This window comes from Sus scrofa, chromosome 6 (genome assembly GCF_000003025.6).
Source record: "Sus scrofa isolate TJ Tabasco breed Duroc chromosome 6, Sscrofa11.1, whole genome shotgun sequence".
In the NCBI taxonomy this organism is placed as follows: domain Eukaryota; kingdom Metazoa; phylum Chordata; class Mammalia; order Artiodactyla; family Suidae; genus Sus; species Sus scrofa.
The window spans coordinates 75,250,459-75,302,797 of NC_010448.4; the positions used below are offsets into that span (position 1 = coordinate 75,250,459).

Consider the following 52,339-nt stretch of genomic DNA (forward strand, 5'->3'; position numbering starts at 1 on the left):
AATCACGTCTTCCCTGCTTAAAATCTTCAGTGGCTCCCCATTGCCCTCAAGTTAAAATCCCCACTCCCAGACCTGCCTTACAAGGCCCTGGAGACCTCTTCACACCCTCACAACACCACCTTGCTTGTGGTTCTTCCTTGCACAACCGCTCGGCCTCCACCTCCACAATTTACTCTGCCTGCATCACCCTCTCCTACTTGTCTCTGAGCCTGAGCTCTGGATCACCTCCTCCAGGAAGTCCTGTGTCCCAGATCCCTTCGGCTCAGCTAGTCCCATCTCCAGCCACCTGAATGACACCTTCCGAAGGCCCACTGTGAACAACCTCTGGCGCACAACCTGGTATGGTGAATGCTCAGGGTTTGAAATCAGAGCTTTGGTTTCCCTCAAGGCCTCTGCCCCTTTCAGCTGTGTGGCTTAGGGCACGTCACTGCACAGCTCTGAGCCTTAGTCTCCTCCTCTGTGGAAACAGCATCTCACTGGGATCCAAGGCCCTGCTTTCAAGTCTGGCTTCTGCCTCTAACTCGCTGTGTGGCCTCGGGCAAACCTGGTCCCTGGGTCCAGGCTCAGTTTTCTTCTTCTGTAAAATGGGGCTGCCCGCAAAACTCAAGAGTGCTAAGGCTCCAACAAGCTCACACTTGCGAAGTGTTTTATAAACCTCAGAGCCCTATGTGGATGAAGCGCCTACTTCAACAGCTCTGTGGTGTGTAGGAGGGAGGCCGATAGCTGCTCTCATCATTCTGCCCCAGCCCCCAGGCCTCCACAAGCCTTGAGATCAAAGGTGACATGGAGGCTGGGCTGGGCTGGGCCTGCTCCCTGGCCTGCTGCCCACCTCCCACCCACCCCAGCTCCCAGGGTTACATGACATGTGTGCCTTACGTAAGATGCTCTGTTTAAACACTCTGGGGTTGGGGGGGGAGTTGAGGGAGCCCTCCCTGCACCCACTTCTGCTGACACAAAGCCTCTCCAACCCCCTCTGCTCCTCCAAAGACTCAAAGCCAAACTCAGCTGAAACAATCTGCAACTTTATTCCAGAGCAGAAATAAGTCATTTCCTAATAATAAATATAAAAAAATAATAATAAATTAAGGTTCAAAAAAAAAAAAAACCAAAAACAAAAACAAAACCCAATACAACAAAATCATTAACACTGACAGAGTAATGAATGTTGTTTAAAGAGGTGAGAGACCGGATGGGCCGGCCCCCAGCCTGGAATGTCCCACACAGGCTGCTGTCTGCCCCCCCAGCCCTGGCTGGGCCCCCTACCATACACACATTCTCGCCACAAAGTACAAAATATATATTTTAAAAAAAGCTCAACAGAACCAAGCATCCTGCAAGGGCCCCAAGGAAGCAAGAGTTTGGCCCATGGGGGTTGAGGATGGAGCCTGGGGGGCAGAGGAAGGCACTAGAAGGTGTGGAGAAACTCTTGAGTCTTGTCAACTGAGTTTGCCATTTGTCTTCTTCTCATGAGGGGCACTGCTCCTTCTTCTCATGATACTCTGCTCCCGTGACCACAGCTGGCCATCCCACCTCCCATGATGGCAAAGGGGAGGTCCGTGTGGCAATGTCCTAAGGCCCTGGCGAGGCTCCTTTCCGGGGGGTGCTGGGAACATGGCGATGCCTGCTAAGTGCTTGGCTATCCATCCTTTGTAGATGAAGAGGACCACCCGTCCGGGGTCCCCAGAGTCTCTTCACTTCAGGCCAAGGTATCATCCAAGATTCCTCCAGCAGAGGCCTCAGGGTGTCATCAATAGAGAACAACTAGGAGTTCCCGCTGTGGCTCAGCAGGTTAAGGACCAGACATTGTCTATGAGGATTCAGATTCGATCACTGGCCTCTCTCAGTGGGCTAAGGATCCTGCGTTGCCGCAAGCTGCAGTGTAGGTTGTGGATGCAGCTCGGATCCCTTGTGGCTGTGGCGTAGGCCAGCAGCTGCAGCTCCACTTTGACCCCTGGCCTGGGAACTTCCATATGCCGCAAGTGCAGCCCTAAAAAGGAAAAAAAAAAAAAAAAAGGAACAACTAGAAATAAATAAGGTCCCTAGTGGCCCAGTCTGGAGCTGGCAGGGAGGCCAGTCTGTTTCTTCAAGTATTCTTTGCTGAGAAGGCCGTGAGGCCTGGTGGGGCTCAGATGGGGATCCCCACTGTATTCACCTGGTCCTTGAGGCCCAGCAGGCTGTAGGCGATACGCTTCTGGTGGCCAGGCAGCCGCACCCCGATCCTCTTGATGTCACTGTGGGGGAGAGGGTGAGAGGGAGACTCAGGAGGCTGCTCTCTGGAGAGGTGGGCAGCCATGGGAGGGAGGGGGAGGGGGCCTTGGGCACCCAGGGGCCAGGTGGCTCAGGGTGGGAGTGTAGGGAGCTCTTCAGGCAGAGGTCCAAGAGAGTTCAAGGGATTTATTTATTTGTTTGTTTGTGTTTTGTCTTTTCTAGGGCTGCACCCGTGGCATAAGGAGGTTCCCAGGCGAGGGGTCTAACCGGAGCTCTAGCCACCGACCTACGCCAGAGCCACAGCAAGTGGGATCTGAGCCGCATCTGCGATCTACACCACAGCTCATGGCAATGCCGGATCCTCAACCCACTGATCAAGGTCAGGGATTGAACCTGCATCCTCATGGATGCTAGTCGGATTCGTTAACCACTGAGCCATGACGGGAACTCCCCCAGAGATTTCAAACCCTGAGAGCCTGCCAACACAGACGAAGTTTGAAAAATGATAGAAACACTGGATGCGAGTGGGTTTTGTAATCATATCTGTGTGGTGGGTACTCTTCCTGCCCCCGTTTTGCAGACCATAAAACTGAGGCTCAGGGAGGTGAAGCGACCTGCCCAAAGTGACCCAGCTAAGGGGGGGAGAGCTGAATCATATCAGCTGGGAACAAACTGCCTCCCCGCCCCCACGGGTCTGTCCCTAAAGTCCCCAGCTAAGGATTCTCCCCAGGCAGTACTGATGGCATCACCCACTGGAAGCCAGGGACCCTCAAAGCTCTCTGCCCAAGGTCTCTTCACAGCCATCGCCTTATTTCACTCCCACTCCCTTCAAGTTCTCACAACAGAGAAAGAAATCCTTGCTGAGGGGCCTTCAGAGGTTAAAGTTCTGCTGGTCTCTAATGGGAGGCGCTTTCGGGTCACCAGATTCGGTGACTAGGTCATCCTAAGGCAGGGGTTTTCCCTTAAGGAACCTCAATTTCCTCACCTGTAAAATGGGATAACAGTGCCTAACTGGAGAGTGGGAGATCCTGGAAACCGGTGGCAGAGGGGGGGCAGGTGGCCCCAGTACCAGCTAGAAAGACGTGCCCAGGAGCCCACAGCCCTCCCCTGCCCCTCCCTTCCCTGGCCCTCCATCCGCTCATTAAAGCACGCACACGCCCAGGAGCCCTGGAGCGGACCTTTGCTGCTCACACTGGGAATTTCCTCCTTCACCATCCTCACCCACCAGCCCAAACCCATGAAAACACCCAGGTTTTTATGGGCCCTCTCCTGGCTGTAAAGGGAGCTAATTATATGGTGCAAGCTCCTATTTGCAATTCCGGAGACATGACTTTCCCACAGGCTCCGGGAGCCCCTGGAGAAGTGCTGAGCTCAGAAGGGCGGATGCGTGGGGACGGTGGCTCAGGGACTGCAGCAGGAAGGCTGGAAGTCAGACATCTGGGAGGACTTCCCAGCCTACCACTGCTGTGCCATTTCTAACCTATACAGTTGAGGGCATTGAAAAAGAAGCACTGTTTACCCCCCATCTGTAGGTCTCAAAGTGTGGCTGCCAGATAAGATTCAGATCCCTGAGGAAGGAGGCACTTGCTGAAAAGGCAAGACCCTGGTCCCTACTCTAGACTCATGGACTTTGAAGTTCTGAAGGTGGGGCAGGGAGTCTGCATTTGAGCAGATCCCAAAGACTCTGGTGTATGGCTTAAGGACTAGTGGGTTATGTGAGCTATAGGAGGGCAACGGCTGAGACCTAGTCTCCTGGGCTCATCCCCTTACCCTGCCCCCTCCTGGGTCCAGGACAGGCCTGGTAAACAGTAGGCCCTTAAGGATGAAGGCAGAATCTGCTGAATGAATGAATGGCTGGCTGGCTGGATGCAAATGTGCTTTAGTGGAGACTGAGACATTGCTCAGGCTACCTTGGGCCCCTCTCCCAGGTTGGTGTCCTTAATCTGATAGGGTGCGAACTGAGGGTGCTTCTGAGGCCCATCTAAGAGGCAAAAGTCCTGGGCTGGGAGGCAGGAGGCTGAATTCTAGTCCAGGACTTCACCAGAGCCTTGGGTGAGTCCTGTCCTGTCTTTGGGCCTCAGTGTCTTTATATGTAAAATCAGAGGCTCTGATTAGATGCCTCTGACTCACCTGCCCCAGCCCCATTCTCTTTCCACAAACAGCCTCCCAAATCTCCCCTGCCTCATTCCCTAACCACGAATAGAGATGCACAGGATGGGGGAGGGGTCACAGACTAGCCGATGCCCGAAGCCTCTTACAGACCATGGAGTCTGTTCCTGCCCCAGCCTCAGTTCCCACCTCGGAGATCCAGGGCAGTCACCTCCATGAACCATTAACTCCCATCACAGGGATGGGGAGGCACATGACTGAGGCCATGGCCCCAGGGGATTCCAAGGCTGCAGCCTCCCCACTGAGCACCAACTGTGCCCTGGCCCTTGGCACAAGGCATGGTGGGAGACATGGCCTGATCATTCATCCTCTCGGCAAATGACCCATCGGAGCCAAATCTGTGTTGAGAGCACGTGGAGACAAGAACACCCATCAGCCAGTGCCCCTGTGCCCCGGACACAGGGTAGGCCTTTTGTTAGACTGGCTATTTTTCTGGGGTGCAACATCCGCTGCTTTCATTAGTTTCCGGAAAAACATTTAGAGCCACTAGTCTAACTAGGAACTCAAATGACACCAAAGGAACACAGTGAAAGCTCAAGGTGAGAAGAGGTGGCCACGGTAGGACCACAGGGGGCCGAGCAGCCAGTGTCTTGCGAGGGGGTGAAGAGGCAGGGAGGCCACAGTGGGGGTAGGACACCGAGTCCTAAATCCAGACCATCCCGAAAGGGTTGAATACTGAGAGTGGCTCAGAGCTCCCACTGGGATCTCTAGTCTTCAGGGGGCAAAAGCGCTCTCAGATTTTCCTTTCTTCCATTTATTCGAAATAAAGAAGGAGGCAGTGGTGTGAGTCACACAGGCCCCCGATCTTAGCACCGGTGGAGCTGGTGGGAGGAGGAGAGAGCGTGGAATGACTTCCTGCCTTTATCTAGGCCTTTTCAAAACACCACACACACACACCCCCTCCATCGATCCAAGACAGCCCTGTCCCTGCTCCTGCTCGTGGGAAAGGAATTGGCGAGGAGCACCCCGGGCTATTTCGGGAAGCTTCTAAGAACATGTGTTTCCTGTAAGCACATCTCCATGCCCTCAGCTCTGCTCACCCAGAAGAGAAGCTTCCTCGGTGGGAGCTCCTGGAGGGACAAAGCCGGGGGTGGGGGGATGGGGGCCGAAGAACCCTGATGTTTGCCCAGTCTGTGGGTAGAAAGCAAGGGAGCAGAGGAAAAGGGGGGGTAACGTGGGTTAAGCCCCTACTGTGTACCAGGAGTACCAACTATACGGTACCCATGCAATCCCCAACTTTGGGAAACGGAAACCAAGGCCGGAAGACGGAACCTAGTTTGACCAAAACCACCTGCTCGGAAGGGGCAAATGGGGGACTTGAACACAGGTGTGACTGCAGAGCCCATGCTCTGGACCCCACAGCTGGCCGGCAACAAAAGATATCCTGGGGAGTTCCTGGCGTGGCTCAGTGGTTAAGGAATGCAACTAGGAACCATGGGGTTGCGGGTTTGATCCCTGGCCTTGCTCGGTGGTTAAAGGATCTGGCGTTGCCATGAGCTGTGGTGTAGGACAGCAGCTGCAGCTCTGATTGGACTCCTAGCCTGGGAACCTCCATATGCCATGAGAGCAGCCCTAGAAAAGGCAAAAAGAAAAAAAAAAAAAAAAAAAAAAATCCTGGGACCCGTCTCTTCTCTCCACATTCCCCCGCCTCCCTCTGTCAGCTCTGTCTCTGCCTCTAACTTTCATCCCCGCCATCCCCTGGGAAAGGCCAGGGCTGGTCGGAGAGGCCTTGGCCAGCAGGTCAGAAGCCCAGTTGAGCAGTTTTTAGAGGCCTTGGAGAATGTTCCGACACAGGCCCAGATCCCAGAACTATGATGCCTGGGTCATCCCTTCCATGTGATTCCCAAAACCTCTCAGCCCCAAGGCTCATTGTCACCATGACCTTGGACCTTAAACAAGCTGGGCTATTGGGAACTAACACTATTTTTGGAGGCACAAAAGGCTAACAGGATAATGTCTTCTCCCTCCTGGGGTGGGAGGAGGTGTCTGTGCCAAGGCCATGCTGGGAAATGTCCCTGATGCTAGAGCTGAGAAAAGACTCCCATAGGGCAGCCTGACAAAAGCAGAACCCAGGGCCAGGGCAAAGGGTAATGGGCACATCTCACCAAGCTGGACGGCAAAGCTGCAAGTCAACCACACGGGGAAAGGTGTCGGGGATGGGTTGGCCTGGGGTCCTCTCTCCTGGGCATTAGCCAGGAAAGTCCAAGGGCTCAGCCCGTTTCTTCTCAGCATCCTGCCCCTAACTGACTGTGTGACCCGGTGCAACTGATGTAACGTCTCAGCCTCAGTTTCCCTACTTTTTTTTTTCTTGTCTTTTTGCCTTTTATGGGGCCGCTCCCACAGCATGTGGAGATTCCCAGGCTAGGGGTCTAATCAGAGCTGCAGCTGCCGGCCTACGCCAGAGGCACAGCCATGTGGGATCCAAGCGATGTCTGCAACCTACGCCACAGCTCACGGCAACGCCGGATCCTTAACCCACTGAGCAAGGCCAGGGATCAAACCCGCAACCTCGTGGATCATAGTCAGATTCGTTAACCACTGCACCACAATGGGAACTCCTCCCTACTTGTTAAATGGGGAATAATAATAGCATTCATTCACAAGGCAAATAGGGAATTCCATCAGGTGATGGCTGTGAAATGAAGCCTTTCTTTTCTCAGCTACTCTGAACTGGAGGAAGCCACGGAGGCTCTGAGCCTCAGTTGCTCCACTCATCATCACTGTCCCTGAGCTCTGGACCCTGACTGACCAGGGCTGGAATCCTACTCTGCCCCTGATGGCCATGGGACCTGGGCTGCACTGTTTCTCACCTGTCCGGTGGGGCTATGGACAGGACCCACCGGTCAGTTACCCTGAAGACGGATTCAAAGTGCTCAAACTAGCACAGAGCTGGCACACAGTCAGCCCTTGAGAAATGCTACTGTTATGATTACAACGACCATTATTTTCTATGGAAAAAAGATGTAGGAAGAAGATAGAGCCACGAATAAGTGCCCAGAATCGCTGGCTGCCAGCCTGATTCTGCCCTTCCTGTGAAGCCTCTCATCCCCAAAGGGAAGGCAAGAGAAAGCGAAAAGAAGGGAGTGTTGGGAGGGTAGAGAGAAGGGCAGGGGGTGGGGGAGCCCCCAGACTCACTCGTTGGTCATCTGCACCACCTTCTCGATGGCGGTGTAGCCGGCCGCCAGGAAGTGTTCTGTGTACTGCTGCATCTTGATGGACTCCAGCCACTCGGACACTGTGCGGAAAGGCACCCCCTCCGAGCCGCTGGTACTGGGCAGTCGGATGGATACCCTGCAACAAGAGACCTGTGGGTGAGGCACTGCAGCACCCAGCCTATTGTGAGCCCCCGGTTTGCTGCTCCCTAGCCCGAGGAGTTCACCCAGCTGCCCTGTGCCTCCGCTTCCTCATCTGGGCAAGGGGGCACCCAAGTTCACCCCCGGGGGGGAGGTTCGGGGGGGCAGCCTGGCATGTCAGGAGCAATCGGTGTTTATACTACTGCTGTCCCTGTTTCTAAGGACAATACCGCCACCAGATACTGCAAAATTAGGAAATGTTAAATGAGTCAGGTTTCTGAAGTCACAGCCCAGCCACTTGTCAGCACATAAGGTACTTAATCACCCTATGTCTCAGTTTCCTCATCTACAAAAGGTGGATAATTATAGGACCCATCTCCTACGTTGCTGAAATGAGCTAAAACGTGTTAAATGCAGAGCTCCCTTGTAGAACAGCGGGTTAAGTATCTGGTGTTGTCACTGCAACAGCTTGGATTGCTGCTGTGGTGCAGGTTTGATCCCTGGCCAGGGAACTTCTTCATGCCACGTGCATAGCCAAAAAAACCCCAAACATGTTACATGCTGAGCACGGGGCTGGCACACTTACCATCTATGTGGAAGGCTTCTGTTAGGTCACCTGAGCCATCCCAGTCTAGTCTAAGGAAAGCCCACGCATAACTTCTGAGTCCTCTGCCCACTGCCCCCTGCTCCCTGGCTGGTCATTACGCTGAAGTGGCTCAGGCATAAAACTGGGGCCACCCTGGAGAGAAGATAAGGAACTCACCGGGGGTCAAAGTCAGCCAGGGTCTTGAGGGAGTCGGGGGCTCGGATGAGCTTGTCCAGGATGCTAACGATGTCGGCGAATTTGGGGCGGCGGGTACGCTCCTGCTGCCAGCACTGCATCATGAGCTGGTAGATGGCGGAGGGGCAGTCCATGGGTGTGGGGAGCCGGAAGCCGTCGTTGATGGCTTTCATCACCTGGGGCAGGGGTTGGGGGGCAGGATGGTCAGAGGCGCCCCATACGTGGTGATGGGCAGAGAAGGGGAACCCCCAAAACAGAAGGGCTAGGGCTCCCTTTGTGAGCTCAACACACAGAGCTATACACAGGACAGGTGCTAACGGGCTGTCTGCACAGTTCCACAGAGACAGGGTCTCTCGACCCTGCTCCCTCACCGAGCACCCCAGGCAGCAGCCATGCTGGGCCCCCCACAGTCAGCCTCCCTGCAGTCTCTGAGGCTCTATATACACTGCTCCCTTCTGCCAGGGTACCCCTCCCCACCCCTGGGTCTTCACGTGGCTGCTGCCTCACTGGGTCTCATTGTCAGCTGAGACGGGACCTCCTCTGGGAAGTCTTCCAGGCCTCCAGTCTGCATGAGACACCAGGCACTTGTGTACACACACACACACACATCTGCACGTATGCACGCACACATGCATAGACGCACAGATACACACAGACGCCCACGCCAAACACTTCCGGTAACCCTACTACTGGTTTCTTTGTCCTTCCACTGAGTGTAAGCGGGGGCTGGGACTGGAGCCCAGCACAAGGCCTGACACATAGTAGGCCCTCAATAAATATTCACTGAACAAACCAATGAAAGGTTCTACCAGACGAAGATGAGCCCCCAAAACTCTTCTCTGCCCAGACTGGGGTTTAAGCTCAGGTCCAGACAGGGCTGTGCAGGACAGGGGGGACCTACCTCGTGGTTCGAGAGCTCCCAGTAGGGCCGCTCGCCGTACGTCATCACCTCCCACATGACGATGCCATAGCTCCACACGTCGCTGGCAGATGTAAACTTGCGGTAGGAAATGGCCTCTGGAGCCGTCCAGCGGATGGGGATTTTGCCGCCCTGCAGGGACCAGGCCAGTCACTCCTGTCCCCTCAGCCACCCCCAGGCCCATCAGAACCAGGGCTCTTCCTCCACGCTCCCTGGAGACGTGCTTGCCTCCCACGTCCCGGGGGGGCTGCCCCAGGGGGGCCGGGGAGAGGACCCTGCCAGAGCAGGACAAAGGCTGCTTCACCTCGAGGCCCGCGTCCCAGGGTGACAGTGCCCGGCACTTACACTGGTGGTGTAGGTGGCCTCGGGGTCATCCTCCAGGACGCGGGACAGGCCGAAGTCAGACACCTTGCAGACCAGGTTGCTGTTGACGAGGATGTTGCGGGCGGCCAGGTCGCGGTGTACGTAGTTCATGTTGGCCAGGTACTTCATGCCAGCCGCAATGCCCCGCAGCATACCCACCAGCTGCAGCCCGCTGAACTCACCATCCTTCTCCTGCCAGGGTACAGGCCCTCAGCCACCAGCCAGTTCCGCGCCCCCGGGGCCCCCACGTGCCGGCCACAGATCCCAGCCCACCCAGCCCACATCCTCACCCGAAGGAACTTGTCCAGGGCCCCGTTCTCCATGTATTCAGTGATGATCATCATGGGCTTGTCTGCGGGGTGAGCACAGGTGTGAGGGGACGGCCGTGGCGGGGGGAGGTGGCGCGGGGAGGGGAGGTGGCACAGCAGTCCCATCCCCACTCCCAGTGGGGGCCAGGCCCTTGAGGGTCTCCCACCCCCTACTCTGGAGCCGGGCCTCACATTTGGAGACGACGCCCTCCAGGCGGATGATGTTGTGGTGGCTGAACTGGCCCATGATGCTGGCCTCGCTGAGGAAGTCCACCCGCTGCTTCTCTGTGTAACCGGCTTTCAGCGTCTTGATGGCCACGGGTACCTCCTTCTTTCCCGAGGCCTTCAGTGTCCCTTTGTACACCTCCCCAAACTCTCCTGCAGGCAGGCGAGGTGGGAGAAGCCCCCGAGTCAGTCCTGGCATGGGGGGCTCCCAACCCACATACCAGCCAGCACCACCACCACCCCCGCCCGTGGGTGCGCCCACCTCACCTGCTCCGATCACCTTCTGCCGTGTGACGCAGGATGGATGGATCTCAGTGGTGAATTTGAGCACCGCCTGGTTGGGGTCCTCGTATGTGTGGGGGTCTACATATGTCTTCAGGGGCTTCAGTTGTTCTGGGAGGGGAAGGAGGGGTAGGGTCACAGAGAGCTTGGAGGGCTGGTGGGGGGCTACCCTAGAGGAGGAGGAGGCGACAGACCAGGGACCTCAGTAGACTTGGACCAGGCTGGGGGCAAGGACTTCTTGCTCAGCCGTCAGCTGCCCAGAAAAGCTGGGGGAGGGTCTGGCTGCCCCCAACCCCACCACAGAGGTGGGGAGGCCCGTGGGGACAGCAGGCCGGGCATGGAGGGGGCTGCATCTCACCTGACTTGGAGAAATAGACATCCTCCGAGGACTGGCGGGTCCGCAGGCTCTTCCTCCTGAGAGACCCCATGGGAAACACACACACACAGGGAGGTCAGTGGCTGGCCAGGGAGCCTCCTGACCTTACTCGGGTCCTGGGTGGGGGCCTGGTGTGCTCAGCCCTGGGCTCAGCCAGGCAGAGGGCGTGGGGGAGGTCGGGGGAGAGGAAATGAGCAAGCCGGGCTCACTCCTTGGGCCCTACACCCCGTAATGGCCCCTTAAGTGGCTGTAATGAGGGCTTTCCTCCTTAGAGCTTCCCGGAGCTTCCTGCCCATGTGACCAGAGGAAGCGTGGACACACTGTCATAACGACCACCGTGCCCCAAGCCCCCGCAGGGCCAGGGGCTGTGCTGAGCACGGTCTGGCTCGCAGCATTTCACACCCCCTGGGGAGGCGGGGTTAGGGTTGGGCCAGCCCTACTTTCCATGTCCCTGCTCCCCTCTGTGTCCCACCTAAGCCCCCGGGGAGCCTGGGCAGGGCTCCAACAAACCTGCGGTGGATGAAGATGCCGATTCCTGCCAGCACCAGAAGCAAGACCACGCCGACAGCCACGCCGCCGATCACTGCCATGTTGCTAGATCCTTCCGTGGCTGTCAAGGGGAGACCAGCGAATGACAAGAGAGCCCCCCCGACACTTCAAATCATGGTAATACCCTCAGTCGTGCTTAAGGTCTGCTTCTGGCGCCCAAGATACGTGCTGGGTGCCCTGACCCGTGATGGTCCATGAGGATACTCGGTCCCATTTCACAGATGGCAAATGAGAGGCCTTCCCCAGAGAACAGAGCAAGTAGTCTCAGGTGTGTGGGACTCGCTCCACAATGCAGGATTTGAACTGGGCCTGCCAGTGCCTCAGCCCACATCCTTCCTCCAACACACGGCCCGGTTCTGGTCCCTTCCACCAGCCCTCAATTCTGTCCCCTCCCTGGGCTTGGGGCTGACCCACTCAGGGCTGTCCTAGCCCCTGGCTGACCAAGAAGGGGGCACTTCTAAGTTCTTTGATCCATTCCCTCTGCCCAGGATGTCTCAGCTGCGTCAGGACCCTGGCCCAGCCCACAGCCTGGTCCCCGACTCACACAGCGTCTGGAACTCATGCACTTTGCTGCCGGCACCCTGGCCCTCTTGCGTCAGTGCCTGCACCTGGACCAGGTAGATGGTGTCTGGAGCCAGGTCATCCAGGGTCACAGAGAAGCCTTCGGTGCGGCGTACGTTGTAGCTGTTGGAGTCCCCCTGTGGGTGTTTGGTGGGCAGAAGGGCAGACAGTGAGGACAGGCCAGGGGCATCAGCTCAGCCCAGCCCACCAGACACCACCCCCAGCTTAGCAAGGTGGCTCACTGTGTCAGCAGACTCAGTGCCCTCCTTAAAGAGAAAGAAACTGAAGCCCAGAGAAGGGAAGTGACTCACTTAAGGTCATAGGCAGCACAATGACCCAGGACTCAAACTCAGGTCTGTCCAACCCCCAGGTCTGGCTCTTTCCCTCACCCATGACTATCTCTTCCAGGGATTCCAGAACTCTCTGCCTCCTCTCCCACAAATCTCAGCTGGGCTGGGCTGGCCTGGGAAAGGCGACTCCCAGGAGAACCTAGACCTCAGTGTCCCCATCTGCAGAACAGAGCTTCCTTGGATGGCTGTGTTGTGCAGGGAGCATCTGTGCGGCCCGTGGGTCCTCTACTTGAAGCCCAGCGGGCACACCCCTGGCACTTTGTGAGTTACCTTTTTGCGGTAGGTGACTTCGTACTTCCACACGCGGCTCTGCTGCGGCGGAGGGATGCTCCAGGAGACGCTCAGCGAGGTGGTGCTGCGGCCCTCCAGCTTCACCTTGGGGGGCTCTGGGCAGGATGGGGTGGGGGGTAAGAAGCCACTCGGGGGTAGGGAGGTGGGGTGCTAGGGGTGCACCCAGACCCGGTCCTATCTACAGCCCAGGCTCTTTAGATCCCAACCTGGGATTCTCAACTCCCAGGGCACAGAGCCCCACATGGGGCCCCAGCACAGCTGGCACATCAGGGGTGCCCTACGAAGATTTACGAATGCGTAAATAATAAAAGTAAAACAACAGCCGACTCTTGCTGCAACATCTCTATGGATTGGGCTCTGTTCAAAGAGCCTTTACATCAGAATTTATTAAATCCCCTCACTAGCCCTATAAGCCCCATCTTATAGGTGAGGAAACTGAGGCTCAGAGAGGGTAAGTAACTTGCCCACAGTCACAGAGCATGGACGTGATTCCAAGGACTGTGCCTTTAAACCACTCGCAGCTGCCTCTCTCTAAACACAGCTTTGGGTGGCCGTCCTCTTAAAGCCCTACCTGGGCGGACCCCAAGGGCACAGCCGTCACCCCCAGGCCCTCACCTGTCTGGTTGATGCTGACACTGGCGGTACGGAAACTGCGGCTGGTCACCAGGCCCGAGACACCATTGCGAGCCTCGACGGCAAAGGTGTAGTTCATGTGGGGCTCCAGGTCGCTGACTGTCACACTGGTGCGGGTGAGCCCATGGGGTGGCTCCGAGTAGCGCACGCTGGCCTCACAGGGCCCGCACTCGCCTGACTCCGGCCAGCACTGTTCACAGGTGACACTGTAGGTGATGTCCTCGCGGCCCCCATTGTCCTGGGGAGGCGTCCAGCGCAGCTCCACTTTGGCGCCCATGCCCACGGCCGTGAGGTAGTGTGGGGCGGAGGGGGGACCTGCACAGGGGGCAGAGGTCAGAGCTCGGATGCAGGTAGAGCCCCGACAGGTCAGTATCACCCTGCCCCCCTCGATCACCCCTCCCTGACCCTCTGCAAGACTCACGCGTGCAGGGCATTGACAGCGGGTCTTGCGGGGCCCGGAAGTAGCCTTCCTCACATTCGCAGGCGGTGGCCCCCTCAGAGGATGGCAGGGTGTGTGCGGGGCACTCCAGACAAGGGCTCTCAGATGCTTCGGACTTGAAGAATCCCGGCGAGCAGGCTGGCGGGCACAGGGAGGGACATCAGCTTAGCCTGTTCCCACCCCAAGCAACTTTTCCACTCCCTCGCTGTGGGACCCCAGGCAAGCCGCTAAACCTCTCTGGACCTGTTTCATCATTGGTGAAATGTGATGAGAAAATGCAGGGTAAGCACCTAGCTGAGGCTGGGCACCCAATAAGCGCCTCGCCCGCATGCTCCAAACCTTTGCATCCCTCCGCACTGGCTCTTGCAAGAAGCGCCGCACCCACGAGCCTGGCATTCAAGGCCCATATCTCACCTTTCAGTTTCCTCAGAATCCTTATCTCACGGCTGGCTCAGCACGCAACAGAGCAGACTGCCTGCCTGCCTTATCTCCTTTCGTCTGTGCAGACGAGCCCAGTGGGTCCCCACCTGAACTGGGAGCTGCCCCGGGCAGTGACGGCATCTTCCTTGCCATTCGTGTGTGTTGATTGACCATCACCACTACCCCAAGAGATCAGCTGGCGGCATCGGGATGCCACCTCTGCAGGTGTTCCCCCACCCCCACCCCAGGACCTGACCGCCTTCCTGTTCCGGGTCTGGCTGACCAGGAAGCCGGAAAGGCCAGGCCCCCAGCATTCTCTGGATCTGCTTTCAAGGACCGAGTCATTTCCGCCACTCACAAGGTCAGCCAGGAAGCAGCTCTTCCTTCCCCAGTGGCAGGTCCTGTCCTGGTTCGGTCTCAGACACCTGATTCCAGAGGTTTCTTCCTCCCATGGCCCTATCCTGCCCCTGTCCCTGCCCCAAGCTTCTTCCTGGCCCCAGAGGCAGGAAGCTACCCAGACACTGTCCAGGGCTCAGGCAGCTACTAAAGCGGCCAGGATGGGCTGGGGTCACCCCAGGGACCTCTTCCCTAACCCTACAATTATCATCCCACCCTCAGCTTGCTCTGTGGTGGGGGTGCTGAGAAACCTCCGACCTGAGTGTCACATTCTTCTAATACTGATCTTCTACTCTGTGCTTAGCCTTGTGCTAGGCATGACCTTGAGATGAGACAAAGCCCCTGACCTCAGGGAGCAGAAGCACATACAGGACAATGTCCACCATAAAGGGGTGGGTGAAGGGCTAAGGAGGTAGACACAATTTTGGCCGAGGTCTGTGGGGTCACAGAGGGGATATTTCTGCTGGGGCTTTGAGGCTGAGTAGGAGTTCAGCAGGGCAGATATATTGGAAGGAGGAGTAAAAGGTGACAAAGAGGAAGACTAACTAACGCAGGAAGTATGAGCAGCTTTGCAGGCACAAAACGGGCGGAGCAGCAGGCAATAAGGCCGAGCCGTCTCCAGGAACCAGATGGAGAAAGGCCTTTACTGCCAGGTCGAGGAACTGGGACTTTATCCTGGGGGCAATGGGAGCCACTGAAAGTCTGACGTACAATCTGACCTAGGCGGTCAAGAACAATTTTTGGACAGCCTCCCTCCTTGTCTAGTCCCCTCTGTGAGCAGAGGTGGGGAGGAAGACAGGGGGTCAGGGAACAGGAGTCAAAGAACACCCCATTCCTAAGGTCTTGGATTGTGACTTCCTGTTAATGACTTGGCTTGCTGGGGGCCCCGGGGGCCACCCCAGCAGCCTCTCTCACCTCCTCTGCCTGTACCGCCACATCAAAGCACATGCCGCAGAGCCCAGAGCCCCAGTTACAAACAGTGACCACTGATTAAGCAGCTGCTGGGTGCAGTTCCTGGACCAAGCACTTGACATTCAAGTCGCCCTCACAATGAGCCTGTTATACTAGGCAGGGTTATCATTCATTCCACTCTGGAGGGGAGGAAGCGGACGCTCAGAGAGGCAAAAACAACCAGGCCGAGGTCAACGAGCTCCTGAGACACAAAACCAAAGCCTAAACCTAAACCCAGGATGCCCAATCTCCAACCCCTCTCCTTTCCCATAAATATCTCAATTTGGGGCAAAGAGAAACCAACGTTCTGAAACAAGCCCCGAGAGAGGAGAGGAGACTCCACGAGCTTCAACAGCCAGAAAATCCCAAGACTAATTTCAGAACAGCTCAGCGTCAGGGGTTGGGGGAGGTATGGCACCTCTTCTCAAACTGGGGAGAAAAGACTGGAATTAAACCTGGGGGTGGGAGGGGCAGCCACTGTGGCCTCCTTCAAGGCCCAAAGCTCTCTCAGGCCTCCTCTTGGATTTAAGAAATCCAGGTGTATTTTGCATTCCTCCTCCTCGTAACTTATCTGTTACAATATAAAAATAACTCTCTTCTCCCGCAACTCTTCAAGTAAAAATGAGACCTCAACAAGCCAGGCCACATTTATCCTGGGGTCTCTGTTCCCCCCAGTGCTTTGACTTGTCCACCCAAAGGGCTCACACTCTGGGTAAGTAAGTGCTGGCTCCAGGTGGTCGGAGTTTGGGGGCCCAGGAACTACAATCGCTCCTTCTTGGCTCAGGCTCTCAGACTGGGTAGGGACCACAAGCCCCCACGACCAAGGTTTGGTTCTGCACAAGGCTTCAACCACCTGTAGACACAATGGCCCCCACTTCCCGCCACGTGGTTGCTCCCCAGCCCCCCAGCTCTGTGCCAAGAGGAGGAAGTCGGGTTCCATTCTTTGGTCGCAGAGCCCGGGGGTGGCCCGCCTGCTGCCTGCCGGCAGGAAAGAGGGAATTTGGAGAGATTTCCGCTGCGGATGTGCCAGATAATACAGTGGAGAGGCAGCATCAACAGGGCATGTGCTTGCCTGACGAGAATGTGCTGCCCCCTCCTCCAGCCACAGAACTATTAGGTGCCTTCTGGGGCCCCGCCAGCATGTGCCCATGCTCAGGGGCCCCAGGGTTCCTGGGTCTGACACCAGCAAGCCCCCGTGTCTTCCTAAATTGCCCTGGTTGGATTTCCTTGGCATTCCGGGCAAGCAAGTGGGGAGACACATTGGGTGTTCCCACATACTGTAACATACCCCAAATACCCACTGTCCCTTCACCAGCTAACAAACTCCTATGCATCCTCCAATACCCAACTTGAGCTCCTCCACACAGCCCTCCCAGACTGCCCAACTCCAGGCCCCCTTCTGACCATAAGGGCATCTATTATTCAATCTTATGTTTACCAAAGAGAAATGGAGCACTTCCTACGTGTCTGGCACAATGCTGGTGCTGTGATATGATGGCAAGGTAAATAAACAGTTTCTGCTCCAGGGGAATTTGCGCTCCATTTGAAACAATTTCTGCACACATTGGGCTCCTCTATGAGACTGGCAGCTCCTGGGGAGCAGGAATGGAGCCCGATTGATCTGTGTCCCATGGCACAGGGTCTGGAGTGCAGTAGGTGCTCAGCCAATGTTTATTGACTGGATGAATGTGAGTGAAAACAAAACCAACAAGATGTACCTTAAACATGCGCTCTAGGGCCACAGGAATGAGCAGAGTTTCAGCGCCTAGGGAGACCCTGTGGGACAGTACACTGGGCCACCTGCCGGGGCACCAGAGCCTGGCTCTAGCACACCTGTGAGAACCTCTCTGTCCCCAATCTCCTGGCAGGCCCTGGGCCACTCGGAGCAGGGGAACTGGGGCATGGTGGCTGCACCCTGGGCTGCACCCCAGTTTTTCCAGTTCCCGATGCCTGCCCCTCAGGTGGCAGCGTGAGGTGACTCAGGGACATACGCCCTCTGCCGTGACGCAAATCCAGCCCCTGGCAGAGCCCCTCCCCCAAGGCCCAGCCACCTCCCAGGCTGGGGGTGACGAGGTCATGGGGTCAAGAGGTCGTGGTGGCAATTCACCTGCGGCCAGTCACCTCCCCAAGCCATGCCCAGCTGGCGACCATGTGCACCACCTCAGCCCAAGGATACAGAGCCTGGACTTTGTCTGGTGCCCAGACAGGCAGCAAACAGCGACCCTGGACGCCACTGACCCTGCAAATGAGGGGAACGGATAACTCCAGACCCTGGTGGCTTCTTAGTCCCCAGCAGGTCCTGTCGTCCCCACAGAAGCAGTTATGAGCACCTTGCCCTTTTCCCACACACCCTGGGGAATTCTCTTCAGGCGCATTCCTCCACCAAATCGGTGATAAGCGCGGCCACCCCACCCCCAGCGCCACCGCCTCCTCCCGCGGTCTCCCTGCCACCGGCCTTTTATCTTCTGTTTGCTTTCCCTGCCTCCTTCCTTCCTTCCTTCCTTCCGCTCTGGGACCCACTTACCTCCACCAGGCAGGGAGGGGCCTCCCCATGGAGCTACCTGCGCCCCCAGTGTGAGCTGAGGGTAGGGCGGGCAGGACACAGAGGTGGGGGCTGTCTCTCACCCCACCTCCCCATTCAGGCCAGAGGAAACATCAAAAATAAGGCCCGGTGGTGGCACTTCCCAGAGAGGGGACACAGCGTGTCCCCTCCCCTGCCCCAGGGATCAGCCCTGTCCTGACAAAGTAGGGCTCCTGCCAGTGGCCACTGTCGTAGCTCGGGGACACCTCAACCAGAGCCATCCCTGCCCAGGGGACGCCTCCCCTCCAGCTATGGACCCTGGGCGAGGCTGGGCCACTCAGGTTGCCAGCACTAGGACCCCGCTCCTAGTGATGTCACCCAATCTGCAGCTTAGAAGAGCAACCCAGGTTCTCAGTAGGAGCCACAGCAGAAACTCACAGGAGGCAGGCTTGGATGGCTAAGTCAGCAAGAGTCCAACCCACCCATTTTACAGGTGGGGAGAACTCACCAAGGTCACTCAGCTTGGTAGAAAGATACAGGTCAGGGGCCCTGGGACAGTGTACTGCCCTCCCCATGCCAGGCCCCAGCTTTGGGCCATCATTTCTTCTCTCCGGGCCTCAATTTGCCCATCTCTAAAATGGGAATAAAGTCCTCAGGTTCCTGGGTTGTTTGTGCAGAAAGAAACCTCACTTGGGAAACACCCAGCATGAAAGGTGGTGTCACGAACTGGGGGACAGAGAAAGAGGAGGAGAGGGGGGCTGAGCCCCTTGAGGGAGCAGAAGCCTCTAAAGAAGGAACTCCTGACCCCCACAGCCCCACCTCCAGCTTTGGCCTCCCAGCTGCTGGGCTGAGCCTCTGGCCAAAGCCGCTGGCCACCTGCTCACCTGGTCGGCAGTCCCCATGGCCAAGGCGCCAGCCGGGGCCCCACCAGCTCAGCTGCCAATGCCAGCACAGGAAGCAGAGACAAACAGGGAGACAAAGCCGCCCCAGGGGAGATGACGGTCAGCCTGAGTGACTCCACTGCCCCCCAGGCAGGGCTGGGGGGAGGGCAGAAGCTGGAAAGAAGCTGGCTCATTCCTGACATAGCTTAGGAGAGTTCTCTGGGCAGTGTGCCCACCTGTCCACACTGCACCTGGGAGGTGCCTCCTTTCCGCTGTCCATTTAACTCTTTCCTGAGCACCAAGCTTCCAGGGAAAGACCCATCAAGAGAAATGAACACTGGGAATAACCTGGACCAGGTGCTAGGCGACCTTGACCTGCCTGCACGCCCCCTCTGGGTTGGTTTGTCATCAGTAAAAGCCCGGATGGCAGAATCTGGGTCCGCGGCACCGTGAAGGGTCAGGCAAGGGGGCAGACGCTGCAGCTCCCTCCATTTCTCCCATAACATGCTCGGTAACAGCCCCCCAACCACCTCACCTCCTGCGCCCGGACCTGCCATCACGGGGTTGCCCTGAGAGTCTGTCCCAGGGCCAGGAGCTGAGTCAGGGATTCCAAAGGAACTGGTCATTTCCCGCCCCATTTCCTGACCCATCCTCCAGCCTGGACCTTTGCTGCATCACCTAGACTCAGTCCTGATGCAACCCCATCTCAGCTGTGTGACTTGAGGCAAGTCTCTTCACCTCTCTGAGCCTCCGTTTCCGGTCTGATAACAGTCCCTGTCTCTCAGAAAGGTGCCTCAGATTCAGCAGGAACATCCGGATAAAGCGCTTGCCTAGGATAAAGCGCTTGCCTAGCCTGTGGCTGCCCTGGGAGCGCAGTCGTCTACAAGACTCACTATTGCGATCTCCACCAGCACCATGGTCGGAGGCCATTGAGAAAGGTCTGGAAGGACAAAGAGTCACCAGGCTGGGGGTTCCCAACCCACCCCGAGGGCCCCTAAGCCACACTGAAGGGAATTTCGGTGGACGGATCCCAAGGAAGAAAAACCAGGGCGACAGGTGGCCGGCCGTTTAGAGGGCCCCAGAAGGAAAATCATAGGTTTTCCTCCTGGGAACCGGTCCTCCCTACCCGAGGCCACGCAACTCTTTACAAACAAAGCCTGCCAGGCCCTGACCCCCCACCTCCTGGGGAGGGAAGCCTGCCCCCCTTCCTAGAGAGTTCCCCCCAATCTCGCCCCAACCTCAACTGTCCACTTATCTCTGCAGCGCCTAAATCATCAGCCTGTGGAAAGTTTTCAGCTGCCCCTCACCCCCCACCCCTGCATTCTTGTGCGCGGATGTCATGTGGGAGGAGTCTGCTCGACCCACTGGGCTGCCTCACACCCCCCCCAACCCCGCAGTCATTGTCTGAAACTGGGAGTGTGCACTTGAGGTCACCTAAAGCAGGGGCCGCCTGAGGAAGGGGCAGAGCAGAGACAACACCGCAGGCCCAGAAAGCCTCTTAGGGAACTTCTGGTTCAGGAGTTTGCAGGCTGTGTTAAGCAAGGTTCTGAGGATTTGTTTTAAGTGGCCAGGGGAGCCCATGGGTTGCAAGATCCATGGCTAAAAACCAAGCATACAGTCTGCTAGTATAGTTGAACTTCATATTTTACTGACAAAAAGCCTGAGGCCAGAGATGAAAAGAGATGCACCGAAGGTCACTCAGTGGGTAAGGATAACCGCAGGGCATAAACCCCCCATTTCTCAATACCCCCGCTTATCTCAGCAAAGAAGCTCCCAGAGAGAGGGAATGAGCTCGCCTTCCAAAGGTCGGCCTGCATTCCACATTGGCCCTGCCCCACAGCCGTTTCCAGAAAAAGTCACCTATTGAACACATCCACGTCGCTCTAGAGATTTCCGCTGCACAGGCCCTGGCCGTGCCAAGCCACAGCCTCCCAGTGTGAGCCACTAATGCCCAGGCCCTGTTCTCAGAGAGAGTCTGATTTAATTGGGCCCCTGTCTGGGCTCAACTGGTCATCAGTAGACGCTCCAGCGGGAGGACCTGAGTCCAGGGCCCTGGAGAGGGTCAGGCAGGGAGCCCAGGCCCTGGGCTTGCCCTCCCTCCACCTTTTTGCTCAATGCAGCCATTTTTCCAAAGCTCCCCAGATGATTGTCATCTGCAGCCGGGAGATGCGAATCCTGAGTCCAACTTGCCAACCTCCATGTACAAAAGAGGAGCCTGAGACCCAGAGAGGTTAGGTGACTTCCCTAAAGTCACACAGTGAGTTAACAGAGATAGGACTAACTCCTGGGACTAAACTGTGTCCACAGTGCTGGTGTGTGATAGATACCAAGACACACCTGTGGGATGAATCAAAAACAACAATCACACTTAAAAGCATTTATGTGGCAGACACTCATGGAAGCACTTTATGAGAATTAAGTCATTTGATTATCATAACAGCTCTACAAAACAGGCACTATGTTTGTCTCCATTCCAGAGATGAGGAAACCTGGGCACAGAGAGGTTAAGGAACTAATTGAAAGTCACACAGCTAAATGTAGCACTGGGATTTGAACCCAGGTATTCTTGCCCGAGAGCAATAACCTCATAACCTCCATAATGTATTCATTCATTCTCAGTGAATGAGTGAATCCAGCCGTAAGGCCAGGAAGCCCCTGAGATTTCCACCCCCTGCGATTTCCACTCACCTGAGAGCAGGGACAAGCTTCTAAGACCCCCACATCTCAGAGCCGAGACTAGAGCCCAGGAACACTGCCTCCACCCCAGCAGCCCCTTTCCCTGCCACCCCCGCACCATCACTCACCCTGGCAGGCGTCCTCCACCTTCTCGTAGCCCGCCTGGCACAGGCACTGACCGATGGGCACCAGCCACTCGCCGTCCACCGCACAGTGCATGCGGGGCTCTTCACCCCCAGGCGGCACCACAGCGTGGTCCACGCAGGTGCCAGCCACAGTGGCCAGGGAGGGTGCGTCGGAGCCTGCGATGGTCTCGGGGAAGTGGGCCAGGCCCTGCAGCAGCTCGGGACACTTCTTGTAGTAGACACGAACCGAAAGCAGCGCCACGCAGGCACCAATGTCCTGGAAGGCCAGGTAGAAGCCCTTGCGGCTGAGTGGCCCCACGGAGCGTTCCTCCACGTTCAGCTTCACGTGGCGCGCTTCGAAGTCACTGCTAACCGTGATCTCGTCGGGTGCGATGGTGTCGATCTTGGTGAACTGGCGCTTCTGGAAGTTGGTGCCATAGTCCACATCTGACTCAGCGTAATAGAGGTTGAAGGTTTCCTTGCAGGAGCTGGCGCCCCCGGGGAAGCTATTACAGTCGCGCACGGTGAACTTGAGCTCGATGAAGATGCGCTCGGCCTCCCCGCGGTACACCCAGTTGGTACGGAGCCAGTTGTCCTGGTCGCCGGCCACCACGTTGCACACGGAGTATATGTAGATGGGCATGTCGTCCATCATGCTCTGCATGAGGTCCCACTGCGTGGAGCCAACAGGTCAGTGTGGGCGGCCCCCCGGGGGAGACAGACCCAGAGGCATCACCCAGGTGGCAGAGCTGGGTATCTCTACTTCTTGCTACCCGCCTTCTACAGGGAAGGAAACTGAGGCCCAGAGGGGGTCTCATGTCACCCTCCCACCCTACAAGTGGCGGAGCGGGGATCTGACCCCCTGGTGCCTGTGATCCCAATATCGGGGTGCTGAACCTCTATAATAGACGGTAAGCTGAGCGTGGAGGCCGGGGGCTCCATGTGACCCCAGGCAGATCGCTTAAGCCTCAACGTCTCTGAGCCTCAAAGGCCCCATCGTACAGCAGGGGCAAGAACGACCTCCCATGCTGTGGGGATAAGTGACAGAATGTCTACCAAACGCCAAGCACATTGCCTGGCGTGGGTGACAGTCACATAAGGCAGCTGGTATCATTGTTACTATTATTCACTGTACGCACACGTGTGTAGCTGTGTGTGAGTGGTAAAGAAGGGGTTAAGTCAGAAACAAAAGATGATCCCCCCCATCATTTAGATTTTGACTTTTGGAAAAGATCAATATGTGTTCTCTCCTTAGAACAGAGCTCAGTCTCTTTCAAGAAGACTTCCCAGGTTGGGCCAAGGTCGGGGCAAGTGCGTCCCTCTGGCTCCCACCGTCTCCATTGTCTCCTATGTGGGGATAACTGCATCTGGCTCCCACACTAGATTCGGAGCTCCTTAGGGCAGAGACCGCATCTAATTCATTTCTGTATCCCAGGGCCTGACGCGGAGTGGGTACTCAGGAAAGTATTTGTTGATGAGTGAGCCAAGGAATGAGAAAAGCAGAAGGGGCTTGGGCTGCCCTGTGTGACGCTGGCCAAGGCCTCCGACACCCTTGGGCCTCAGTTTCCCACTTTATATAATGACTGGGTTGGATCAGGTGAGTTCTCTCCCAGCTGAACGAACATTTCAGGATCCTGGAAATCTGCTAGAGTTACACTCTGGGCTTCGCCGGAGCTAAGGTGACCAGGAACAGGTGCCTGGCTCATGTAGATCTGGCCAGCAATGGAAACTATCCCCAGGAGCCCCCTGGAGACACCACTCTCCCAGCTCAGGCCCCAGAACAAGCTCAACAAGGGGAAAAGGGAGGCCCAGAGAACAGCGGAATCTTCCCCACGACCACACAGCAGTCACACACAAAGACCCTGGGGTCTTGCCCGCCAGGACAGGTCACAGCAGCACTGGGCAGAGTGGGGCGGGGGTGGGGGGAGGGCGCGGGAGATGAACTTGGGTGAGAAGGAGGGAAAACAACTCAACCCCGAGCAGGAAAAGCTGGAGGAGCAGGGGAGGGATGCAGAAGGAAGGTGTCCCCTGTTCCCAGTCTCTCTCTCGCCCCTCACCTCCCTGGCTGAGGGCTGGGAGCCTTTAACCCCCTTCCTCCCCAACGGGGGAGTGGAGGGAGCCAGAGGGGGTTCCTCTGACCATTGTCCTCTGGGGCATCCAGGCTCCTGCTCTGCTAGGGCTGTCAGCTCTCTCCCCAGTTCCTTCCACCTCCCAAGGCCCTTCCCCACCTTCCGACCCCAGGCTGCCCCAACTGGTGTGAGAAGCAGGACCCTGAATTTGAACCCTGGCTGCGTTGTTAAACCTGGGCTAGGCCCCACCCTCCCTGGGCCTCAGTTTCCCCGTTCCCACACCCACACCTGACCCTGAAGGCTTACCCCTTTGCCGTACGGGTGTGTGAGCCAGCCGAGTTCCCCTTTAGCCGCAGCAAAGTCCAACAGTACAACTGGAAGAGATGAGCGAGGGGGCCAATGAGCAGGGGGTACCCTCAAGGGTCAGGCCACGGTGGAAAAGGTGAGAATACTCCAGAATCCCAAGAGGCCCTCAGAGAGAGACCCCGCCTCGCAGGCCCAGGGAAGGGATGGGATCTGGTCAAATCACACCTCAGGCTGGGTGAGGACTAGGCCTCGGCCGGCTAGTTCCAGGCGGCGGCTGCAGCCTCACCACCCCCCTCGCTGCTGCTGCTGGGGACAGAGCTCAGCCCAGCAGGGGAACAGCAGCTGGACCGAGAGCTGGGCGAGCAGGAGTATTAAGTGACACCACGCTGCCCCATCTGCTTCCTAAAACGAGGCCCCCTCCCTCCTCCTCAGCACTTCACACGCACATACGTGGGCCTCGGGGTGACTCTTATATGCTCCTGCCACATTCCACCCCCAGCACAAAACACCCTCACCCCACCCAGACCACTGAGCACACACGGATGCAGCACACGCATGTACACGCATGTCTCACAGCACTCCAAGAGAGCTATTAACAGGTGGGAACAGCTCCAGGGAGGGAGGGGGACAGGTTGGGGGGGGGTGTCTGGAAAGCGATCTTCCCACCACAAAAGCCACAGCGCAGGCGGGATAAAGCCCTGAACCCCCAGGGGCCTCTAGGAGGGGCCCAAAGATATACACAGCTGGCGAGGTCCCCTCCCTGGGCAAGTCTCTCCCGCTGCCCCTGTCCCTCACACCTGTGCCACTGCCCAGCCAGGGGTGCCTGGAGAACCAGGGATGGAAACTCTTAAAGGGGACTTCCAGGCCCAGAGGAAGCTGGTGCCAGGAACATGCTTGCTGCCCCCGAGAGGAGGCATCTGGAGCCTGACGGAAGGAGCCATTGCCAGGGGCTTCCCTAAACCCAGCCCTGCCCCTGGGCACCTCCCATGGGTCCACCCCTGGCTCTGTCAGGCTCGGTGGCTGCAGCCAAGACCCAAGACCCCAGGGACGGTCCCTCCTCCCTTTCCCAGTCAGGTCCAGTGGCTGCCAATAGAAAGCTACCCTCCTGGAGGCTAAAGAGATTGGGGAAACTGAGGTGTGGACCCTATGCCAGGTCCCTATGCCAGGGATGCAGAGGGTAAAGCCTGAAGGTGGAGGGGGGATGGGACCAAGTGAGATTATTTCCTCTGGACCCTGGAGCATGAGGAATATGGCCTCCAGAAGAAGCATTCCTCAAGGCCAAGACCTGGAAGAATGATTCTAAGGGTGGAATCCTAGAATCTGGAATCCGGGGCAGGCAGAGCTGGGGAGGGAGGAGGAGAGGGAGACTGGCTGAGACTGCAGCAAAGTCCAGGCCTGGGTGAGAAGCACTGCCACCTGACCACTGCGGATCTGGGCCAAATCTCTCTAGGAAGGGTCCCACAGCCCAGACGGGGAGAGGAAATCCGATGTGGCACCGGCCCCAAGGCTGAGGGGACAGGGGAGGGTGGCTGGGGGGTGGGGAGGGGCAGGGATTTGTTTGAACATGCCCAAGGCTCAGGCTTGGAAAACTCACTAACCCCACTAGCAAATGGAATGTTCTGGTTACACAGGAAGGAATCTGGGGGTTCCTGGCTCCAGCTGCCTAAGTAGGAGGACAAAGGGGAGCACTCCTCAAGGTCCTGCACACCCCCCCTTCCCTTGAGGGGTGCGAAGCTGCAGTCTGCACCCCTAGGGAGAGGGGCTCATGGCTCCCAAGCTCTGAAGGGTTAACCTGGCACGGAGGGAACCCCACCACTACCCCTGCCAGAGTCTGCCCCCCTTCCAGCCCCAGGCCTGGCTCTAGAAATATCACAGGGCTCATCGGAGAAGAAAAGAAGTCTTCACGCAGGAAGGAGCCCCCTCCTCGGGAAATTCCCCAGAACCGATCACCAGGAACAGGTGCCCAGCCCGGTCTGGTCCCTCCGCCCTGACGCACGGGCGCGGCCACTCCCGAAGTGTTTCTAGGGTCCTGGCTCCTGCTTCCCTGGAAGGGGCGGGGGCCTGAGAACCCCTCAGCTGGCCCTGAAGGCTTCACTGAGAGGCCTGGGCTAACAGGGCTCATCCGGGAGCCCCCTGTCCCTCACCCCACACCCAGGAAAACTTCCTTCTCAGTCTGAAGTTCCATCAGAAATGTCATCCTCCTGGGTCCATGTTGCTTTAGGGCTTTCTCCGCAAATGCAATACTACCAATCCCCTAGTGACCCTTCCCTGCTCCCCTCATCCCTCCTTAACCAAGACCAGCTAATTCCTAAAGAAAGTGGGAGGCGGGCGGCTGGTGGGGTTGGGAGGGGTGTCAAAAAAAAAAAAAAGGACGGGGACAGAAGGCACAATAGGCTCTTACACAATCTAGAAGCCAAGGACTTTCCAGGGCTCCTGAGCACTCTCCAGCCCTCTTCCCAGCTGCACCTCAAGTCAGTAACTCTACCCCCCTGCCCAGTTCTTCTCAGGAAAATCCACCACAAAACCAGGGCACAGGGGCCGGGGGGCTTCTGCAGCCCCAAAAGCCAGATGCTCAGACCTAATCCTCTCTGTGCAGAGGGCCCCGATTGGGCAAAGGCTTGGGCCTCCCTCAGTTTCCCCATTTGTAAAAGGAGGGCAGATTCAGTGGCTGTTGAGAATTTAACAGGCTCCATGGGGTCTCCAAAGGCAGCCTGGCTCCTCTGCTTGTGGGGAAGGGGAGAGAAAGGAGAAGGAAAGGGAGCAGCAGCCTGGGTGAAGGGTTCGAAGAGGCCTGGCTCCTTCTCTCTGCACCTCCAACCCACGCCAGGCAGATCCACCACATCCAGCCAGAATCCTTAAGAACACAACAAACCAGCAGCTGGGCCATCACTCCCCCGGCCCCATAAAGGCACACCTCCCAAGGGAGCCCTTCACAGGGACTCTGGGAGCCTAAGTAAAAATGCTTCCCCTTCCTTTCAGCCCCCTCCATCCCGTGGGGGGGGGCACTAGTCCTCCAGGCGGGGGAGGGGGGGAGGCTCGACTGAGGGGCACAAGGACAAGAGGGCACAACAATCGCCCACTAGCATCAGTCCTGCCTAATCCCCCACCCCCCATGGGCAGCCTTCAAGAAAGGCCTGCAGTGAATCCAGCTGTCTCTCCCCTTCTCTCCAACTGCAATTCCCCAGGAAAGGAAGGACCAAAAGCTGGGGGGAGCGGGGGGGGGGGGGGGTGTGAGGTGGGGGGGGGTGTATTGAGGGTCACAGAAATCCCTGCCACCCACTCCTCCTCCAAGTTCGGACCAGGAGCCCTGACTGATCCAAGGACAGGCTCAGGATGCCACCCCCACCCCCAACCCCAAGAGTCCCAGCTCTGGTCTCTTTTCCTCCCAACTTGGAACTGCAAATTCTCCAAGCCCAGTCTGGGAGGCGGAAAAAGAAGGCAAGGCTCAAGGAAACTCCTCTCCGGGCCAGGGTTTCCTCCGCGCTTCCCCCTGGTGGAGCCTGCGGAAACCTCCCTCTGCCCCAGCGGGCGGGCAAAAGTTGTTCTCGGTCGGAAACTGAAGCCGGGTCTCTGCTGGGTGGACAGGAAGGTCCTCGGCCAAGGACAGGAGCCCCCATCCTCTCTAAGACCCTAGCGGAGGGGCAACGCCCCCATCCACCACCCGCCCCGCACAGGGCAAAGTCCGCGGCCCCTCTCCCCGCGCTGCACCGGGAGCGCTGGGGCGGGGGTGGGTGATTCAGTCCCCCACTCCCGGGTGCCTGGACTCCGTGGTGGCCCTGGGGTGACGGCTCCACACCTTGGGAGACCGCGCCCCCACCTGCCGCATTTCCTCGTTCTGAGTCACCCCTTGCTCAGAATGCTTGACTTTGGGACTTCCGGTCCGCACCCCCGGCCCCGAACTTGCCCCCCAAGCCTGGGAGTGCGGGGTGGGAAGGAGGGATGGCAGTGCGTGGGCAGATTGGGCCGAAACTCCCCGCGTGCCCCGCTCTGGGACTGGAGGCAGAAGGGGGCGTGGAGAAAATTTCAGGGAACCGGGGCTTCCGCAGGGGGCTCCTCGCAGGCCGAAGAGACCCCCCTCCTCAAAATGAGGGGCTTCCACCGAAACGCCTTTTCCACAAAATCGGGGCCAACAGGTTAGTGACTTCAGGTCACCAAGAGGCTAAGCCCGCGGAAAGGCCCCGCGGAAAAACAGCCCATTCTCCAAGGGACCCCCGCGACCCCGCCGGGACGCGTTCCTGAAGCCGCCCCCGGGCGGCAGCCGCGTGGCAGGGGCCCGGTCCTTTCTCCGCGGCCTCCCAGCACCGAGCCCGCGCTCCCGGGCCGCAACCCCTTAGTCCCTGGAGCCCCTAAAACCCCGGGGAGGGAGTCCCAGATTGGCCCTGATGGCAGCCCGCGCGCTCTCCCAACCCCAGTCCGCCGGGACTCCGTGGCGCCACCACAGTTTCCAAAGTTGCGCGCGTCCAGGAACATCGGGCTCCAGGAGGCGCGGGGGTTCGGGGGTCTAGCCGCCGGGTTGGATCGAGCCGGCCTGCCGGCCCGCTCACACTCACCTTCCTTGCCCTGCGCCGCGGCGGCGGGGGCCAGCCGGCAGCCCCAGAGCAGGACAAGGCAGACGCAGGGCGCCAGACGCTCCATGCTGCGCTCCTCGCTCTCTGCGCGATCCTCGGTGCCCGGCTCCCGCACGCCCGCGCGCTGGCCTAGGTGTCCAGCTCCCGCCTGCTGCCTGCGCGCAACTTTCGCTCCCCCTGCCCCGAGTACTTAATGGAAGTTGAGTGAGAACCGGCTCCTGTTCATTCATGCCCCGCGCTGACGTCAAAGAAGCCACGCCCCAGGAATGTCTTTAAAGGGGCCGGCTGGCACCCGTCTAGAAAGGAGGGGAAGTCCCAAGGGGTTTGGGGGGGGGGAGATCCTGGGGCCCTATGGGCGCGCTGGCGCCCCCCAGGTCCTCCCAAGTTTGAGCGCCTCAATGCGGCAGTGCCACCAGGGAGAGTCCGGGATCTCTGAGGCAGCGTTCCTCTGGCCAGACATAGGGATGGTTTTGTACTGAGCCGTCTCCCATTCTCTACCTCTTGCCCTCTGGGTCTAAGCTCAACATTGGCCTGAAGGCTTGAGCTGAGATGGCCTGGGGGGCCAAGAAGCAGCTACCTGCTCCGCAGCTGGCCTGGGAAGAGAACTTCAAAATAGACCCAGATGCCCCCCTTCCTGGGATCTCTGAACCTGGCACCAAACCGTTGTTGGTCAGGGAGAGCGTCTCTGCTCAGAAGCCTCTAAGTATGCGGTAATCTGAGCACAACCACCTCTAAGAACGAGTCAGAAATGCATGATCTCATTTAGTTCTCATCTGGGAGGAAGGTGTCATTATCCCCATTTTACAGAAGAGTAAACTGAGGCTCAAATGTAGTAGAGCCAGGATTTGAATCTGGGTTGACTCTGCTTTAGCCACTGCTCCTGCTGGGAAAGGGGGGCAAGAGGCTGCTCTTCAGAGCACCCCATTCCCCCAACCCTAGCATGACAAAATCAGCGGGGCTGTTTTGTTACTTTGGAAGACAAACTTGTCTCCCAGCCTGCCCCTTCAAGGGGCCTCTCCCCACAGGTTCCTCAGACGTGGGCCCTTCTCCCTTCCTGATGGACACAACCTGCATCAGTGAAACAAATGGGAAGTGTCCTCTCTCCCGTCTGGCTGCCAGGCCACCCACGGCTGCCTGTTGCCCAATCACCATTTGGCCAGTCCAGTCCTGGGGGAGCAGCCGCTGAAGGCCTGATTTCCTGGGAGGCTACAGCCCCCTCTGCCCACCTCCCTCTGTCTCACCCCATCCACTCCTTGACTCTCCTGGGCCTGTCCACCCAATGGCCACCCTGGGCCCCTCTGGCACCCGGGGCCTCCCTGCCAGAAGTGGACATCTTGCCCTCTCGGCCTTGGCGCCTGCCCTTGGGAAGCGGGTCCAGACATCTCCCCTGGAAGTGGGGGGAGGGTTAATTACAGGTGCTGGGGTAGGATAATTAAAGCCTTTGACCAAGATGATGGCAGGAGAGTCTTGGTCTTCTGAGTATGTGAGTGTGCAAGAGTCCATGAGAGTGAGTATGTGGACGTGTGGGGGTGTGAGTATGTGTGGACCTGAGAGGATTTGTGTGTGACTGAGTGTGTCACACTTGGCAGTGGGTGAGGACTTAGGCTGTGGAGTCAGCCTGTGCGTTTTTGGACATTTCACTTCTTTGGCCTCAGTTTGCTCATCTGGAAGCTGTATAAACCCACTTCAGAGGGTTATTGTGAAGATCAAATAAGATCACGCATGTTAACCACACAGGCCACGGCTACAGACGTGCTTGTTAAATCTCAGCTGTTACTGTGGTGACATGTGGTGCAGCGCAGGAAGTGGCGTCTGTGGCAGGTGGGGCAGGCCCTCTGCACAGGGCATCTTGGGTGGCACGTGGGGTATGTGTGTGTGTTTGTGTGTGTGTGTATGTGTGTTTAGTACATGGCATGGAAAAGTGGATTGGGTTTTTCTGTCTTTTTAGGGCTGCGCCTGCGGCATATAGAGTTTCCCAGGCCAGGGGTCGAATCGGAGCTGTAGCCACCTGCCTACGCCACAGCCACAGCAACACCAGATCTCAGCCGCGTCTGCAACTTCACCACAGCTCACGGCAACGCCAGATCCTTAACCCACTGAGTGAGGCCAGGGATCGAACCGGTGACCTCATGGTTCCTAGTCAGATTCATTTCTACTGTGCCACGATGGGAATTCCAAAAAGTGGGGTTTTTTGTTTTGTTTTTGTCTTTTTAGGGCCTCACCCACAGCATACAGATGTTCCCAGGCTAGGGGTCAAATTGAAACTGCAGCTGCCAGCCACAGCCACAGCCACAGCCACAGCCACAGCCAGAGCAATGCCTGATCCAAGCTGCATCTGCAATCTACATCACAGCTCACGGCAACACTGGATCCTTAACCCATCGAACGAGGCCAGGGATCAAACCTGCGTCCTCGTGGATACTAGTCAGGTTCGTTACCACTGAGCCACAACGGCAGCTCCTGGAAAAGTGTTTTACATGTTGTATTGGGCCCTGTGGGCTAGAGACACTGTGTAGTGAGTGTCATTTCATGTGTGCTGTATGTAAACTGTCTGTACAAGCGTGTTTCATGCCACTGCAGGCTCTGCATGTTGGATGTGTCCCCAGGAGGTACACTCCAAGAGGGCAGGAATGTTTGTAGAAAACAGCCTCTGACGCATAGTAGGTATTCAGCAAACCTTTGCTGAATGTATGAACTAATGAGTGTTGGCAAGTTCAATGCTGCATGATAGTCGCGTGTGTTGTTGGTACGGGGGTCCCACCAAGTTGAACCGTGTGCTGGGGTGTAGTCAACCCTGCTGGCTGTGGGCTGAGTGCCTGGAGCTTGTGTCCAGCCGGGGGCTGAGGGCGCAGAACTAGGGGCAGCTCATCTATGACACGGGACTTGAGCCGAGGCTTGTGGGAAGGGTGGTGTGTGAGGTGGCAGCAGGGTGTGGGGTGGGGGCAGCTCCTGGATCTTTAGTCACTCACCTGGGGACACACCCTTTCCTCTTTTCCTGTCCGACCCTGAGTCCTTCCCGCTCTGGGTGACTGGATGCTGAGAAGGAAAGTTCTTTGGTGAGTCCGGTGAAGCGGCACAGAAAGGTGGTATTTATAGTGACATAATAAGCCCTAATGGAGATGGAATTACCCCATAAAGGCCCCAAAGAGCCCTCAGGGCCTGAGTGCCACTGCAACTAGCAAAGCTTCCGGTACAGGCAGGTGGAGCCTAAGAGTGTGTGTGTGTGTGTGTGTGCGCACTCTCGTGTGTAGCAGCACGGGCCTCACCTGCAGTGCCCCCTCCAGCCCACCAGCTCAGGTGCCCACCTTTGCTAGGACTTGGCTAGTGTCTGGGGGCAACTACATGACAAAGATAAACACTGAAACAATTGTTTCATCCATGAGGTGAGTACCGTTATTATGCCTTTTTGCAGAGAATCAGACTTGCTCATAAAAGCTGGAAGACAGCTGGCATTAGACCAGGCAGCCTGCATCTGGCACCCCCCCTCCCAGGCCTCTCTCTCCATGGCCTGCGTTTAAAAAATCCTACTTAGGTTAGCATGTACTACGTGTATTATTCTTTTAATTTTATTTATTTCTTTTTGGCCTCAGCATGCAGTGGCTTGATGTAGGATCTCAATTCCCAGGCCAGAGATTGAACTCAGGCCACAGGAGTGAACACACTGAGTTCTCACCACTAGACCACCAGGGAACTCCCTCCATGGCCTCTTGAAACACTAAATTCTACAGAACCCAGGGGGTCAGGCCCAGCCCTGAATGAGGCGCCCACACTCTGCTGCCAGAGTCTTCAAGGCCAGACTAATGTCTCCCCCAGGGACCAGGCCCTCCCTTGAGACACTGGAACCCCCATATTACACGTCCCTCAGGACCCTGGTCTCAGCCAGCTCAACTCTCTCCTGTCTTCAGAGCCTCTAAACATCTCTCAGCTAGACTGTAAGCTCCACGAGGCAAGGAACAAATCTTGGGACTTGTTCAAACAGTGCCCTGTACATAGTAGTCACTCAATAGATGCTCACATTTGATGGTGACCCTTTAAATAAGTTCCCTCCGTTCATTCAATTCATTTTGCAAAGGCCTACTATATGCCAAGCCCCCCCCTTTTTTTTTTGCTTTTTGTTTTCTTAGGCATATGGAAGTTTCCAGTCTAGGGGCTGAACCAGAGCTACAGCTGCCAGCCTACAGTATAGCTCACAGCAACGCCAAATCCTTAACCCACTGAGTGGGGCCAGGGATTGAACCTGCCACCTCATGGATCCTAGTCGGCTTCGTTAACCACCGAATCACAAAGGGAACTCCTGCCAAGCCACTTTTACCTGTGTGAAGTCATTTAATCTTCCTCCGGCCCTGGAAGGAAAAATTGGAGTTCCCTGGTAGCCTAGTGGTTAAGGATCAGGTGCTGCCCCTGCTATGAACTGGGTCGCTGCTGTGGCTCTGGTCTGATCCCTGGCCATGCTGCAGGCACAGGCAGAAAAAAAAAGGAAAAGTTAATACTGTCCCCATTTTTGCAGGTGAAGAAAGTGGGGGTCTGAGAGGAGAGCTTTCCTGCCTCAAGTTGTACCGCCAGGACAGGGCAGAGGTAGAACTAAAAAGTGGAGAGTGGAGTTCCCATCGTGGCTCCATGGAAACAACTCTCACTAGCATCCATGAGGACACAGGTTCGATCCCTGGCCTCACTCAGTGGGTTAAGGATCTGGCATTGCTGTGGCTATGGGGTAGGCTGGCAGCTACAGCTCTGATTCGACCCCTGGGCTGGGAACCTCCATATGCCGTGGTGAGGTCCTAAAAAGGCCAAAAATAAAGGGGTGGGGGAGAAATGTGTCTCCCCCCAGAGCCTGGTCGAGCTGCTCTTTTTTGAACGCACCACGTGTTGTTTTCATGCCTGCGTTCCGGGGTCCAAGCTGTATCCTCTCCATGGATGCCCTTCCACCTGGCTGAGGACTCCTATGCCTTCTTCAAGACCCGCCTTGGAGCAACGTAGCAGGAGAAACGCTGGATACCCCAATGTGGGAGGGTGCCCTGGCTCCAGACCTGGTGGGTGAGTGAGTGAGTGAATGAATGAATGAGGGGTCCAGCAGACTTGGACTGTGTCATTTAACACCTGCGTGGTCTTGAGGGAGTTTTGTCATCTCCAGGCCTCATCTGTACAATGGGAGTGATGATAATGGTTTTCACCCTCCCGGGACTGCTGATGGGATTAAATGAGATTATGGATGTAAAGCCCTTTGCATGGTGTTTGGCACCTAGGGAGGGAGCGTTAAATTTTAGCTACTGTTACATCACAATCAAAAGTCACTTTGAAAAACCAGCGGGGCTCCCCCCAGGCAAATAAACCTTTTTCACCTTGGAAGAAACCTTAGCTCTCACCTTGTGTTAACTTCCTCACCTTCCCTCCCCTTCAGGCAGGAGACCCCTGGCGGAACAGAAGCCCAGTTTTAGTCTCATCTTGCTGTGCCCCGTGGTGGAGCCTGGCATTCCGCAGGTGCTCAGTAAATGTCTGCAGGTTGCACACATGGGCAGGTCCTAGGGCTCCATCTTTTTCAAAGAAGCACCTTCCCCAGGCGCAGCCACAAAGTAGGAATTGATGTTCAGCTTTTCAGGCCAGGTTTTTGGGGTGAACTTGCCTGAGCAGAGCTGTTACTGAGCTCCGCTCCCCCACTCAGGTGGTTTGAGGCCTGGGAAGGGAAGCTTAAATGTGGGCTCCCCACATTTGGAGGGGGGCAGCATGGGAGGAAACCCCCCCATAATTGTGGGGCTTCCCCCACCCCCAGAGCTGTGCTGCTTCCTCTGGGGCTTGCTTAAGCTTCCTGGGCTCCTTTGAAGTGGGTTCCCTGCAAATCCTGCCCGCAGGGCCCAGAGGATAGGAACCGAGCCTCCGGGAGGGGCCTGGCCTCAGCCTGCGGGGTTAGGGGGTGGAGGGAGCGGGTGTCTCCCCCGCCATTGTCGCTAGGGTGTCCACCTTCTGCCCACCTCCCACCTGGATTCAGAGCTCCCTTCCTCCGGCACCTGGCTCTAGGCTGACACCCCTCATTCCCCTTGGCCTTCCCTTCCCCATCTAGCCACATCCTCTTCCCCTTCCAGACTCGGCTTAGAGCTCCCCCTCCTCCCAGAAGCCTTGCGGGACCACTGGAGCAATGGTGGTCCCTTCTCTCAGGGCCTGTCTTTAACCAGGCGGGGTTTGTGCTGTTGGGCTTTTTTTTTTTTTTTTTTTTTTTCTTTTTAGGGCCATGCCTGCGGCATATGGAGGTTCCCAGGCTAGGGGTGGAATCAGAGCTATAGCAGCCGGCCTACGCCAGAGCCACAGCAACGCCAGATCCAAGATGCTTCTGTGACCTCCACCACAGCTCACAGCAACACCGGATCCTTAACCCACTGAGCGAGGCCAGGGATCAAACCCAGGTCTTCATGGATACTGGTCAGGTTTGATACTGAACAGTTTTTTTTTTTTTTGGCTGCACCCTCCTTGACATGCAGAAGTCCCTGGCCAGGGATCGAACCCATACTACAGCTGTAACCAGAGCCACAACATGGACAATGAATGCCAGACCCTTAACCAGCTGAGCCACCAGGGTACTCCCTGCTCAGGTGTTTTAAAAATCAAAGCAAAAGCAGAGCCCACTTGTTGAGCCTCGATTATGTGCCAGGTCCTGAGCTAAGAGCTTCACAGACTCACTGACACACAAACAGCAAGCATGGCTTCTACCCCGCTTCTACAGAGGACAACTCGGAGTTTCAGAGAGGTCAGAGTCACGTGATCAAGGTCAGCAGACTGAGGGGGCAGAAGTATCTCCAAAGCCCTAGCTGGGGCCAACCCCCTTCACCTCTCCGGCTGCCCTTGACCTCATCACGGTAGGTCCATTGAAATGGAGTTTTAGGAGATAAAGTCCAGCCTCTGTCTTTTACAAAGGAGGAAACGGAGCTCTGCAGAGGGGAAGGGACTTGCTGGAGGTCACAGGGACAGAAGAGTGGAACCCTGGCGTCCTAGCTCAGTGCAAACACCTTCTCACCAATCACCTCTCCCGGAGAGCACCCCAAGGCTGTCAGCTGAGGGGAAGGGCCTCACCGAGAACTTTAGCGAGAGGAAATTTGGAGTCAGGAAGAGGGCAGCCCTGCCTCAGGGCATTTGCACTTACGGCTCCCTCTGCCCAACTCACTTCCTGCCCCCACTCCATTTTCAGGGCTGGTTCCCTCACCTCCTTTATCGGACCATTCAGTTTAAAAGAGCCAGCCCCACCCCTGGACTCCCGACTTCCCTTTTTGCAGTGTTTTTCTCCATCGCAATTACCACCCGCTGCCCCTCTCTACATATTATTGTTTATTTGTCTATTGTCTGTCTCCCTCCCCCACTCCCACCCCTTTAGTGTGTCTGCACCTAGAGGACCCTGGTGGCCCCTGCCTTCCTCATGGTGAATCTCCCCCAGCGGTCTGGCCTGGAGCTCTGGAGGATGAATGTGCACCTAGTTTGATGGCTTCGCATCTCGTGTGATCTGGGCTAGTTAATGCCCCTCTCTTTCCCTCCCTCCCCTCTCGGGGACCTTGGGGAGTAGCAGTGGCTCCCCCTCTTAGAGAGGCGGGAAGATGGCCCAGGCCACCCTATGTCCAGCATAGAGCTCAGCCCTGCCCAGAGGCCCAGGATGAATTCCGGAGACCACTGAGTCTCGTGGGGGGACTCCCACTACTGTGGAAGTTCGGGCTACCAGTGCCCAGGGGCCCCCATGGCTTTACCTTGTTCCAGGATCTTCTGCTGTGACCTCAGGGCGCTCTGACCTGCTGGGTGCTATTCCTACATTATCTTATTTCATCCTTACAACAGCCCCTGCAAGCAGCACGTTCCCCATTTCGCAGATGAGAAAATTGAGGCTTAGACAGATGAAGGGACCCGCACCAGTCACAAGAGGAGGTGCAAAGCCAGGATCTGAATCCAAGCCCATCGGGTTCTGTGGTCCCCGGTGCTAACCAAGGCGTCTCCGGAGCTCACCCCTGTCCTTTCTCCACCCCTTCTGCCCATGGTCCCTGTGCAGACGTGGCAAGGAGGATCGGGCTGCGGGGTGGCAAGGAGCTGAGGGTGCACGTCTGGCTTCCCAGCCACCGCCTCTTGCGAGGAGCATCACCTCTCCAGCTGCAGTTTACCCCTCAGTCAAGTGGGGATAAAAATAATACAATACCCACCTTGCGGGGGGAGCCACGAGAGTGCGAAAAACCCTTGGCACAATGCCTGGCACATGGCAAGTCTGCTGCAAATGGCAGCCGTGATTATTTTTATCACTGACACCATATTTGGAGGCCCCGGGCACACCGTACCTGGCAGGTGCCACCCCCCACCTCAGCCTGAGTCCTGTCAGTGGGGCTGCAGGCCTGGTGGAGGCTCAGAAGGAGGAAGGGAGGAAGGGGAGGAAGCTGCTCTGTTTGTTTTCTGAAACCTCCCCTTCTGACCCCAGCCCCTTTGCTCCCTGACACCACTGACAGGAACACAAGGACTCATTCACCACGAACCCTGCCCGAGGTCCCCTTCCCACCGTGGCCAGGATAAACCCAGCGGGACCCCACAGTCCAGGCCTCCATTCCCACGCCCATTGCCAGGCCTGTGCTCTCCCAAGCCTATGCACACGCTGAGACGTGCTGTGAGCACAGCCATAGCCTCAGTACTGCACACGTCTGAACACACACACACACACACACACACACACACACATCTGTCTAGGCACACAAGTCTTGGGGGTGTTGAAGAAATAAAATGACTCTGGCTCAGGTCATCAGTGTCGGAAAGTGAGACACATGGACAAGGGGAGACCTCCACAAGGCTCTTGACTTCTGCAGAGGGGCGCGGGTACCCAAAAAGCACGCAAAGAAGAAAAGACCCTCCCGATGTATCCCTAACACAGGGGATGTACCTGTCCCCTTCCCATGGGTCAGGTCTTCCCGGTTGGCTAATTGAAACAAACTGTTGCTGGGAGAAGGGGGGGGGGGGTCACAGGAGGGCGTTTCAGCCGAAACCAGAGCAAAAGAGTCACCAAGATTTCCTTTGATAGAAAAGACATTATGTTACTTTCCACGGGGGCTCTGTAGGGACCACCCTGGGGCAGAAGAAGGGCTCCTACCCGATGCTACCCCTACTGCTGCTTCCCTTCCTGTCTCTGTCCACTTGTCTAGGTGCCTCCATCTACCAGTCCCAGTAGGTAGACCAGTAGGTAGTGCCTGGTCACTCCTTCCCAGCTATCTTTCCCATCCACCCCCCCATCCATCCAGGAGTCCATCTGTCTGTCTGTAGTCAGCCCAGCAGTAAGCAATCCATCCTCACCCGGCCCTATGCATCATCTCTGCTACAACCTCCCCAGCAAGACCCTGTCCCCTCTCTCAGCAGGGTCTCTCATCACTCGTCCACCCCCTTACCCATCCCTCCCCCACCCCCTCATCTGTCCCTCATCTGTCAGTCTGGCTGTCCATCTATCCATCCTTCCTTCCTTCCTCCCCACCGTGGCCCAGCCCCTCTCAGCCCTCTCTGTGTCCCATCCATCACTTTCCAGACAGCTCTTCCCAGACAGGTAGTCACCTCTTGGCAGCTCCTGCCCATCTGTCTGTCCACCAGCCCATCCATCCATCCGTCTGCCATCCCCTCCATCATGCCACAGCTACTGGTCCAAATTTGCCTCCATCCGCATATTCCCTGGTTGGACCCCGTGAGGTGCCCCTCAGCCAGCCCCCAGTAGGGGTGGGTGTGTGTGTGTACACATCCATAGATATCTCTGTGACCTCTGATATGCATTGTGCTGTGCTGTTCTGAGCATGAGGGAACTAGGGACCTGAAAATAGCCTGCCTTGAGGAGCATGTGTGTGTGTGTGTGTGTGTCTGTCTGTCTGTCTCAGGTATGTGTGAAAACCGGGGACCTGGCCCATGGTCAGCTATCTTACTGTGTAGTCCTCCTGTGCATTATTTGCATTTTCACCATATGCATCAGTGACCTATTCAAAAAATAAACACGGAATTTGAAAAAAAAAATCCAAGCTCTATTCTTATCTCCTGATTCTTAAGAGGAAGCTGACCAGCCTCCCTACAGCTGGGGGGCTCAGCCACCCCTCACCCAGCAGTCCCCGCCTAGGGCCACCCATCCTCCTGCCCCCGAAGGGCCCTCGCCCTCTCGTCCAGCTGCTGGGAGGCAAGACAAGAGCAGATACAGAGGTGGAACCTGCGGGAGAGCCCAGAAAAGCCCGGAAGGAGCCCAGGCCACGTGGAGAGGAGAGAGCCGGGGAGAAGGCGGGAGAGAGGGGAGGGCGGCGCGAGACAATGGCCCGGGGCCGAGGGGGGCGGCTGTCGGACTCTGGTTCCCCCCCAGCCCCGCCCGGGAGCGGGGCGGGTGAAGTAGGGGCCCCGAGCGGGGAGCGTGCGTAAGGTGGGGTGGGGGGCAGCCGGGCCCCCGCATCCCCCACCGCCGAGCCCGTCTCGCACCCGGGCCCGCTCCGGCTTCCGGCCCCGCAGGTGCCGCCTTTGAGGGTCGCCGCGTGCAGTTTATGGCCGGGCCGAGCCCCTTCCCCGCTGCGAGGAACCGCCTCTGCGCCTCGTAAAGGAGGTCGGGGGCCAGGCCCGGGGCAGCCCCCGTCGCCATGGAAACAGGGGCGGCCCTGGGGATAGCGACTGGGGACAGCGACTGGGGACAGGGCGTCCGGCGCTGGCGCTGTGGTGCGCACTTTGCAGACGGTTTGCTTCTTAACCCTCGGGTCGCAGCCGCCCCGCCTTCCCAAGCCCCATCACCCCCGCCTTCAAAAAGCACCTCTTCCAGAAGGTCCTTAGCCACTACCGCCTCCCCTGCGGCCTCACTGGCGCTTCACAGCAATAATAATTAGTAATAATCACAGCTAGATTCCCTCAGTTTTATCTCTGTGCCTGGCTCTGGGCTACCTGCTGCATGCACATCCGTTATCTTTTGTCCTCATACCAACTCTGTAGTGAGGCAAAGGAGGAAACTCAGGCTGGCAGAGGTCTATTCCAGGTCCCACAGCTAGAAAGATACCTTCTAGTTCAAGTCTTAGTTTCGCCATCTGTGCAAAAAAAAAAAAAAAAAAAAAAAAAAGGAAAGTGGGGACTTCCCTGTCGCAGCTCAGGGATAACAAACCCAAGAACCCGGCCTGTATCCAGGATAACACAGATTCAATCCCTGGCCTTGCTCCGTGGGTTAACCATCAGGAGTGGCAGTGAGCTGTGCCGTAGGTCTCAGATGCAACTCCGATCTGGCCTTGCTGTGGCTGTGGTGTAGGCCAGCAGATGCAGCTTCGATTCCACCTCTAGCCTGGGAACTTCCATATGCTGCAGGTGCAGCCCTAAAAAGCAGGGGGAAAAAAGAAAGAAAAAAAAAGAAGTGGGACTGGGGCTTGCCAACTGACCAGCCAAGGGCAGGAGCTAATTCACAGACGTGTCTGGGATTGATGGGTTTCGTGGGCTGCCTGTAAAATCCTGACTTTGAAGGTCTTTCAAGGGTACGAAGCCTCCAGTTTGTCCCAGTGCCTGCTTGGCACACCCACTCCCTCCATGTCAGTCCCACCCTGTGGTGTCCTGAATGGATCTCTCCCGAAGTTCCAGGCCAGGGATCAAACCTGCAACCTCACAGACACTCTGTCAGGTTCTTAACCTGCTGAGCCACAGCAGGAACTCCCAGCTCCCACATTCCAAAGAGACTTAGGTCATCACAAGAGGGACTTGCTCTGGTGCCTCCCCCTCTGACTGGGTGCTGGGGGGAGCTTTGTGCCTCTTCCATTAGACTGGGTCCTCCTAAGGGTCCGTATATCTCTGCCACTTCCCTGGGTCTGTGGTCACCAGAAATGTGCAGACCGTGGGGGGGTTGAGCTGGTTGACCACATCTGTCCACATTCAAGCACATTCCCCGGGTTCTGCCCCGCCCCTCGCCCTGCCCTGGAGATCTAGGGTCCAAGCACTGGGTTCCTGGTGAGGAAACTGCAGGCTCTGCCATGGAAATAGACAGCCTCATCCCAGACCCTAAGACCTGTCCCTAACGCAGACTCAGAAGGAGAGAGGGGCTCAGGGACCACCACGCAGGTAGCAACCACACCAGAATCACCATCCCTTCTGCTTAGTCAATTATGCGCCTGGCACGTAACCAGCAGTGAGCTGATTGTTTTCACACCCATTTTATGCACGGGGAAACTGAGTTCAAAGCGGGTCAGCCACTTGACTAAGATCACCCCCTGAGAAGTGGCAACCCTACTCTTTTTTCTTTTTTTTTTTGTCTTTTTGCCATTTCTAGGGCCACTTCTGTGGCATATGGAGGTTCCCAGCAAGGGGTCCAATCAGAGCTGTAGCTGCCGGCCTATACCAGAGCCACAGCAACTCAAGGATCTGAGCTGCGGCTGTGACCTACACCACAGCTCATGGCAACGCCGGATCCTTAACTCAATGAGCAAGGCTGGGGATCGAACCCACAACCTCATCGTTCCTATTCTGACTCGTTAACCACTGAGCCACAATGGGAACTCCGAGGCAACCCTACTCTTTCCCCTCCCCTCGCACTCTGCTGCCTCTCTGTCTCCCAACATGCCTCAGACTGACTCCCAACTGGCTGTTGAAGTGGGGGGAATAGGGTTAGGTTTGGTTTTGCTTTGTTTCATTTTATTTTTTCTTTTCAGGGCCGCACCTGCAGCACATGGAAGTTCCGGGCTAGGAGTCGAATAAGAGCTGCTGCTTCCAGCCTGTGCTGCAACCACAGCCACAGCAGATCTAAGCCACATCTGCGACCTCTGCTGCAGCTCGTAGCAACGCCGGATCCTTAACCCACTGAGCAAAGCCAGGGATTGAACCCGCATCCTCATGGACACTATATCAGTGTCTTAACCCACTGAGTCGCAATGGGATCTCCATGGTTTTGCTTTGTTTTACATCTGAGGCCCCAGTGCCCAGCACAAGGCCTGGAACATAACAGGTATGTGGAACACCCCTGATAATGTCTACTGCCCAAGGTCAACCCAACCAGCAATTATTGAAGCCTCTCCTGTGTCCTGGGCATTGTGTATCCATCACACTTGATCTAGATCATCTCACGGGACCCACCTCCTGCTCTGTGACCTCTCACTGACAACTCACATCCCCACTTTACAGATGAGCAAACCAAGGCTCTGGGCGGTTGGCATCTGAAGCCAGATCTACACATCTCTCACACACAAGACCTCCCCCTGGCCAAACTGGCATTTCTTTTTGTTTTGTTTTTTGCTATTTCTTGGGCCACTCCCACAGCATATGGAGGTTCCCAGGCTAGTGGTTGAATCGGAGCTGTAGCCACCGGCCTACGCCAGAGGCACAGCAATGCGGTATGGATCCGAGCCGCGTCTGCAACCTACACCACAGCTCACAGCAACGCCGGATTGTTAACCCACTAAGAAAGGCCAGGGACCGAACCCGCAACCTCATCGTTCCTAGTCGGATTCGTTAACCACTGTGCCACGACGGGAACTCCTCAAACTGGCATTTCCCTGGGAGAGAGGCCAAGGGTCACTGAGCTTGGGGGCCCCTGACTTAGGGGTCCACACCAGGCAGAGAATGATCCCGATGGGGGTAGAGGGCTCCCTTTGGGGTCCAGGGACCCTGCCACTGTCTCTCAACTGTACGTGCCCGTGCCCCTGTGTGAAGGTTCACAGCAAGGATGTGTGGCCACATTGCGGGGGGGGGGCAGGGGGGATGAGCAGGGCCGCATGGGCTTATGTGGGTGCCCCTGTGAGTATGTAAGGACACATATGTGCCCACATCTGCATTCCCCAGTGTCTGGGAATGGGCAGGGGAGGGTGGCACTGGCATATATGCAGAGAGTATGAATACAGGCACACTAGCTCTTATGGGCCCCATTTCACAGTTGAAGAAACTGAGGCTCAGGGAGGTAAAGGGACTTGCTCAAAATCATACAACTAGCATGTCTGTCTGCGTGTGTGTGCAACTGCGCATTTCTTTCCCCGGGTGTGTGTGTGTGTATGTGCAGTGGGCAGGGTGGGGTGGGGTGGGTGGGGTGAGGAGGGAGGGCTGCCTGCAGCTCCAACCCTGTAATAGACTCTCCCTGTCTCGCCGGGGCCTAGAGGAGCGGGCGGTAATAACTGTTTTGCACAGCGGATCCACCTCATGTCACAGCCTGAACATGTGCCCCAGGGCCAGTCCGACAGCCAGGGCTTGACCCCAGGCTGCTCCCTGGTGGGAGCTGGGGGGCCTCTGGGCCCTGCCCTATCCTCCTCGCCTCCATATTGATCTGACCAGGCCCAGCAGGTGAAGGGGCTAGACTCCAGGTGGTCCTGCCAGTTAGCAGCCGTGCCTGCCTGCCTGCCTCTGCCCTCAGACTGTGATCCCCCCAAGGGAGGGGCACAATAGCTCCTCCAGTAGATGGAGGGAGGGGGCTTTTCCAGGAAGAGACTGTGTGCCCCCCTTCAGCAGACTGGGAGCTCCCTGAGGGCAGGGGCTACAGCTCTTGTGTCAGAGAAGAGATATTCCCACAGACAGGGACCGTCCCCTAGCCCATGAGTTCAGGGCACATGTGTCATCTCAGAGGCAGAACCGCAGACCCTGCCTCTTTCAGCCCTGACCCCCCAAATCATAGCCATCTGTCTGTGTCCCCTCCTCCCAGCCCCAGAGGGGAGGCAGAGCAGGGGGCACAGGTGTTCAGACCTGGGGCCACAACTGCCAGGCAGGCTGGGAATCAGACCCACTGCCACCCTGTCTCCTGCCTTCGCCCTGTCTCCCATGGACTTTGGCCACCCCTTCCTCCTCTTATCAAAAACCATCAAAACCAATCATCGAAACTCCTGGCCTCCTGACTCCCAACCCGCATCCTGCCCCACCCCATCTTCCCCATCCTGGCTCCCAGTGCCCGCAACCTGCCAGTTCAGTTCCAAGGGAGACCCAGAAGGGAGCAGAACCGGCACCATGAGGCTAACATCCAAGCCCCCTCGGAGTCCCGGCCCCTCCTGGGCCCACCGCTCCTCCTCCCACCACTGTCCTTTCTCCTGGGTGCACCCCCTCTACCCTGCCGGTGCCAGTGGGGGGTGGGGGTGGGGTGGGGTGAAGTTGGTGCCCAGGGGCATTGCCCATAAAGATAAAGGGCCTCTGAAGGCAGGCACCGCCAGGAGATCAAAGCTTGGCCGGGAGGGCGAGGCCAGCCAGGATAAGTGACTTATCCCTAATCAAGAGCAAATAGCACAGAGGAGGAAGTGGTGAGGTCCCTGCTTCCCCTTCCCTCTCTGGGCTTCAAGAGACCCTTTGCTGATCCCCGCAGAGGCGGGAAACTGAGGTTCGGGGAGACAGGGGCTCATCCAGGCTCATAAGGCCAGGCCTTGTGGAACCGGAGGGGTCCTTCCCGTCCCCTCTGTCCCCGCAGAGTGAGCACAGCTGAGTCACAGGCCTGGCCCTGCCTTTGACTCACCAAGGACCTGGCTGCACCTCAGTTTCCCCATATGCAGCATAGAGGATAAGGACAGTGAGTCAGTTTTATTACAGGAGATAAGAGACTTGGGCAATGCAGCCGGCTTGGCACCGGGCACATGGAAGCCACTTCGGAAAGCGCAAAGGCCTCCCCTCCCTGCAGCACCGGAGGTCAGAAGTCCTCACCTTCAGCCCCAGGAGTTTCTCTGACCTGACTTCTTCACAGGGAGCATCTGAGCTCCCCCACCCACACTCCCTCCGGCCCTACTCTTCCAGGTTGGAACCCCAGAGCACCCACTCCTGGCCGAGGGAAGGAGCGCTTCCTCCTCCCTCCTGCCACCACCTTCCCAGCGACAGGGATTTGCTGGAGTGACAGGCCTGCCCGGCCTGCTGACTCAGCTCCTGGAGCTGGGGCTTGCTTAGCAACCAGCACAGGCCCCGGGCAAACAGAGCCACCAGCAGCCACACCCCCACCACAGGAATGCAGCGGCATTCCTGGGGGGGTGCTGTGCCCATGCCTGCGACTGGGGCGGTGGCAGGTAGGCACCTTCCTCTGCCACCTTGGCACAGGAGGGAGGGGGCCTCAGACAAGGGCCCAGGGCCCTATGACTGCCCAGGCCCTGGGGCCAGCCTGCTGGGGTCCCAGCCCTCAGCTTAGCATCTGAGAGTGGGGGCCAGAGTGAAGCTGTGAGGCTATGTGACCTGGGACCAAGCCCCTCTGAGCCTCAGTTTCCACATCTCTCAAGTGGGGGGGAAATAACAGCCTTGTGGTGGAATGACTGTGAGACTGGGATGAAAGAACAGGTGCAGGGCTTAGCACAAGCCTGTCTCACCTAAGGATTGAGTGAAGCGGACCTTTAGCAAACCCACATCGCCAGGACAGAACAGGAGGTCTTCCGGCTCCAGGGCCTTAGAAGGCAACCGAGGCCCAGAGAGGGATTTTTACCTTCCTGAGGTCACACAGCAGGGCAGCATCTCAGGGCCCATTGTGCTGCTCCCCTCGTCCCCTCTGGCCACCCAGAGCCTGCACTAGCGAGACCCACATTCCCTTCTCTCCTGGGTGTCTCAGTCCCAGGTCAATGAGGACCCCAGACCCCACTCCTCTCATGGGCCCAGGAGCAGACCTGGGCAGGGGGCTCTGGGTGGGGTAGTGCTCCGTCCCCAGTACCCCCCTCAGGCAGTCCGAGGGGAAGCTCCTTCCCTTCTGTGCCTGCTCTACCAGCTGGTGCTCCTCCTCTCTGTCCACCTTTGTCCTTTTCTCTGTCGCTGGAAGGGGCCCCAGGACAGCGATGCCTTAAGCACAGAGACAATTTGTTTCATTAAAAAAGCCCTAAGGGAGTTGCCGTTGCAGCTCAGCAGGTTACAAACCCGACTAATATCTATGAGGATGCAGGTTCGATCCCCGGCCTCACTCAGTGTGTTAAGGATCTGGCATTGTTGCAGTGAGCTGTGGTGTAGGTCGCAGATGTGGCTCAGATCCTGGGTGGCATAGGCGTAGGCGTAGGCCGGCAGCTGTAGCTCTGATTCAACCCCTAGCCTGGGAACTTCCATATGCCACAGGTGCAGCCCAAAAAAACCAAAAAAAAAAAAAAAAAAAAAAAAAAAACCCACAAAACTTGAGTGGGAGCTGGGTTCTTGGATTTGTACCTGTCTTGCTGTGTGACCTTGGGGGAGTCCCTTCCCTCTCTGGCCTTCCATTCCCCATTATCACCTACATTGCTGGTGGTGGTGAAATCAGGATGTGCCGTGTAAATGTCCCCAGCTTTCCCCCAACCCCTTCCCAGCCTCTCAGGGCCTCCTTTAATCCCCCAGATCGGCCTGCCTTTGATAGTCCTGTCGGTGGCTGAGCTGGGGTTCTGAATAGGAAGCCGAGGGCTCCCAGGCTGTGGAGAAGCAGGCAGGAGCAGAGCCTGCCAGGCCCGCCTGCGGGAGGGGGTTGCGGGCCCCTCGCCATTCACCACTAAGCCTGGATCCGGACGCCTTTGTGCCAAGAACAAAACCCCCGGGATCAGCTGTTCTCAGACCTGCCTCTCTCAGCTCCGGAAGGGACGAGGGAGCTGGGCCTGAGGGTGGACTGTGCCCCCTCCATGGGCCCTGGGACACCCGGGGGGTGGCCCGCCACCCAAGAAGCTCCCTGTTACCCCAGGGTGTGGGGTCGTGATGGGTGAGCAAATCCAAGTTCAAATCCCACATCTTACTTATTAAAGGATTTGGGTAAGTGTGTTAACTTCACCGAGCCTCAGTTTCGTGATCTGTAAGGTGGACATTATAAAGCCCAGCCTCAGGGGGTGAGGATTAAATGAGATGATGCATTCAGCGCTTGGCATTTTCTGGGGCCTGGTAGCTGCTGTTAGACTAGCTTCATTCCTGCCCGGGTACCAGATCGAATCTTGGGTCTGAGTGCAAAATGTGTGTGTGTGTGTGTGTGTGTGTGTGTGTGTGTGTGTGTGTGTGTGGTGAAGGGGCCCTGGGCAAGCCTGGCCAGGTGAGCTGGGAGACAAGGCCTCTGACCCACCATCTAACTGCTTGTCTTCACCAGCCTACACCACAGCCACAGCAACGTGGGATCCAAGCCACGTCTGCAACTTACACCACAGCTCACGGCAACGCCTGATGCTTAACGCACTGAGCCAGGCCAAGGATTAAACCTGAATCCTCATGGATACTAGTCAGGCTCTTAACCAGCTGAGCCACAAAGGAAACCCCCTGCCTGCCCTTCTTTCTGTAACACCCTGCACAGTCCCCACCACACACGGCTCCCTCCTAGACTCCTGCCCTGTGATGTGTTCCCGGAAGAAGGGGTGGTGGCCTCTGAACATCCAGGGTACTGCGCCCCTGCTGCCCAGCCCCCAAGTTAAAGCTGAGCCTGAGCCCATACCTTCTCAGGCCTTCCTCTTGGTGCTCAGACCCAGGCCTCATGGTGGTTGGCTGCTCCCAGCCCGGAATGACCAAGAGGCACCGGCAGGGGCTGCCCCCTTGGGGGGACACTGGGGAGAGTCCTCAGGGGCCTTGCCTGCCTAGGGGTCTCTCCTGGGCCCCTCGGGCCTGAGCTGGTGCCAGGGGACGAGGCTCTGTGTCAGAAGTGGCTGAGAGAGGAGCCCCAGGGAGCCATGACTTGAGATTCCCAGGCAGGGGGCCAGGAGGCTCGTGGTCACACACTGCCCAGGGCCTGGGCTCCGGCCAAGCATCAGCAGCAAAGATTGTTGGGTCGGTTTTATTTTAAACAAAAAAGAACTTTGAGTGGAAACATGTGTCTCTTCTCCCCCTCCCTCCCTCTCTCCTCTCCTCTCTCCACTTCGTTCTCAAATATTTCTCTTGTGGGGGGAGCTCCCTTTCTCTGTTCTTCTGTCTTGCTCTATTTCTCTCTGCATCTCTGCCTCTGGGTCTGTCTCCTTCTGTCTCTTGACTTCTCTGTCTCTCTCTCTCCATCACTTTCTGGCCGCAGGAGTGTCCCTCGGGGTGTGGCCCAAGCCCCCCCGGCATCCTCCCCTCCTTGCAGATACAATCCCCAGAAGTGCCATGTCCCCAGGGGGGCTGAGTTCCCTCCCCGGGGGGATGGGGTGTCCAAGCACCTGAGGCTCCAAGACCCAAATCCTCCACGCCCCCCCCCCATGATCTACCCCTCCTCAAACCCCAGCTCCCCCCAGATCTGCCCCTCTTGACAGATCTAAACCCCTAGACAGTCATTCTGCAGCTTAAAAATTTCAACCACTGGTCTGGTCCAAATCACCTGTTTTGCTGCCAGAGAGACTGGTGTAGGGGGGCACGGGGGGAAGACCGTGACTTGCCCAAGGCCACATAGGGAATTGAGGGGTAAACCTGGGCAGATCCACGTCCCCACCTGCGGGCAGAAACTCCTATACCTCAGGAGGGGGAGTGTCCCATCCCTAAACTCACTGTCACCCCACTCCTCTGGTCCTGGACCTTCTACAAGGGGGGGTCGGTCACCAGCTCGAGGGACCCCCTGGGAAACCGTAGACCTTGGCTGGTCACCCCTTCCTCCCCAGCACAGCTATATTCGTGGGCCACTACCTTCCAGCCCCTTCTGCCACTCACCAGGCATCAAAAAAGAGACTGGCCGTCCAGGGCTGGGGTCCGGGTCCCAGCCCAGCCTCTAAGTCCCCGTGTGACTGTGACCATGACGTTTCCCCTCCTGGCCTCAGTTTTCTCATCTTTGTAGCAGAAGGCTTGTCTTTGCCATAAGCACCTTTCTGTCCTAATATTTTGTTGTGTCCTCGTGTCCTTTACAAAGAAACTTCTGGAACACCTGGCCAGGAATTCAGTCTTCTCTCCCAAAGTGAGAAGGACCCTTCTCAACCTGACCAGCTCCCCCTAACTTCCAGGCTCACCGTCTCCTGGATTCAGGCACCTTAGAAGCCAGAACCAAGAGGACAGGTGCAGGGGGTGGGGGTGCTGTCACCATGATCTGGTACCCCGTTGTCAAAGGCATGCCCCCTTGGGTGCCCAGGGTCCTGCTGGCACTCAGGTAGGGAGAGGAGAGGAATCCCTTCCCCTCCCCCTGGGCAAGAACTGAGCCAGACCAAACAAGGGGGATTAGCCAGGCTCGGGGCAGGTAGCCTGTCTTTCCAGGTGTGGGCAAACTCTGTCATCACCATGGGGCTGCTCTGCCCTCCTCCTTGCCCCACCTTCAGCTTGGCTTCTGGAGGTGGCATGAAGGGGAGGGGGCTTAATGCTCACCTCCACTGGGCCACCCAGAAATCCTTGGGCCAGAGGTCAGAAAGGAAAGATATGTTGCCCAGGAGCCCAGGGTTGGGAAGGGAGTGAGGTGCTGGTCCCCCACTACTGATGCTCCTGGCCATCTTCTGGGCCCCCTCAACATGCCCCTGCCAGGACTGGAAGGTGTGGCCTTTCATGGTCCCCCGCCACCACCACCCCAGTCTTGTTGATCTCCCAGCCTCTGGGTTGGAACATGGAAATGGCTCATTTCACCCTCACGATAGCCCTGCAGGTAGGAACCACTAGCAGCCCAATTTACAGATGAGAAAGACGAGGCACAGAAAGGGGAAGAGGCTGGCCTGAGTTCACAGAGACCTAGCGACGTGCTGGAGCTGGCTCCTTCTAGCCCAGGGAGAGTGGGTTGGTGTTAAATTCTCATGAAGTTTGCGAGCCAGGTTTCATGGGTACCTTGAACTAACTGCGCATGGAAGTATTTACACCACAGCCATCAGCAACTAATGCAAACCACCGGGGCTATTTTATTCCCCCACTTTCAGAAAGCCAGTTGTTAAACATTTACCAGCTCACCACTGGCGGGAGGCCACAGCTTTTATAATGTCTCAAGAGGGTCCCTCACTTAGAAAGTTTAAGAGCTTAGCAAGACTGCCCCCTTGTCTCAAGATCTGTGACAGATGCAAGCGTGTCTGACTCCAAAGCCAAAGAAATTCCTTCCTTCCCACATGATGCCAAGAGTTAGCTTCTTTTTCTACTCCACCAGGATAATTTCCTGTCCAGGGCAAGAGACTGTCCCTGCTGTCCCTGAGGGCAGAGATTCAAGGTACTGCGAGGTTCAAAGCGCCCGGCCAGCATGCCCTGCTCTCTGATCCATGCGATCAATTCCCTAAACATTTGCCAAGCGCCTCACCTAACCTCCTGGAGCCTGTTTCTTCAGCTGCAAAACAAAACAAGGCTCATCCACCTGACCGTATTCATTCCTTCATCCACCCATTCATTCCGTCGGTGGCTCCCACGTGCCAGCCGGTAGTGTCTTTGAAAGATTGGGATCAGCTTTCCTGCTCTGAATCATAGCTCTGCTACTGGCTTCCTGTGTGACCTTGGGCCTCAGCCTTCCTATCTGTACTTTGAGATCTTCTGTAAAGGTTTCTTCCACTTCCTCCCCCATCTTGGGGGGTTATTGCCAGAGCCCAGGACCGGTCCTTGGTGAAAGCGCTCTGAGAACCGGAAGCGATATGGTCATCAGGGTAATTAGCCTGGCTGAGGACGCAGAGGCAGCAGCAGCTCCCGCCCTGTACACAGAATACCCGTGTAATTCACACCCACAGTGGTCCCTGTTTCTGTTTACTTGAATTTTTTTTCTGTTTTTGGCCACGCCCTCAGCATTCAGAAGTGCCTGGGCCAGGGCTGGAACCCACACCAGGGCAGCACCCCAGGCCACTGGAGTGACAAACCGGATATTGAACCCGCTGTGCCGCTAGGGAACGCCCTCTGTTTACTTGAACGGAGAGTCGGGAGGGCAGGGAGGTGCGGGGTGCTCAGGCCAGACTGCCAGGGGGTGATAACACGGTAACAGTGAACCCTGGGTGAGCACTAAGTCTGTGCCAGGGCCTGTGCTAAACACATGCTCTGGATCTCACTTAACCTTTACAGACCAAATAATAATAATAATAATAACAATAATAATAATAATAATTCTTTGATTTTGTCTTTAAAGACAAAAAAAAATTCTTGATGGGGAATTATTGTTTCATGGGAAGAGAACTTCAGTTTGGGAGGATGAGAGTCCTACAGGTGACTAGTGGGGACGGTTGCACAACGATGTGAATATACTTAATGTCACCGAGCTGAATGCTGACAAAAATAGTTAAAATGGCCAATTTCACATTGAATGTGGTTTATTTTACTACAAAAAATTAATTTAGGAGTTCTCTGATGGCTTAGCCGGTTAAGGATCTGATGTTGTCACTGCTGTGGCATGGGTTCGATACCGGGCCTGGGAACTTTTTTTTCTTTTTTTTTGGAGCTGCGCCCTCGGCCTATGGAGGTTCCCAGGCTAGGGGTTGAATTGGAGCTGTAGCTGCTGGTCTACACCACAACCACAGCAACGCGGGATCTGAGCCCCATCTGTGACCTACAGATGCTAGTAGGATGCTAGGCAGATTCATTGCCACTGAGCCGCAATGGGAATTCCTGGCCTGGGAACTTCTGCATGCCTTGGGTGCAGCCTAAAAAATTAAGGGTCTGGGTTTCCCATGGTGGCTCAGCAGTAATGAACCTGATTGTGTCCGTGAGGACGCAGGTTCGATCCCTGGCCTTGCTCAGTGGGTTAAGGAACTGGCATTGCCATGAGCTGCAGGGTAGTTGCAGACGCAGCTCAGATCTGGCGTGGCTGTGGCTGTGGTGTAGGCTGGCAGCTACAGCTTTGATTCAACTCCTAGCCTGGGAACTTCCATATGTTTCAGTGCGACCTTAAAAAAATGCTTGTATTGATCCTCAGTTGTTGCCAGCACTGTGCTGGATGCCTCGGACAGCAGGGAGTAGAGCACATGGAAATCTCTGCCTTTGAGCTGCGTGCATTCTAGAACAGCGCTCTCCAAGAGAACTTTCTGTGGGTGGAACGATGGTCCGAGGGCAATGTTCCATAGCTGTTCTGCGCCATGTGGTGGCCACTCGCCACGTGTAGCTCCCGAGCCCTTGAAATGTGGTCAATGCCCCTGAGGAACTGGCTTTCATTTTTTTTTTATCGTCATTAATTTACTATTATTATTATTATTTTGGTCTTTTTACAGCCACACCTGCAGCACATGGGAGTTCCTAGGCTAGGGGTCAAATTGGAACGGCATGCCACAGTCACAGCAACCCGGGATCCAAGCCACATCTGCGACCTGCACTGCAGCTTGCAGCAATGCCAGATCCGTAACCCACTGAGGGAGGCCAGGAATCGAACCCACATCCTCATGGATACTGGTTGGGTTTGTAACCCACTGAGCCACAATGGGAACTCCTCATCTTAATTAATTTAAATTTAAATGGCCCCCTGTGGCTGGTGCCAACCAAACTGGATCCTGCAGTTCTTGAAGGTGAGAAGGTTAGCTGGGATTAGAACCCAATTTTGGGAGTTCCCGTCGTGGCACAGTGGTTAACGAATCCGACTAGGAACCATGAGGTTTCGGGTTCGGTTCCTGCCCTTGCTCAGTGGGTTAACGATCCGGCGTTGCCGTGAGCTGTGGTGTAGGTTGCAGACTCGGCTCGGATCCTGCGTTGCTGTGCCTCTGGCGTAGGCTGGTGGCTACAGCTCCGATTCAACCCCTAGCCTGGGAACCTCCATATGCCTCGGGAGCGGCCCAAGAAATAGCAGCAACAACAACAACAATAACAAAAAGACCAAAAAAAAAAAAAAAAAAAAAAAAAAAAAGAACCAATTTTGTCTAACCTGGCTTTGTCTTACAAGCTAAAAATGCAGATCCCCAGGCCCTCCCTCAGATGCACGGAATCAGAAATTCAGGGCCCAGGAGTCTGTATTTTTGTCAAGGTCTCTGGGGGATTTTAATGCACAAGGGTTCACATTTGAGACCCACCACCTACCTG

At 56.8% G+C, this 52,339-nt stretch overlaps 1 protein-coding gene across 1 annotated transcript; it reads right to left on the reverse strand.

Annotated features, from left to right (window-relative positions):
• EPHA2 (EPH receptor A2) lies at window positions 1,007-28,906 on the reverse strand. Its single transcript, XM_005665037.3, has 17 exons — window positions 28,643-28,906; window positions 24,093-24,160; window positions 21,721-22,390; window positions 13,730-13,885; window positions 13,291-13,623; window positions 12,655-12,770; window positions 12,018-12,171; window positions 11,435-11,534; window positions 10,907-10,962; window positions 10,534-10,659; window positions 10,234-10,419; window positions 10,024-10,085; window positions 9,716-9,925; window positions 9,353-9,502; window positions 8,434-8,627; window positions 7,513-7,668; window positions 1,007-2,231 (listed from the first exon to the last, which is right to left on the reverse strand). The coding sequence occupies exons 1-17, from the start codon at window positions 28,725-28,727 to the stop codon at window positions 2,126-2,128; spliced, it is 2,928 nt and encodes a 975-aa protein (XP_005665094.1). The 5' UTR covers window positions 28,728-28,906; the 3' UTR covers window positions 1,007-2,125.

Bases quoted from the DNA above. Each gene is read 5' to 3' on its own strand.
- EPHA2 (XM_005665037.3), bottom strand. From the start codon at position 28,727: ATGGAGCGTCTGGCGCCCTGCGTCTGCCTTGTCCTGCTCTGGGGCTGC. The intron at 11,535-12,017 runs GTGAGTCGGGGA...TCCCCTTGACAG, and splicing joins GCATGAGTTCCAGACGCTGT to CCACGGAAGGATCTAGCAAC. The intron at 8,628-9,352 runs GTAGGTCCCCCC...CCCCTGCCCCAG, and splicing joins GGGAGCTCTCGAACCACGAG to GTGATGAAAGCCATCAACGA.